Genomic DNA, 68,907 nt, shown 5'->3' with positions numbered 1-68,907 from the left:
CATACATACATATATATATATATACACACACACATTTTTGTATTTACTTGTGGATGCACACAGTTGGCTACTGACATTTATCTTATTGAGTTGGAGGAAAAGGGGGACAAAAAGAGGGGGGTGTTAAGAGGATGAGTAGGTTAAGAGAGACAGTCATCAAAAGATGTTGAAATGTGTAGGGCTCTGATCTGTTTTTTTTTAAGGTTCACAAATGCCATAGTCCTGTTAATAGAAAATTTTAATAATTCTGACTCTGTCTGGTTTAATTTCTATTCTATCATGGCTTTTTGACCTAGATCTTCCTTGATTCTTTTTTTTTTATTGTTTTTTGCAAGGCAATGGGGTTAAATGACTTGTCCAAGGTCACACTGTTAGGTAATTATTAAGTATCTGACATCAGATTAGAATTCAGGTCCTCTCGACTTCAGGCCTGTGCTCTCTAGACTCATTGCCTAGTTGCCTTCTTTTTCATATTCTCAAGGTCCCTCAGTGTACTAACTTAAGGTAATTTTGTATCTTCCCAAATAGTTTTATTTTTTCCTAGTAAATTTTTTTTAATATATGTTTTGGTCAAGGGGAAAAAGTCTATTATATTTCCCCTGATCTCATTAGGCATTATTAGCTGAAAAAAAATTCTATTATCATATTTGAATCTTCTGTCTCCTCTGTGAGTAATGTTGAAATTTCCCAAATTGAAGGATGGCAACAGTTATTTCCAGTGGCTATCAAATCAGACACAGGTATAAAGTTTTCTCCAAAAGAGTTACTTATTTCACTTTAACATTCCAAAATGGTTTATTCTGTGCTTTATAAGACTATTAATTACACAATAGTGAAATACACAATAGCTTGGATTTTCTCTTTCTTTCACAAGGTGCCCCATATTTGTAATAAAACCTTTCACTCTTCCCTATCTGACACCCCTTAGTTACTAAGTTCTGGAGATTTCACTTCCACATTCTCCTCCAATCCTCCCCTGCTTCTCCATCCATACTACCATCTCCCAACATGGAGTTTCATTACCATCTATCTGGACTATCACAATATCTACCTAACAATTATTCATATCTCCTTTCTCTTTCCTTTTGTATTCATAAGATATGATCATATTTCTCTTGTGATCAAAAATCTTAGTCAGTTCTTTGCTATTTCTTTCCAAGTAAAATTCAAACTCCTTTTAGGGCTACTTCAAGCCCTAACATCACTGTACCTTTCCAGTCTTATTTCATATTATTCTCCTCCATGTGCTCTATAATCTAGTCAAACTTGATGACTCTTTGTGTATGTTGTCTTTGTGTCTTTGCTTATAGCTACCTTCATGATGGAGAACTGGTCAATGAGAGTCTAGTCCTTAGGGGCATGTACATTATGCCCCCCTACATGGAGTTTAGGTAATACTGTTTATGGAAATTCATGATGACATAGGGACCTGGTATTTTACTGCAAGGCATGTTCAGGTATTCAATGAAGATTTCCTGTCCACTTATTGTGTAGTGATGAAAGAATTGGAAAAGACTCCAAAAAAGAAATTCACTCTCTTTCTTTCCTGTTGGACATGAGTTTTAAAGAAAATTCTTTAAGTTCCAGTGGAAGGTTGTAAAACAAGAAAACACAGGTGCTCCTTCAGTCAGCACCACACCATCCATATGTGGAACCAGAGGTTACAACAAATGAGAAGTTTTGAATACTGTAGATAAGTTCTCTTACCTTGGCAATATTCTCTCTAGGGAGATATACATTGATAATGAGGTTGACACACACACACATTGCCAGAGCTGGGTCAGTATTTGGGAGGCTCAGAAAGAAAGCTTGTCTTCTACAAGGTCCCTCTATTAACACTCTGTAAATAGAAAGGACATAGTGCTTTGAGTGGAGAACAGGCTCTCCATTCTAGATTATGAACTTTTAGTTGCAGATTCTTCCAGACTACATAGCATGTTGCATCAGGCAGAGTATACTACACATGCTCCAAAGGACTTTTATAAATTCCTTTGCCATTCAGTTGTTTCAGTCATGTCTGACTCTTCATGATCCCATTTGCAGTTTTCTTGGCAAAAATACTGGAAGAGTTTGCTATTTCCTTCTCCAGTAAATTTTACTAATGAGGAAACTGAGGTATACAGAATCGAGTGATCCTGCTCAGGGTCACACAGCTAGTAGCTGAGACTAGGTCCCCCTGACTCCAGACCTGACATAATTCTATCCATTGTATCACCTACTTGCTAAATTCCTAACAGGTCTTTGAAGGTCAGAGCCTATCCTTTCCTATCTACTCTAGCATACTTTCCCTAAATCATCCCTTTCTCTTTCTAATCTTCAGTTTCTCCTTATTTACTTGCTCTTTCATTGATGCTTACAGATAAATCCAGATCTTTCTCATCCTTATCTAGCTTTAGGGAACCATGGCTGAGTCACCACAGGACTGGGAGTACACTTGTTTTCACTCCCTATTGTGTACATTTGTACCCAGGCATACAGTTTAGACTGGGTTCGGGGCTAGGGAACTTGGATTCTAATGACATGGAGTATCCTTTCCCCATACTCTTTGGATAGTTAAGTATCCTACCCTGATGCCCCCAGGGAAATATTTATGACTCATGTCTAATGCCTTCCAAAAAGAAGAGAGTTTAAAGATTTTTCAATGTACAACATGAATCAAGTGTGGGGCAAAAATTTATTCCAAAACAGAAAAGATATACATTAACAAACAATTAAAACAAGATCAGTAATTTAAAATACAACTATTGTTAAAAAATATCTTCTGAGAGGTTGAAATGAAAATCCATTATAGCAGTGTGTAGGATTTGGGTTAGATGTTTTAAATTTTACCTTAGCATCACCTTCCTAATATCATGGTCCTCTTTAAGAATGAAGGACAAACAACAATAAAACTTTGTCTTTCCACTATCACCCTACTTCAAACCCACACTTCCTTTTGCTTAGTCATTTCTGCAGTCAACTACTCTGGCAAGTACCAAAATTAGTCAGTTCAGCTGGTTACCTCCACACTCCTTGAATTCAAATGGCATTCTCCAAGTCTGGATAGATCCACCTTAAAGTTGATGCTTATCACCTACCCAAGAAAGAGGGTATAAATCAGAAGAGGTAACTAAAGGTCCAGACATAAATTCATCTAGTTGAGTCCACTTTGCATATGGGAGTGGTATCAGTGTGTGGCCAAAAGAGCATTACACATTCCTCCCTCCTCCTCCTCTATAGGAATCAAGGCTATTACAATACAGGAGAGTTGTAACTAAGAGGGTTAACTATTTAAAAAAACTATCCACCCTTTTAACTGAAATAACCTCTGGCATTCTACATTGTTAGTTGTATTGTGGGGACCACTAAAGATTTACTGAATCAGACTAAAACACAAAGTCTTTTAAGCAGTAGGCTACTGCATAGTTGGAAATAAGTCTCAAAGCATCTATGTCATCACCAGACCTAAAAATGGCAACTCTGAGTATGCTCCATAGGGTGAGGGTGGAGGAGAATTTGTTCCACCACCCTTATAAAACTCTTGTTTTTTCTCCCTTCACAGCCAAATACTTAAAAAAAATCAATTTCATTTCCTCCACTTCCTCTTTTCTCATCCCCTTGCAATATGACTTCTGACATAATTACTCAAACAAAATTCCCCTCTTAAGTTACCAATGATTTCTCAATTGCCAAATCCAGTTTTTTCTCAGTTTTTATGCTTTTTGATAGTGTTTGACACTGTTTCCTCTTAGATTTTTTCTCTCTCTAGCGTTTTACTGATCCATCCTGATTCTCCTCTTATCTGTTCAATCACTCCTCAAACTTCTTTGCTGGATTCTCATCTATATCCTATGTCCTAATTTTGGATACCTCAAGGCAATTTCCTGGGCCCTCTACTCCTCTCTCATTATCCAATCTCTAGGGATCTCATTAACTCTCCTGCATTCAATTATCATCTCTATTCAGATGAATCCCAAATCTACATATCTAGTCTCCATATTTCTTTTGGGTTCCTCTTCCACATCACTAACTAACCTATTAAACATATCTATCTGGATGTTTTATAGTTATCTCAAGCCAGCATATTCAAAACAAAACTCATCAGCTTTTGCCCTAATTAGACCCACCTGTTCCACTTAATTTTCTTATTTCTGATAAGGACATCTTCATCTTTGTAGTCAGTGAGGTTCTCCCCTTTTTATTTTCCCTCATTCCCTATATCTCATCAGTTGCCAAGTTTGTTCATCCTATGTCCAAAGTATTATGACATGGACTTGACTCAGATTACATCTCATTAATCCAAGTACAATTCTCATTGCCTGTTGCCTAAACTCCTGCAATCCTAACTGGTCCCCTGTATCTAGTGTCTCTCCTCCCCAATCAATGCTCCATAGAGATGACAAAGTAATATTTTAAACAGATCTGACCAGGTCATTCCACTCCTCAAAAAGTTCCAGTGGCTTACATTTTTCTTCAGACAAACTAAAAATGTTCCTTCTCTGACATTTAAAGCACCTCTGCCACTTGCGCTAATTTTGACTTGACAATCAACACTAAGAAAACACAGATGCTCCATCAGTCAGCACCACACCATGAGAAGTTTTGAATACTGTAGATAAGTTCTCTTACCTTGGCAGTATTCTCTCTAGGGAGATACACATTGATAATGAGGTTGACACACACATTGCCAGAGCTAGCTCAGTATTTGGGAGACTCTGAAAGAAAGCATGGGAAAGAAGAGGTATTAGACTGACTACTAAACAGAGCCTTTGTGCTGACCTCATTGTTATATGTCTTTGAAACATGGACAGTCTAACAGCATCGTGCCAGGAAATGGAATCACTTCCATTTAAATTGTCTTAGAAAGATTCTGAAGACCTGATAAGATAAAATACAACACTGAGGTCCTTTCTTGAGTTTAACTGTCAAGCATTTGGGTGCAGCTAGGTGACACAGTTTATAGAGTACTATCCCTCGAGTCAGGAGGACATGAGTTCAAATCAGACATCAGATACTTAATAATTGCCTAGCTTTGTGACCTTGGGCAAGTCACTTAACCCGGTTGCCTTAAATAAATAAATAAATAAAATTTAAATTGTCAAGCATTCAAATGTTATTAAAAGAGAGAACAACTATAATAGGCTGGCCTTGTTTTTCAAATGCCAAGCATATGCTTGCCAAAATTCTATTTTATAGAGAAAAGGGCAAGCACTCATAGGGAGCTTAATTACACAGGGGTCACAAGGATACTCTCAAGGTCTCTTTTAAGAACTTTGGAATTGATTGTGCAGCATGAGAGAAACTGGCACAGGACTGTCAAGCATGGCATGCCTTTATTACAAGCATGTTGCAACTCAAAGGAAACATGAGATACACAAATTTTGAGTATCCATCCCAGTTATTAATATGGACTTTTTTGCCAACATATGCTTGGGCATTCTGAATTCATATTGGTTGATCAGCCATAGTCATACAAACTGTAACTTGTCTCTAACAGAATGATGTCTTTTTGCTCCTCTTTGATAACAAAGGACAAAAACCAACCAATCAATCATCATTTGTGCTCCAGTTTAACCCTTCATGCACTCTAATTCCAGCAAAATGGGCCTACTTATATTCTATAGAGGAAATTCTATTTCCTATCTTGGTATCATTGAACAGGTTATCCCCTCTTTCTGGAATATAATATTCAGGAATCAGAAAGATCTGAGTTCAAATCTAACCTCAGACACTTACGAGTTTGTCACCCTGGGCAATTCATATAAACCTATTTGCCTCAGCTTACTCATCTGTAAAAGGAACTGGAGAAGGAAATGGCAAATCTCTCCCATGTTTTTACCAAGAAAACTCCAATGGGCTCATGAAGACATGAATGAGTGAAAAACAATATCAGCTCTGACTCTTAAAATTCCTGAATTCAAACTTCAACTCAAGCCTTCTCCTAAGACCCTTCCTGATCCTCCACAACTGTTAGTATTTCTTCCCCTTTACCACCAAATTACCTTGAATTCACTTTCTATATATTTAGTTTTTTCATATATATCTATCTATATCTATCTATCTATCTATCTATCTATCTATCTATCTATCTATCTATCTATCTATCTATCTATAAATCTATCTATCTATGTGCATTACTTCCCCAACCAAATATAAAAGTTCCCTGAGTGCAAAGATGGTTTTGTTTGAGTTGTTATCATAGTTCCTTCTTTTTGTTTGTCCTTCATTCTCAAAGAGGACCAAGATAACAGGAAGATGAGGCCATCACTTAAAAATGAAATGGACTCAAGCGAGGGAGGATTGTACCAAGTCACCAGTCTCACTTTCTCCTCCAGATCCATTTAAGTCCAATGGCAAGTTATAGACCAGAATGACTGGAGATTACCCCCCTCCCCCAAGTTCTTAAGATTAGGGCTGAACACATAGTTAGGTACTCAATAAATGTTTGTTTTTTGAAATTGAAATGCCAGCTTCTCCTGAGCACTCTTTTGCAACTTTATGATGCACTCATCATGTTTTAATTTCTTAATTAACAGTAAGTTCCTTGAAATTAGGACTTTCTGGTATCTAGAATGATGCTCTCAAATTGAAGATGATTAAGAAATGCATTTCAAATGAGTGACTAAAGATGTTCTGAACTGAAGACCCAGAAATAGACATATTTTTTGGACATGGCCAATAAGGGAATTTTTTTCATTTGACTATTCATAATTATTATAGGAATTTTAACTCCCCCACAATGGTGGAGAAGTAAAAGGGTAGGGACATAATGCAAAAAAGAAAAAGAAAGAAAGAGGGTGAGAGCAAAGAAAGAAAGGGTCATTGAAACATTTTTTCTAAAAGTGCACAAGAGAATAAAAAGGCCAAAAAATCACAGATAAGCAAGAGAGCTTTGAAAGTTACAGAATGAATTTATTATATACATAAAAAGAAAGTTGCACACAATAATTTTAGTTTCACATAAAGAAAATATGTAGTAGGATCAACTGTAAATAAATTAGCTCTTCTCAGCAATACACTGACCCAAGGCAATTACAAAAGACTCATGATAGAAAATGCTATCCATATCTAGAGAAAGAACTGATGAACTCTAAAGATTGTGGCATACAATTTTCACATTCTTTAGTTTTTCATGGATTTTCTCCTTTTGATCTGTTTTCTTCTTTTACAACATGACTAATATGGAAATATGTTTTACATGATAGCACATGTATAACCTATATGAATTTGCTTACTGTTTTAGGAAGAGGGGAGAGGAAAGAGGGTGGAAGAAAATCTGAAACTCAAAATTTTGTAAAAATGAGCATTCAAAATTGCCCTTACATATAATTGAAAAAAATACACAAATACACAAAAAGAAAGAAAATAAATAACAACAAAAACACCAGGAAAAAAAAATCACATCTCTTTCCCAAGAAAGGCAGGGAATTACTAGGTCATTACTAGATATGGTTACTGTGTCTGATATTTTTGTTTAACTATTTTTCTATGCGATAAAGGAAAGTTTGATTATAAAGTGAGCAAAAGAGACATGGTGGTGTTGGAATGGGAGGCAGCTTTAAGAGAGAGAGAAGGATATATCCAGAAAAAGACTACAATATGAAAACAAAACCATCAATAACACAACTTTTAAATTTATTTTGTTTTTAATTTATGGAATAAAACAAGTATTTTCATAATATGGTATAATAAAAAAGATGATTGAACATGACACCACAAATCTATACCACTTCTTATTTTTCTTAAATATATAAAAAAGCTATCATTTAATTTTTGTTTTTCCCCTTTTTTCTTTCCCTACCCCTGCCTCATCTAATGGTTACCATTAGATGTAATATACACATATACAAATATAAAAGTATTATACAGACTTCTATGTATGTATAATACATACATATTCTCTCTTTCTTTTTTTTTTTAGATTTCTATTATTTAATAGAATTTGTGACACAGTTAAACTTTCTCTTGTCCAGAGCTGGGCCCCTCACTCCTAAGCGGAGTTTCTTTTTATGTACAAACATACATACATACATTCTCTCTAACATAAAAAACCAAACATTGATTGATTCTAGGTGAGGCTGGAAAGCAAGTCCTAGAGCAAGGGTCAGAGGTCAGGGTCCACAGCTAGAGTAAGACCCAGAGGGAGCAGATCCTATTGGGTGGATGTAGTGGGGGGCAAATCAGGTCTGGGATGGGGAGTGCTAGCCCTCCCTCCCACCTTCTGCCAGGCAGCCACAAGGCTGGGACGGGAGGAAGGAGGCAATAAAGTTGCCCACTGTCTCTCAGCTCTGTAATTAACTGAGACTGGTAGTTGAATGGCATGCCAGGGGACAGATGCTGGCTCTGGGAGAGGGGAAGGTGACCAGGGAATCAGATCCCTCTCTTTCTAGAAGTGGGATTTAAATTCTTAAACATGCAAAGAGGAGGTTAGCACCCACTTTCAGGGGAACCCCCCCAGGGTGCAGTTGGGAAGTTTTATCTTGCTCCAATTCGAGGTGGAGGAGGGAGATAGGGAGGTCCTGGCCCAGAACCAACACTTAAAAATACTTACTGATGAACATCCCCCCACTCCACCCCTCACCAGCCTGCTCTCCAGGCTCCAACAGAAGCCAGAGAGAGGAAGGAGAGAGGAAAGAAAGGGAGACAAACCATCCCTTTGTGGAAGCCTGTTGTCCCACCCAGTCTGGTGACTTTGTGACCACCCAGGAGTAGTGCATGGAGATTATAGATACCCTGAGGGATGACTTGGGCCACCAGGCACATTTTCTGTCTGTCCATCCACTCATTCATTCATTCATCTGTCCCTATCACTGTTGCCATGACCTTCCAAACCAAGACCCTTGCACAGAGGCCTTCCCAGCAGGCAGACAGGGGATGTTCTTCCTCTGGGGGAAGGGGGAAAGACAAGGAGCAGGGGAAGGGGAAGGGTCAAAGCTCACCCTCCCTCCCAAAGGACTGCAACCGGTTGTCCTGGAGATATTTCGACCAATCCCCAGGTGAAGACATCTTGGTCCCTGAGCCTTCAGGGGACACCAGCCTCATGCTTCATGTGCCCGCTCTGGGAAGAAGAGCTCTCGGCACCTTTGCACTGTATCCTGGGGGGAGACCACGCTGTGCCCCACCGTGCGGGGGTCATCATAAATCTCATAGTCATTTCCCCCGGGGCTGGTCTCATTCCCAAAGAAGTGAATGGTGTCAAAGCTCTCCTGGTCCAGGCGATCCAGGCAGTAGTGCTTGTCCCAGCCCTCTGGGAAGACATCGAAGCTGATCATGCCCCCTCTGGAGAACCTCAGCCCTTTGCCTGCAAACTCTGCCTTCAAGGCCTCCACACATTTCTCCCGGATCTTTTCTTTCTTGTCCAGCTCTGAGAATTCAATCCTCTCCTCCAAGGTACAGCTCCGGCCAATGGGGGACACGTTCAGCATCCCATTTCGGAATTCAATGAAGGTCACGAGCTTCTTGGGCAGCTTCAGCAAGGCCATGTAGTTGAGGCAGAAGTTGATGAGGTCCTGCCGAAGCTCCTCTCCGAGATGGTTCTGGATGGTCTACTTGGAGAACAGCTGGCCATTTTTGTATTGCACCGTGCCATTCTCTGCAAAGACGTAGTCAAACTTTTCTATGACTTCGTCCCCTTCGCCCAGCTGTTCCGCGATCTTGGAGTAGTCTGACCCCCACCCCCCCACCCCAATCTTCACTCGCCCCCGAAGTTCCTGGAGAAAGGCGGCCACTTCAGGGTCGATTTTCTGGCGCGCGGGGGTCAGCGTCCCGTCCACGTCGAAGAGGCACTGCACCCGCTCCCTCCGGCGGGCCGCCTCCCCGCTGGCCATGGCCCTGCCTGCTGCTCAGGCCTGCGAGCAGGCCCCGTCGCTGCCCGCCCAGGCTGGCGCCCCTCTTTCTTTTTCTAGATGTAGATTGAATCTTCCTTCATATATCCTTTTGGTTAATTTAGGTATTCTAACACTTTTTTTTTAAAGAATATGATCCAAAAATCAATAAATGAATCTTTTATAAATGTCAAAATGTCTTATTTTCTCTGCAGTTTCAAAGGAACTACCCTTTGCTTAGAAAATGTCTGATTTGATAGCTCCTTCATATAGTTTCTGTTGCTTGACTAAAATTGGGAGGATCAATCAATCAATCAATGAGCATAAATAAGTGGTAACAACTATGTCCTAAACACTCAGAATGAGTCTACAACTGTTACACTAACAGGACTGTTTTCATTAAATCAAAGTTTTGTTACACTAAAAGAGATTGAAAGTACAAGGTTTACTACTTGGGAGCTTTCTCTGTCAGTTCTAAGTTCCTCTTACTGGGGCCAGAAGTGCTTGCTACATTCCTCAGGAATACCTGTATCCCAGGCTTTGTTTTTTGTTTTTGCAAGGCCATGGGGTTAAGTGACTTGCCCAAGGTCACACAGCTAGGTAATTATTGTTTGAGATCACATTTGAACTCAGGTCCTCCTGACTCTAGGGCTGGCGCTCTATCCACCATGCCACCTAGTTGCCCTATCCTAGGCTTTGTTAGAAAAATTGTGAACAGTCTCTTGTGTCTATTCAAATTGCTATATTTTGATCTCCTATCAAAGAAACTCACAAAGTACTTGTAATTTAATCTTATGGCATCTGCAAAATTTGGAGGATGGGTGATTGTTAGGGTTATCTCACTCTCGATATACATAGTTCTTTGCTTTTACTATGTTACTACTTACCAACCAAAGATGAAAGTTTTTTTTCCTCTTCTCATGGCAGATACTTCAACTTCTATGGAGTCATGAACTGATGTAGGTACTTTTTCCAAAAGTACACCTCACAGCTAGGTCTTCTCAAATCTGTTTCATTATATCTGGTGACATCTTAAAACTTGGAAGGAATCATTTACTCTGAACTATTCATTTTAGAAATGAGAAATTTAAAGTCCTGAGAAATCCAGTTATTTATTGAAGGTCACAGAATAACTACCAGAGCTGGAACTTAAACTATATATATATATATATATATATATATATATATATATATATATATATATATATATGTATATGTATATATGTTTACTTATTTACTACAAAGCCAGCAATTTGGGGGTGGGAGGGAGTAAAGAGGATATAGTATTAGTTCATGTCTCCTTGGGGAACTTCTCTAGGACCTTTACATGACTGGCAGGGCAACATAGAAGTAACCTTTTGCTATTACTCACTCTTGATGACTGACCTACATCCTCTTATAATCATCTTTTATACTAATTATCATTTATGTTCACTATAAATTTCTTCATTGCTTTGAGGTGACATGTAATTTTGAAATCTTGGACATTATGGTATTTCATGATTTGCAATTCTATAATATCTCAAGAACAGTATTGGAAAGCTTGTTGGGGGTGGGGGGAATCAAGGAAAAGTTTTAAAAAGCACAGGATTAAAAATAAACCAAGAGAAGTCATCTCTCTGACTTTGGCTTTTGTTTTTTAACAGACATATGAGAAAATTATTAAGCTCCCTTTTCCACCAAATGTCCATAACAGCAATTGAGTAAACTGATTGGGTTTAGCATTTTGAGTCACCCTGCATTTTAATGGTGGTTAAGTTCTTTGAGCTGTTCTCTAAGAGAGAAGTTCTCTAGAAACATCAATTTTTGTGGATAACTAGAAAAAAAAATATATATATATATAAGCACCCTAGATAAGTTTTCTCCAGACTCTTATTCCTCCTTCTTCCCTTTTTATTTGTGTCTATCCATTCCCTTCTGTATGTCACTAAATGAAAATCAAATATGAAGGAATTTTTATTTTATGTAGAAAAGGCATTGCCTATATGAGGCACATGCAAATTATACCCCATGTTTGTGCAAATTACCTACATAAATAACTATGGACCAAATATTATCTAGTGTCAAAATGTAGTCCTGGGAAAAATCAAAGTGAGGACCCCTGCTTTTGTGTTTCATTGTTGCCACTAGTACATATTAAATAGTACAGCACAACAAAATGGAAAGGACAGGAGAGTAGGATATTCACTCTATCCTAACATAAGAGGTATTACTCTGAAATATACTAGTTTTAAGTGGAATATGAATACTTTTTTTTAAAAAAAGTGTCTAATTCTGTGATGTGAATTACTCCAGAATAACAAAAATCATTGTTTCCCTATTTTTATATATGGTAAGATGATAGAGTCCAACTGGTGTATATTATATGCTTAATTATATTGAATGCTTTATCCCATATATTTCCACTTTTCATGTTGCCAACAGCAATGAAAATTTCACCAGCATGGACTACAATCACTGATAATGCATCTTTTTCTCTTCTATTTTCTTTATTCCAAGGCAGACAAAATAGAACCATTTGATCACTATTACTTTCCTTCTGCTCATTTTCATTTTGAGATAATCCCTTTATCTTTTATTTTTGCCTTATGGAACAATGAATTCTTTCATTTCAACCAATATTTCCTTGTTAAGCATCGACTATTTGCTTAGCCCAGTCTCCAAAGAGCATCCCTGTTATTTGGTTAGTCCTCTGAGACTTCCCTGGGGGTCTAGAATGTCTATAAACTCATTATAAATCATTAAAGCAGGACTTGTACCAGGCAATAGTTTCTAGTTTATTGAGAATGATTACATTAGGTGTTCTTTAAAAGTATGCAAAATTGCATCTCTTTAAACAAATTCTAAAGTTCAGGTTAACTTTCTTCTTCATTAATTGGAATTAATTGGGTTTTACAGTGGGACAATCCTCTGGTTTAAATTGGACCTCCTTCTTCCCTTGTCTTGCCACAAAAGCTGTCATTATCCCCTGACCTTTGAGTCAATATTGGCTCATTGCCTAGAACACTCACATGAAGCTCCAGTGACTGTGGGTGCCTCTAAAGGACAGGGTAATGAATTTTAAGTCAATTGTTGAAACAAATTGCCAAATGATTATGTATAAATGCAATATTCTCTTACTAGTCTTCTGCAGAGTGATTCAAACAACTCATCCTAAGCAAAATTGTGAAGTATGTGAAGTGCATTTCTACCTCTTTCTTCCACACTCTTTTTTTTCCATCCCATTTTCTTATCTGAACTCTAAACAACTGCCAAAATAAAGGCAAGTGAGGAAGAGAAAAGGCTCTCTGCAAAGCATAGTTTACATATTTTTTATTAGATATTTAGAAAAACCTGGAAGGTAGGTTCTATTATCTCTATTTTATAGTTGAGGAAACTCAGGGAATCAGAAGTTAGGTGATTGAATCAGGCTCACACAGCTAGCAAGAATCTGAGCCCATCTTCCTGATTCCAAGTTCAGAATTCTAATTACTATGCCAACTAGTCACCAATCCAATTCAAAGCACATATAATGCTCCCTCTCAGTGGGTGTTTCCTTTAGAATGAGATACAAACTAATAAACTTGACATTACATAATAGCTAACATTTATATACAACTTGATATTATATTTTCATTTTACACACCAAAAAACTGAACCTGAATGAGACTTAACCAGGCTCAAGTATCTGAGGTAAGAAATGAAATCAGGACTTTTTATTTCAATTTTTTATTTCACCATATAGTGGCTTGGCCCTAACCTCCCTTTCCAGACTTTTTTACAATTACTTCTCTAAATACTCTATGTTTCAATCAAAATTGCCTACCTAAACGTACCTAGAGTCAGTAATGTAATTTCCTGTTTCTCTGACTTTTCACAGACTAGCCTTCAGGTTTACCTCTTTTCCTTGTAATTCTTTTTTTGTTAAATTTAGTTCAGATGCTAACTTCTATGGAAAGCTTTTCCAGATATACCTAATTGATGAATACTCAACAATTTCCCACTTTCTTCAGCCCCCTCTCCCCTCTGACTGGAGGTTTCCTTCCAAAGGAAGGAACCTGGACTCTTCAGTTGCTCTGCTTTGTTTGGACTCCAAGGAATATGATGCCTCTCTAAGGATAAGTTGATCATCTGGTGAATTAGAAGGCTGTCTACATCAAGCATGTAAAGACTTCTTCATGTGGAACAGGAGGATGAGAAGAACTTTGTGAAGTGTTTAGAGCTTGGTCAGACATCTAAGATGCCAAGGTCATTCGCTGCATCATGGGCCATCACAGTCATCTTGATTTTTGTCTTGCCTCTGGACTTGGATGACTCTAGAAGAGAGTAAGGAAGACAACTTTGTGCAACTCTGCCTCATTTAAATCCAATTCACCCATAAGTCAAGATACTACCCCAAATGTCATTGGTGTTTTTAAAAAAGAACAAAAGTGTCAACAGTTTCCCTACTCCTTTAGCTTCCTCTCTCTTCTGATTGGAGGGTTGGAGGGTGGCATACTAAAGGGCAGATCTGTGATTCTACTTTTCTCTACTTCTCAATCAATTAAATCATATTAAAAATAAAAATAAAGTGGTAGAAGAATAAAAGTAGTGATAAATTATATATGTGCTAAGGAGTCATTAGATGAAAATGAATAAAATATTATCTTTCCTAGGGCACCATTTGCAACGTAGGATTTACCTAGAGTTGTTATTCATCTTGTTCTTAAAAGTAAAAATAAATGAGTACCCCAAATTAGAGGGTTTTCAAATAACTTTTACTGTTTTAGCAGGTTAAAACTGAGTTTAGCCTATTTAGCAAACACAGCAAGTTAAAATAGGAAGCTACTATCTTCCCTATCCTGCTTTTTTGAGGGTCAATAGTAGGGGTGGGGGAGGGATATCTCTAAAATAGACCTTATCTTGCCATGTTTCTGGATCACTGAGAGTCTTTGCCTATGAGGTAGGATATGAAAACTGATACCCTGCTCTTTCTGCTTTTCTCTGTCCCCCCCCTCCCAATTTTCAATGGGTTTGCCCCAAGCTTAAGAATTACGAGTTATGGGCTCTGGGTATCTTACTTTTAATAGGATTTTTTGGAGACACAATATGAAGAAATTAATTTCTAACAGTACTATTTTAGATCATCTGAAGTCCAGTAGGGGAGATACTTTAGGGCAGTAGGACCATTTCAGTGTTGTTTATTCTTTTGTATATTAATTCAACAAGAGTTTACTAAAAGCCTACTTATGTACCAAACATTTTGATAGGTACTGTGATACAAAGGACAAAAATCAAAGCAATCTCTGCCCTTGAGAAGCTTATATTCTATTGCATTTGAACTGGCCATCAAAGCATTTTATGAAGGTAAATCACCTAAATCCACCTATATTAAAGACTAACCTAAAATTCAGATGAAGTATAAACAGAAAATATGATTTGAGTGATATTAATGTGAGCATAGATTTAGATGTAGATGCATAATGAATTTTTTAAAAGTATTTATTTGAGGAAGTATTTATTTTTACTTTTGTGGAACAAGAGGATTAAGTAACTTGCCTAAGGTCACATAGTTACTAAGTATCAAGTGTTTGAGGATGGATTTGAATTCAGGTCCTCCTGACTCCAAGGCTGGTACTCTAGCCTCTGTACTATTTAGCTGCCCCAATTAAATATTTCTTATGTGCCAAGAGCCATTATGCTTTGCATATACAAATCCAAAAGTGCCTGTCCTCAAGGAGTTTACATTCTCCTTAACAGGTTGTCTCCTTGAAGGAAACAATAAATAAGGGAATATTGACCAAAGAAGGATACTTTTGATTTGAGAAGTCAGAGGAACAGCGGGTAGAACCATAGGGCAAACAATTTACATGGTATGTGTTACACAATATAGATTTAATTGTTCAATATAGAGATTACACAGTACAGATTACTTGGTATGGATTACACAGTATTGATTTAATTGTTTTTCCATTGGGAATTGAGAACAAAGGCCTGAAATAATTTGAGGTAGCAAGGTTGAAAACCCAGAGATGGTTAAGGTGCACTGTCAACTGGGAAATAAAGAATGGTTTAGAGTAGATATAATCAGCTATATGCCTTCTCACTGGCTGAATTTCCAATCAAGATTCCTTCAAGGCAATTGATTCCAGAGTCAATTGGATTAAGTCACACAAGGAATGGTTTTTCCTAGTTAGGAGAGAGTATCTGGAGGGTAGTTGCAAAGACTTGACTGGAATGGGAAAGTCAGATGAGAGAGAGAGAGAGAGAGAGAGAGAGAGAGAGAGAGAGAGAGAGAGAGAGAGAGAGAGAGAAGTAAATTGCTTTAAATTATACAGGTGGTAAATAGGTGAGATATAAATAAATAAAACTTGTTTCTTCTGACTCCACAGCCAGCCAGTGTTCTCTCCACTATACCATGGTTTGCCAGCAATAGTAGCATAGGTGATATGGTTACTGTAGTAAAAATGAAATAGGGTCCCTATTTGGTTTTTTTTTTGGGGGGGTATGTTTTGTTTGTTTGTTTTTTACTGAACTAAAGTCATTACTAGGGTTTTGCCTTCAAAAGATTGAGTCTTGTACACAGGGGTCATGTGGTCTATATCTTCACTCCTTTGAATTGTCTTTCAATCTCTGCTCTGCATCTGATTCACAAATTACTTAACCTTTGTCCTTATGTTTTGTTATTTTAAATTTTTACTCAGAAATATTTACTCTCTATTTGTAAAATAGAGCTGTGTATAATTCCTACAACCACTTTTAAAAAAGATGTTTTATAGGAATAAAATCATGTATATATATATTTTTTTTTTCTGGCTTTTCTGATATCTTATTTATACCTAAGGTGTGTTTCTCAGAATGCCCATTGCAAAACATGTCACTATGCTGTGCATTTAATTATCCTGTGTCTCTTGTGTAATCTTTGTTGTTTTTTTTAATGTTTTTGCAAGGCAAATGGGGTTAAATGGCTTGCCCAAGGCCACACAGCTAGGTAATTATTAAGTGTCTGAGACTGGATTTGAACCCAGTTACTCCTGACTCCAGGCCGGTGCTTTATCCACTACGCCACCTAGCTGCCCGTCTCTTGTGTAATCTTGATGTTTTAAACATTTCTCACCAAAACACAGAAAACCTGTAATTCAGGTATGATAACAGGCTCTTATTGTTTCCTTGTTAGATTTGTTATTTTGTGGGAGGGAGCTAAGTCTTAAAATATTATCCCTTTTCCCCTGTCTGAATTTCCCAATGGGCTAAGTGGAAAGGTGTAACACAAAGTTCTCTTACTAGGAAAATGCAAAATAAGTAATCTCTTTAAATGAGTAATACTTACAAATATTCATATGAGAGGGCAATAAATTTTTCCATTTGGAGGAAGAAAGACTCAGAGGCAGTCAGACAGCAGAGAGAGAAAGAGACAGACAGAGAGAAAAAGAGACAGTGAGATATAAAGAGAAACAAAAATAGAGATAGAGAGACAGAGTGACAGAGACAAAGAGCTACTAAGAGGAGCTGGGTGAGTCATTCTTGTGAGCATACTGTTACACCAGATTCCAGTAGCATGATTGGGGACGGGCAAGGATCACAGCTATTTTGAATCAGCAGAACATTCCCATGTAGTTTTATAGTTCATTTCAGAAGAGAGTGGAAACACTTCCAACATCTCTGTGTAACAAACAAAAAACAAAAAACAGTTTAGCAACCACAAGATCCCATCTTCCAGACTCCACCTACTCACTGACCAAGATGAGGATTATGTTTCCCTGGCTACAGTCAAGCCCACGGAACAAATGTCAAGGTCGATTCCCAGCTTCTGAAGCACGAGGATGTTTGCAGGCTTCTGTGGCTATCTTGCTAAATGGAAATGCTCGACCTTAAATATGTGCAGCTTTAATGACTTTCACATACATGTATGCACACACATATGCAGATGTAAATGCATATCTTTTTAATACAGCATTGGCAAGTTCTGTGTTATAAATATAATCCAGGTTAGAACCTGCAGAAAATCTTTTGTCATTTATCAATGGTTTTTCCTCTGCTTCTGCAGATCCATTTACTAAAATCCAGCAGGGAGGGGGAACTGTCTGCCATATCTGCTGAGATTAATGTGCTCTTGAAAAGTTGCTTAGAAGGCAAATATATCAGGTCAACACGTGATATCTCTACCCTACACCTCCTCCTTTTAAAAAATGGACATCTGGATATTCAGAAAATGAACTGATGGTAATGATGCGTGTGTCTAACAGTGGCAGATGTATCATATTTCTGTCCCATGGATCTGAGCAGGATCTGAAGCTACTCTGAAAACCCAACAGTAAATTCAAAAGCTTAAGATCCCCAGATTGTACTGTGTTGAGCCACTGTTGAATATATTTCTGCATGCAAGGCAGTGTTATATGAAAATAAATTGTCTGTTCTTCTTATGCCATTTCAAATCTCCCCCAGAGAATAAATACCAGCTGTGATTTGTATCTCTTTCTGTCACTGATTTGTTTCCAACTTGAGTAGCCTTTTCTTGACTCTCATTTCAGTAGAACTGGTTATCAAACATTTTGCTGAAGCCCTCCACTCAGAAGATCTAATTGCAAGCAGAGGGAAACCATGAAGAGAATGTTGATTTCTCAGGCTGAGTAAGAAAGTTTTTGTTAGTTATCAAGATTTTCCAAGTGTTGGGATTCTGCAGTTGCAGGTTCTCAGGAGTTATGACTGATAATGCAAGCTACTCTACTAAGAGTTATCATGGATATGACTGAGCCAGGTGGAGGAATATCAGCACTTTATTACAATAGTGGGGTGAAGAACACAAAAAGTCACTATATTCCCTATTACAAAGTAGGATGCCAGCTAGGTGGTAGAATGGATCTAGTAGTCCTAGTCTGAAGTTAGGAAGAGCTGTTTGAATCCTGCCTCAGACACAATTAGTTTTGAGACCTTGAAAAAGTCATTTAGCCTCAGTTTCCTCATCTGTAAAATGGGAATGATAATAATAGTAGTACTTCTATATAGGGTTGTTGTGAGACTCCAATAAGATAATTTATGTTAAGCCTTGCAAATTTTTTTTTTTTAGGTTTTTGCTAGGCAAGGGGTTAAGTGGCTTGCCCAAGGCCACACAGATATGTAATTATTAAGTGTCTGAGGCCGGATTTGAGCTCAGGTACTCCTGACTCAAGGGCGCCACCTAGCCACCCCTAAGCCTTGCAAATGTTAAAGCTATTTAGCTATTATTATTATTATTATTATTATTATTATATTATTATTATTATTAAAATTGGAAATTTGGGGAAATAATGAGGATCCAGTCACTTCTTCCAGTATTTCCCATATTGTATCTTTTGATCCAATAATAACCTTTCATCCTGGATCTGCATGCCTGCAACTAATTATTTCTCCCAATCCCTTGGGCTTTAAAATTTTTTTCTTTATGACAGTAATTTCCCCTCAGTTTCCTCCACCTCCACTGAATACTTCCTTGTATGAGGGAAGGAAACTAGGTAGCTCAATGGATAGAATGCTGGGTCTGAAGTCATGAAGACCTAGGTTCAAATCTGATTTCAGATACTTATTGTGTGATCCTAGGCAAGTTTCAGTTTCCTCATCTTGAAGGCAGATAGAATGCCAGTTAAGCTATTTATCATCCCAAAAGATGATGCTGTTAAAAGTACTGAATTCAATATATCAGAAAATATGGAAAACACAACAGTGGCCACTGCACTGGAAGAGATTGGTTTATGTCCCAAACCTAAAGAAGAACAATTCCAAGGAATGGTCAAATTACCAAACAATTGCACTCATTTCACATATCAGCAAGGTTATGCATAAGATTCTATAAACTAGGTTTCAGTGATTTTTGTGAACTGCAAAATATCAGAAGAGCAGGCTGGTTTTGAAGAGACAGAGAAATGAGAGACCAAATTGCTAACATTCACTGTATTAATGAGAAAGCAAGGGAGTTCCATAAAAGATATTTAAGGCCACATTTACTACACTAAAGCTTTTAACTGTATGGATCACAACAAAAATGTGGTAAGTCCTCAAAGAGATAGGAGTAACAGATCAGTTTGTCTTTTGAGGAACCTGCATGCAGACCAAGAAGAAATAGAACTGAACATGAAACAACTGAATGGTTTAATATTGGATAAGAAGTATGACAAGGCTATATATTGTCAACCTATTTAACTTATATGCAGGGTATATCATGAAATATGCCAGGTTGGAAGAATCAAAATCTGAATTTAAGGATACCAACAGAAATATCAACAATCTTAGATATACAGATGATACCACTTTGATGGCAAAAGGCAAGGAAGGGTTTAAGAATCCTCTTGATTAGGGTAAAAGGGAAGAGAGTAAAGTCTGACTTGAAGTTTAACATTAGAAAGAAGCTAAGATTTGTTAACTGATCCTATCACTTTCTGGCAAACTGAAGAAGAAGAAATGGAAGCAATGTCAAATTTTGTATTCTTGGACTCAAAAAATCCCTGCAGAGGGGCAGCTAGGTGGCGCAGTGGATAGAGCACTGGCCCTGAAGTCAGGGGTACCTGAGTTCAAATCCAGCCTCTGACACTTAATAATTACCTAGCTGTGTGACCTTGGCCAAGCCACTTAACCCCATTTGCCTTGCAAACAAAAATCAAAAAATAAAAACCTGAAAAAAAAATCCCTGCAGAGAGTGACTACAGCCAGGAAATTAAAAGATGTTTGCTCCTTAGAAGGAAAAGTATGGCAAATCTGGACAACATACTAAAAAGCCGAGACATAACCTTGCTGACAAAAGTCTACATACTCAAAGTTATGACTTTTTCCAGTAGTATGTATGACTATGAAAGTTGGATTATAAGAAAAGCTGAGTGCTTGCATTCAATAATTTGTTGCCTTTCAATTGTGATGCTGGAGAAGATTTTGGAGAGTTCTTGGACAGCAAGGAGGTCAATCAGTCAATACTTAAATTAATTCACTGGAATGTCAAATATTGGAAGTTGAAATTTAAATGCTTTGGTCACATAAGATGAGGGAACTCTGGGAAAGACTCTAATATTGGGAAAGACTGAAGTCAAAAGGAAAAGGGTATGGCAGAGGATGAGATGGAGAGATAGTATTATGGAAACAATAAATATAAAGTTAAAAAAACCTCAAGTAATAGTGAAGGATAAAAGGACCTGTTGTCCATGCAATCATGAAGAGTCAGAAAATAGCTGGGAAAAAATGGAAGTTTGTCAGAAACCAGGCATAGTCCAGCATTCACACCATATACCAAAATAAGGTTAAAATAGGTACATGGTTTAGATATAATGGATGCTATCATAAGCAAATTAGGGGAGCATAGAATATCTTAGTTGTCAGATGTATGGATAAGAGAAAACTATATGATAAAACAAGAGATAGAGAGCATTACAGAAAATAAAATGGATCATTTTTATTACATTATAAAGTATTTTCACAAACAAATCTAGAAAGAAATCTAGAAGAAAAGCAGAAAACTGGATGCAGGTGGGGGAGACAGGAGGGAGAATGCTACATCAAGTTTCTCTGATAAAGGACTCAAATATGTAGAGAACTGAATCAAATTTATAAGAATACAAGTCATTCTACAATTGATAAATGGTCAAAGGATATGAGCAGGCAGTTTTCTGAAGATATGGAAAAATGCTCTACATCACACTACTAGTTAGAGAAATACAAATTAAAACACTTACCTATCAGATTGGTTTATATGACAGAAAAGGAAAATGACAAATGTTGTGGAAAAATTGAGACACTGATGCACCCAACCATTCTGCAGAACAACTTGTAATTATAAAATGGTGTGTACACCTTTTGCTCAAGCAACATTACTAGTAGTTCTATATTCCAAAGAGATTTTCTTAACAAGGAAAAGAACTTATATGTATAAAAATATTTATAGTGGTTCTTTTTTGTAGTGACAGAGTTTAAAATCAAGGGAATGACCATCAATTGCAGAATGGCTAAACAAGTTGTGTATATGATTATGAAGGACTGCTGTTGTGCTAGAAGAAATTACAAGCAGTATGGTTTCAGAAAAGCCTAGAAAAATTAATATGAACTACTGCAAGGTGAAGTAGGCAGAAGCAGGAGAACATTGCACATAGTAATAACAATATTGTACTGTGAGCAATTTAGCAATTCTCAGCAAAATGATGATCCAAGATGTTTCTGAAGGACTTATGATGAAAAATGCTATCTACCTCTAGAGAACTGGTAGAGACTGAATGCAGATCAAAAATTTTTAGGATTTTGCAAGGCAAATGGGTTTAAGTAGCTTGCCCAAGGCCACACAGCATCTGAGGCCAGATTTGAACTCAGGTACTCCTGACTCCAGGGCCAGTGCTCTATCCACTGTGCCACCTAGCCACCTCCCCCCATCCTTTTTTTTTTCTTTTTTTTTTCTTTTTTTTACAATATGGCTAATATAAAAGTAAGCTTTGTATTACTTCAGATATGTATTTGTGTATATATATATATATATATGTATATATATATACATATATATATATATATATACACATATATGCCTTTTCAAGGAGGTGGAGGGTACAAGGAAGGAAAAGCATTTGTAAATCAAATTTTTTTATTGAAATTTTCTTCTATTTTTTCCAATTACATGCATAAGTAGTTTTCAATATTAATCTATTTGCAAATTTATGACTTCCACATTTTTCTACAACCCTTCCTTTCCTTCACCTTCCCCATGGCAGTGAACAATCTGGTAAAAGTTGTACATATACAATTGCATTTAACATATTTTCTGAAAGAGGAATTAGAATTAAGGGGAAATAAAAAAACTATGAGAAAGGAAAAACACAAAAGTTTTAAAAAAGTGAACATAGTATGCTTTGTTCTGCATTCAGACTCCATAGTTTTATCTTTGCATGTGGGATGGCATTGTCCTTAATAGATGTCTCAGGATTGTCCTAGCCCTCTGAATTGCTGAGAGGAGCCGTATCCATTATAGTTGATCTTCTCACAATGTTGCTGCTAATGTGTACAATGTTCTCTTGCTTCTACTCACTTCACTCAGTATCAGTTCATGCAAGTTTTTCCATACTTCTATTAATTTCAACTGTTTATGATTTCTTACAGAACCATAGTATTCCTTAACAGTCATAAACCTTTATTTGTTTGTCATTCCCCAAATGGTGAGCGTTCCCTCAATTTCCAAATCTTTGTCACTACAAAAAATTATAAATATTTTTGAACATATGAAAGTTTTCCCCTTTCTAATGATTTCTTTGGGATATAGACCCAGTGTTGGTATTGTTAGATCAAAGGTTGCCCTTTGGGCATAGGAAATCAAAAATTTAAAAAACAAGTATTAAAAATTGTTTTACAAGTAATTAAAAATTCTTTATTTTAAATGTGGAGACTCAGATTGTGTCTCAATGTGTTAAAAAGTTTCTTAACAATTAGGATAATTCTAAACTGAAATAGGTTACCTTGGGAGGCAAGGGTTCCTTTTCCTTTGAGGTCTTTCAGTGAAAGTTGGATGACTACTCGGTGGACATATCACTGGGGAGACTCCTTATTTAGGAATGAGTTGGATGAGAGGAGCTGTGAAGTTTCTTCCAGTACTGTGATTTCTATTATTCTGATTCTGAAAAATGTGACTATGTGACAATTTGCCCCATCCTAGCTGAAGAATGATAAAAAAAATTGAAAAGTTAATTTATCCCATAATTCTTCACTAAAAATGTAGACTCCAATTGGAAGAATAATTATATATGCCTTTTGTGTGTTAATTCTGGAATGTTGGCATTTCTGTTTTCTTGGATACATTTTCCTCCAAGAATCCTGTTCTTCCATGAAACGTTTTTTTAAAAAATGGATGCTTTTTGATGCCTTTTTTTTTTAAAAATAGCAGTCATTTGAGAAATATTTGTGTGGGTATAGCGGATATTCCAAAAAGGTCAAAGAGAGTGAAAGGAGCTAGACTTATAAAAATCTATATAGTACTACTTTTTGTTATAGCAAAAACTGTAAAAACAATGTGTGCTCATCAATTAGAGAATGATTAGACCAATTATAGTGAATGCATATAATGGAACATTATTACAATATAAGAAATGATGGATATAACAAATTCAAAGAAACCAGTAAATGGACATAGAGTATATTAGCAACACTGAGAAAACAATTTCCATTACGATTACAACAGGATTGCAAGTCTTAAGAAATTCAACCTACACAATGACCAAATATGAATTCCAAAGACTGATGAAGAATCATGTCCTCCATCTTGTGGCTGAGAAGTGATTGACTAGAAGTGAAGAATGGATCTTACATTTTTAGACAAGTCTAATATGTGCATTTGTTTCCTAGATTATGCTTGCAATATAAAATGGAACACTTATATTTAAAGGGGGAGCAGAATGTAAAAGAAGAAGGTGGCTGGTGTTATGCTGCAAAAAATGAAGAAAGGAAAAGAACAGTAATGAAACTAATTTTAAAACTCAGAAGAGAGTCAAAGGAGTATTAGGAGACATACATAGGACATTTTTGCTACTATCATTTTAAATTTAATTTTAAAAGTAAAGTGTATATAAGAAAAACTCACTTTCATATGCAATTCTCTTTTCTATTCTTTTTGCTAATTAAAATGCTAATGTTTGAGTTCATAATAAAAAAATTGAAAAATTGAAAAATTTTCCCTCTCCCCCTCTCCTATACCCTTCTCTTATTTCTATCTTCAATTCAACTTTCCTTTTCTAACAAAGAAAAATCCCCAAAGAAACAATTGCTATAATATCTATGTCTGACTGCATTAATAGAGTGCTTCAAAGTTAGGAAAATGTTTTCATATAATATCATGAGACAAATAGTACATGCACTATTATCTCCATTTTTATAGAGGAGAAAACTGACACTCAGAGAGGTTGTCACTGACTAAGTATTGTTCTCTATCCATTAGGCACATTACCTTCTACCAGGATGCTGTCTTAGGTATGAGAAAAACCTTTACCTAGCCCATCCTGTCTTCACAGTGAGAGATAGTATGGTATAATGGAAGAACTGGATTGGAATCCAGAGAGCTACTTCTGAGACTTAGTGGTTGTGTAGATATCATGGACTATATGAGAATTAATGGGTTAAAATGAAGAGAAATTATATCATATCCTTTCAGCTTTTAAAAAATATGAAGATGCTTCTCATTATAATTGGAAGACAGTTTGCTATTGCCTAAGTCCCTGTTAGTCTTTGAGCATCTGTGATTTCATTGATGTGAATTTTTTTATTATCAGTTTATTACCAATACAGATCTCAACTCTTATAGTCTCAAAAAGTTGTTGTGATTGAAAAAATTTTCCTTTTATGTCTGCCCTGAAAATGAGCTTATCTGACTTAGTCAAAATGGTACTCCACAGAATGGTTCTCTATCACCAGGCCTATGGTAGAAACCTTTCCACTTGATAGGAGCTGCCAGAGCATAAACTATATTGACTCAACATACCTAAAACATATCTTTCCTCATGAATCCATATCTCTTTCAAACATTCCCAGTTTTCCTAGTTCTTAACTCTGGTGTTATCTTTGACTTCTCTCTCTCTCTCTCTCTCTCTCTCTCTCTCTCTCTCTCTCTCTCTCTTTCTTTCTCTCTCTCTCTCTCCCTTTCACATATCCAGTTAATTGTTGAAGCTCACTCTTTCTGCCTTTATTAACATCTATCACATTTGCCACTTTCTCTTGAATAACACAACCACCATCTTAACTCAGGCCTTCTTCACATTTTGCCTGGACTATTATAATGACTTCCAAACTGATCTGCCTTCCACACTCCTCTCCCTCCGCTCTCCCCCACCCCCAAGTCCATTTTCTACTCAGCTGTCAATATGATTTCTGTAGATCTGTTTATGATAATCCCCTACACAAAGAACTCGATTGACATCTCACTGATGCTGATAAAATACAAATTCCTCTTGTTTGATTTTTAAAAAATTTCCATAGTCATATGCGAAATTGCTTTAAATCACTAATTATTAGAGAAATGCAAATTAAAACATCTCTGAGTTACCACCTCACACTTCTCAGACTGGCCAATATGACTAGAAAGGACAATGATCAATGTTGGAAGGGATGTAGGACATCTAGGACACTAATACATTGTTGGTGGGGCTGTAAACTCATCCAACCTTTCTGGGGAGTAATTTGCCTAAAAGACAACAAAAATGTGCATATCCTTTGATCCAGCCATACCACTATTGGGTCTGTACCTTGAAGAGATTATGAAAAAGGGTAAAAAAAAATCACCTGTACATGTTCATAGCAGCTCTGTTTGTGGTGGCAAGGAAATGGAAACTGAGGGAATGTTCATCAATTGGGAATGGCTTAACAAACTGGTATATGTATGTCATGGAACACTATTGTTCTGTTAGAAACCAGGAGGGATGGGAATTCAGGAAAGCCTGGAAGGCTTTGCATGAACTGATGCTGAGTGAGATGAGCAGAACTAGAAGAACACTGTACACCCTAACAGCAACATGGGGGTGATGATCAACCTTAATGGAATTGCTCATAGAAACAGGGCAACAATCAGGCACAATTTTGGGATATCTGCAATGGAGAATGCTATTTGTATCCCGAGAGAGAATTATGGAGGGGCAGCTAGGTGGCGCAGTGGATAGAGCCCTGGCCCTGGAGTCAGGAGTACCTGAGTTCAACTCAGGCCTCAGACACTTAATAATTACCTGGCTATGTGGCCTTGGGCAAGCCACTTAACCCCATTTGCCTTGCAAAAAATTGTGGAGTTTGAACAAAGACCAAAGACTGTCTATGTACCTTTAATTTAATTTTTTAGAAATTGTCTTATTATAAATTGGAAGTTAGTATGGAAGAAACTTAGATTAGACCAACACCTAACACCCTTTACCAAGATAAGATCCAAATGGTTGCAGTATTTACACTTTTTTTTTTTTTAGTTTTTGCAAGGCAAATAGGGTTAAGTGGCTTGCCCAAGGCCACACAACTAGGTAATTATTATTACGTGTCTGAGGGCTGGTGCTCTATCCACTGCGCCACCTAGCTGCCCCATGGTTGCAGGATTTAGACATAAAAAACAATACTATGAACAAAATAGAAGATCAAGGACTAGTCCACCTGTCAGATCTATGGAAAGGGGGGCAGTTTATGGGTAAGGAAGAGATGGAGAACATCACCAAAAATAAACTAGATGATTTTGATTACATTAAATTAAAAAGCTTTTGTACAGATAAAACCACTGTAATCAAGATCAAAAGAAATGTAGTAAACTGGGAAACAATCTTTACAACTAATGATTCTGACAAAGGACTCATTTCTAAAATATACAGAGAACTGAGTCATATTTTTTTTAAAAAAAAAAAGCTCATTCCCCAATTGACAAATGGTCAAAGGATATGCAAAGGCAATTTACACATGAGGAGATCAAAGCAATCCATAGCCATATGAAAAATTGCTCTAAATCATTAATTATTAGAAAAATGCAAATCAAAGCTTCTCTGATGTACCACCTCACACCTATCAGACTGGCCAATATGACTAAAAAGGATAATGATCATTGTTGGAAGGGTTGTGGGAAATCTGGGACACTATTACACTGTTGGTGGAGCTGTGAGCTCACCCAACCTTTCTGGAGAGAAATTTGGGACTATGCCCAAAGGGCAACAAAAATAAGCATACTCTTTGACCCGGCAATACCACTCCTGGGTCTATACCCTGAAGAGATGATGAAAAAGGGTAAAAACATCACTTTTACAAAAATATTCATGGCAGCCCTGTTTGTGGTGGCAAAGAATTGGAAATCAAGTAAATGCCCTTCACTTGGGGAATGGCTTAGCAAACTGTGGTATATGTATGTCATGGAACACTATTGTTCTATTAGAAACCAGGAGGGATGGGATTTCAGGGAAGCCTGGAAGGATTTGTATGAACTGATGCTGAGTGAGATGAGCAGAACCAGAAAAACACTGTACACCCTAACAGCAACATGGGAGTGATGTTCAACCTTGAAGGACTTGCTCATTCTGTCAGTGCAACAATCGGGAACAATTTTGGGCTGTCTGCAAAGGAGAGTGCCATCTGTATCCAGATAAAGAGCTGTGGAGTGTGAACAAAGTTCAAGGACTATTCCCCCTTAATTTAGGGGGGAAAAACCAGATATCTTATGGTCTGATCTTGTTATCTCTTAGACTTTTTGTCTCTTCTTTAAGGCTATGATTTCTTTCTTGTCACACAATTTGGATCAATGTACAACATGGAAACAAAGTAAAGACTGACATTGCTTTCTGTGGGGGGGTGGGGGGAGCGAAGTAAGATGGGGGGAAATTGTAAAACTCAAATAATATCTTTAATAAAAAAAGAAAAAGAGAAAACTAAAAAAATTGTCTTATTATGTAATTCTGCTATATTTTATTTTATATGTTTCTTCCTCAAGGATATGATTTCTCTCTCATCTCATTCAGCTTAGATCAATGCATACTATGGGAATGATGTAAAGACTAACAAACTGCCTTCTGTGGGGGGTAGGGAAGCAAGATTGGGGAAAAACTGTAAAACTCAAAATAAATAAAAACCTTTCTGAAATTAAAAAATTTTTATTTATTTTTATCCATATGTATATGCATATTTCCAATTTACAAAATTTCCCTCGATTGTCCCTTTACCCCGCCCCCCAGCAGGGAACAGTCAGGTTGGCATTTTACATACATATTTTGTTGAACATGTATACAAATTAGTAATTTTTGGCAAGAGGAATTAGGATTAAGGGAAAGAGATACATAAGAGATGATTTTTATAAAGTGTTCATCAGATTCAGAAGGACTGTTTTTTTTCTGTGTGCTTTGTTTTTCTTCCTCTGGTTGGGGATAATATAGTCCATAACCAGTCAAATACAGTCATTCTAGCTCTCTGGACTGCTGAGAGGAGCTGCTTCCATCTAGGTTGCTCATCTCATAATGTTGATGTGTATATTGTATTCTTGGTTCTACTTCCTATGCTCAGCATCAGATCCCATAAGTCATTCCATGTTTCTCTAGAGTCTGATGCTTTATGGTTTCTTATGGAATGATAGTATTCCATAGCATTCATGTACCATAACTTGCTTAGCCATTCCCCAATTGATGGGCATCCCCTCAATTTCCAATTCTTTGCCACTACAAAAAGAACTGCTTTGAATATTTTGGAACAAATGGACTTTTCCAATTTTTTTATGATTTCTTCTGGTTAAAGACCTAGAGTTGGAATTCCTGGGTCAAAGGGTATGAACAGTTTTATTGCTCTTTGGGCATAGTTCCATATTGCTTTCCAGAATTGTTGGATCCATTCACAACTCCACCAATAATGGATCAATGTCCCAATCCTCCCACAACCTCTCTAATATCGATCATCTTCCCTTTTTCTCATCTTGGCTAATCTAATGGGTATGAGATGATAACTCATTGTTGTTTTCATTTACATTTCTCTAATAAATAGTGATTTAGAGCATTTTTTTTCCAAGATTATATGTAGCTTTAATTTCTTCATTTGAAAACTGTTAGTTCATATCCTTGGACCATTTATCATCTGGGGAATGACTTGTGATGTTATACATTTGATGCAATTCTCTATATATTTTGGAAATGAGATCTTTATCAGAACTCCTGGTTGTGAAGATTGTTTCCCAGATCTTTGCTTTCCTTTTAATTGTGGCAGCATTGATTTTATTAGTGCAAAACCTTTTTGATTTAATATCATTCATTTTGCAGTTTATAATCTGGTCTGATTCTCGTTTGGTCATAAATGTATCCCTTTTCCATAGATCAGATAGAGTATTTTTTGGTCTATTAATTTATCTATGGTATCAGTCTTTATGTCTAAATCCTGTACCCATTTTGATTTTTTTTTTGATAAGGGTGTGAGATGTGGATCTATCTCTAGTTTTTGCCGTGCATTTTCCAGTTTTCCCAACCATTTTTGTCAAATAGCAAGTTCTTATCACAGAGGCTGTTGTCTTTGGGTTTGTCAAATAATTGATTGCTATAGTAATTTACTGCAATTTCTTTTGAATCTATCCTAATCCAATGATCCATTATTCTATTTCTTAACCAGTACCAGTTAGTTGTGATGACTGCTGCTTTATAGTATAGTTTTAGATCTGATGGAGCTAGGTCACCTTCCTTTACATTTTTTTTTCATCAGTTCCCTTCCTATACTTGCCCTTTTGTTGCTCCAGATGAATTTTGTTACTATTTTTTTCTAGCTTGGATTGATAGCTTGATTGGCATGGCACTGAAAAAGTAATTTAATTTGGGTAGAATTGTCATTTTTATTATATTAGCTTGACCTAACAATGAGCATTTGACATTTTTCCAATTATTTAAATCTGACTCTATTTGGGTGACAAATGTTTTATAATTGTGTTCATATAGTTTCTGGGTTTGTCTTGGAAGGCAGATTCCCAAGTATTTAATGTTGTCTACAGTTATTTTAAATGGAATTTCTCTTTCTATCTCTTGCTCTTGGCTTTGTTGTTCATATATAGAAATGCTGATGATTTGTGTGGGTTTATTTTATATCCTGCTACTTTGCTTAATTTGTTAATTGTTTCAAGATATACCATCATATCATATGCAAAGAGTGAAAGTTTTGCTTCCTTATTTCCAATTCTGATTCCTTCAATTTCTTTTTCTTCTCTTACTGCTATTGCTAGCAATTCCAGTACTATATTGAATAGTAATGGTGATAATGGACATCTTTGTTTCACCCCTGATTTTTTTTTGAAATGCTCTGAGTTTATTTCCATTAAATATATTTGTTATGTTTTAGATAGACACTATCATTTTAAGGAAAACTCCATTTATTCCTAAACTTTCTAGTGTTTTTAAAAGGAATGAATGTTGTATTTTATCAGAGGCTTTTTCAGCATCTATTGATATAATTATGATTTGTTAGTTTTGTATTGATATGTTTAATTATGTTGAGTGTTTTCCTAATGTTGCACTATCCCTGCCTGCCTGGTATAAATCCCACCTGATCATGGTGTGTTATACTGGTAACAACTTGCTGTAATCTCATTGCTAAAATTTTATTTAAGATTTTTGTATCCATATTCATTAGGGAGATTGGTCTATAATTTTTCTTTGCCTGTTTTGGTTCATGTAGAATAGGAATTAATTGTTCCTTAAATGTTTGGTAGAATTCACTTATAAATTCATCTGAACTTGGAGACTTTTTTTTAGGTTTTTGCAAGGCAAATGGGGTTAAGTGGCTTGCCCAAGGCCACACAGCTAGGTAATTATTAGGTGTCTGAGACCGGGTTTGAACCCAGGTACTCTTGACTCCAGGGCCAGTGCTTTATCCACTGTGCCACCTAGCAGCCCCTGGAGATTTCTTCTTAAGGAGTTTATAGATGGTTTCTTCAATTTCTTTTTCTGAAATAGAGTTAAGTAATTTATTTCCTCTTCTGTTAATCTGGGCAGTTTATATTTTTTGTAAATATACATTCATTTCACTGAAGTTATCCAATTTATTGGCATACTGTTGGGCAAAATAGCTCTGAATTATCCTTTTAATTTCCTCTTCATTGATGGTTATTTTGATACTGGTAAATTGTTTGTCTATTTTATTGACTTTTTCATAAAACCAACTCTTAGTTTTATTTATGAGATCAATGATTTTCTTGATTAATCCCTCCCTTGATTTTTAGAATTTCTAATTTGGCATTTAATTGGGGAGGTTTAAGTTGTTCTTTTTCTAGCTTTTTAAGTTGTATCCCAATTCATTGATCTCCTCTTTCTCTATTTCATTCATATAAGTTTCCCCTCAAAACTGCATTGGTTGCATCCCATAAATTTTGGTATGATGTCTCATTATCATCATTTTCTTGGATATAATTATTAGTTCTACTATTTGTTGTTTGAACTACCTATTTTTAAGATAAAGTTATTTAATTCAATTAGTTCTTGGTTTATCATTTTCTGACCCTTTATTACATGCAATTTTTATTGCATCATGGTCTGAGAAATGTATATTTATTATTTCTGCCTTTCTGCATTTGATTATAAGGTTTTTGTGCCCTAGTACACAGTCAGTTTTGGTGAAGGTGCCATGTACTGCTGAGCAAAAGGTATATACTTTTCTATCCTGATTAAGTTTTCTCCAGAGATCTATCATATCTAAGATTTCTAAGATTTCTTTCACCTTAACTTCCTTCTTGTTTGTTTTGTTGTAAGAGTTATCTAGTTCTGAGGGGGTAGATTGAGGTCTCCATTATTAAAGTTTGCTGTCTAGGTCTCCTTGTAATTCACTCAGCTTTTCCTCTAGGAATCTGGATGCTATATCACTAGGTATAACATGTTTATACATCTTTAGCAATGGTATAGCTTCATTACTAATGGTGCCTTTTAAGAAGATGTAATTTCCTTCCTTATCCTTTTTAATGAGATTGATTTTTGCTTTTACTTTGGCTGGGATTAGGATCACTACCCCAGTTTTTTAATTTCAGCTGAGGCTCCAACCTTTTACCTCTACCCTGTATGAATCCCTTCTAATGTTGAATGTCTTTCTTGTAAATAACATATTGTAGGATTCTGGTTTTTTAATCCATTCTGCTATCCACTTTCATTTTATGGGACAGTTCATCCATTCACATTTATAGTTAAGATTACTAATTCTCTATTTCCCTCCATGCTATCTTTCTCTATTATTTTCCTTTTCTCTTATTTCTCCTCACCAAAATTTTACTACCTTTTTCCTTTGACTTTTCTTTTAAAAATTTAACACTCTATTTTTACTTATCCTTTTCCTTTCCTTTTATCAGTCCCTTCTTCCCTTATGTTTCCCTTTCCCAGTCCCCACCCCCCTTCCCTGTAGATTAAGTTAGATTTTTAAACCCAAGTGGGAATGTAGCTTATTCCCTCACTGGCCTAAATCTATTAAATAGAATTTACTCAGCATTCACATTCTCTCTTCTTTCCCTCTAAAATTATAAATCTTTGTGCCTCTTCCCTTGGTGTTATTTTTCACTCTAATATTATTAATCAGGCATCTCAATCACAGTTTGATTATTTGACTGCTTGATAAGCTTCTATTGTTATCAAGATATCACAGATTATTTACTTGATTGCTTGATAAGCAGCACTGACTCAAATTTCATCAAATTTTAATTATAATAATTTTTAACTTGCCCCTTCAAGTATTTTTCAAGTACACAAAATCCTCCTCATGAGCCAAAGCATCATCCAAAGTCATATCATTTCTTGAACTATTTCTGCCCCTCCCCCAGGCCAATTTCTTTCACACTTTACCTTCTCCCCTTCCCCACACAGGGTACTTAATACCTTGTTAAGTGAAGAAAGGCCTATTGTCTCTCCCATTTTGTTTCCCCTCCCCCATTTAACACTTTGCTAAGTGAGGTACCCATTAAGTCAAACCATGATCTAATTAACTGTAAGAATCTTAAATTTTCAAAAACTTTTTAAAAATTTAAATTTTTTCTATTTGAATCAATAGGGTTAAGTGGCTTGCCCAAGGTCATGCAGCTAGTCAATTCTTAAGTGTCTGAGGCTGGATTTGAACTCAGGTCCTCCTGACTCCAGGACAGGTTCTCTATCCATTGTGCTACCTAGCTGCCTCACTGTGCCACCTAGCTGCCCCAATTGTAAGAATCTTAAAGATCTCTAAGTACTTGGAGGCTCTGGAAGTCTCACTTGGAACTTTACACTGACTCAGGTCCTGTAGTTTATGATGTAGTTTAGACAAGGTGCTAAGCACCATGTGATTAAAGTGAGTCAAAGTATAATGAGATTCTAAGTTTAAAGTTAACATCCCTGCTTTTCTTCAGGGCTTTTTGTCTCAAACATATAGTGATGTCATCATAGACCTCGTCAATTGAGAGACAAGATCCAATTATACCATATAATTTTTTTTAGGTTTTTTTTTTGCAAGGCAAACAGGTTAAGTGGCTTGCCCAAGGCCGCACAGCTAGGTAGTTATTAAGTGTCTGAGGCCAGATTTGAACTCAGGTACTCCTGACTCCAGGGCCAGTGCTCTATCCACTGCACCACCTAGCTGCCCCTTATACCATATATTTTAGGTTCATTCTCTTCAATTATATTCTACCCTCTAATTATTCTTAGAAAAGTAAAGTTCTAAAGAATTAGATAATCTTAAGATGTGTCTTAAAGAAACAGAGGGTTTCTATGAGACTGTGATAAGGAGGAAGTACATTCCTCATATGGAAGATAATCAGTGCTAAATATCAAGACAGGAGGTGGAGTGTTATATGTGGGAACCCCTTTTAGGGTTGTATACAATTTGATAGTCCTGACCAACATTTGTTTTGTTTTATTTTTCCTTCCCTTTTTCATTTACCTTTTTTTTTAAATGGAAACTTGCTTTGTGTATTTGGCGATTGAATTCTCTGTTCATTTCTGGTCTTTGTGTCAGGAAATTCTGGAAGTCCTCTATTTCATTGAACATCTATCCTTTTCCCCTAACAGAATATACTGAATTTTGCAGGGGAGTAAATTCTGGGTTGTAATCCCAGTCCTTTACTTTCCCAAAATATATTATTCCAGTTCTTCCAATCCTTCAGTGTTGAGGCTAATAGGTCCTGTGTGAGTCTGTGTTTCCCTTATATTTGATTTTCTTTTTGCTTGCAATAATCTCTTTTGAGGGTTCTGGACTTTGTCTATTACAACCCTTGGAGTTTTTATCCTGGGGTTTCTTTCTGGATGGATTCTATGAATTCTTTCAATGGTTATATTGTTATCTTGTTCTAGTAGATTTCCCTTATAATTTCCTGCATGATGTTTTCAAGGTTCTTTTGTTGGTCCAGGCTTTCTAGTAGTCCAATGATTCATAGATTGTTTCTTCTGGATCTATTTTCCAGGTCATCCATTTTCCCAAAGGCTGTTTTTTCAGCCTTTTTGTTTGATGGAATCTTGTAGCCTTGTAGATTCATTGGTTTCTATTTGTTCAATTCTAATTTCTAGGGTTTTATTTTCTTCAATTAGCTTCTGTTTCCTTTTCCAGTTGATTATTTTTACTTTTTTTTAGTTTTTTTTTTAAGGCAATAGGGATAAGTGGCTTGCCCAAGGCCACATAGCTAGGTAATTATTAAATGTCTGAGGTGGGATTTGAACTCAGGTACTCCTGACTCCAGGGCCAGTGCTCTATCCACTGCACCACCTAGCCGCCTAGTTATTTTTAATTTTAGCAGAATCGATTTCTTTGCTCAACTTTTCATAATTTTCCTGCATGACTTTCATTCCCGTTTTCCATTTTTATTGTTTTCTTCTTTGTTTTTAAATTCATTTTTAAGCTCTTCTATGATCTTTTGTCCAGTTTATTGACTGTTTTGATCCATACCCATACCCATACCCCATGAGTGATTTTTCACTGATTGCTTCTTCAGACATGGCATTGCTGTCATCTTTGTCTGTAAAGTAGTTTTCTATAATGAACACTCTTTTAGCTTTTTTGTTCATCTTTGTTGTTTTACTTCTGCTCATAGGGTTTAGAGACTATAGATCCAAGTTCTTATTTTGCTGGGGCTGGGGGTCTGATCCTTTGCTTGTTGTTGGCCAAAATGTTGCCTATATGCAGTCCAGGCCTTTCCTTTGTAGAGGTTTTTACCTCCTTTATGTCTGACTTAATAGTGGTTTGTTCCTGACCTAGTTCTGTCTTTTACCCTGGTGTTTTCAGGGTTCAGACTTTGTTTAGGGTTGGGATCCTCCCTGCTGGCTTGTTATCTAGCTGCCAGGACATCAGCTAGTGTTAAACTGTTGGGATCTGGATCGTACTATGGCTAAAAGCCTCATACTGGCTTTTCCCACTCTCCTGCTTCCTGGAATTTACTTTCTCTTTCCCCCCAAAAGGCAGACCTTCACTGAAGATCCTCCATGATGTCTACAGTTGAAAACCTCTCTGAATCTTCTCTTTTTCTTGGTGGGATCTGTAGTGTGAGTCAGAGTAGAGGCTTCATTTATCTTTGGTAGGGGAAAGCTCCAGGAGTATGTTAGCTTCACTTTGCCATCTTTGCTCTGCCCTGGAAGTCTCCCTCTTGTTTGGTTTTAAAAGTCCTTCATCTATCTTTTTTTTTTTTGCAAGGCAAATGGGGTTAAGTGGCTTGCCCAAGGCCACACAGCTAGGTAATTATAAAGTGTCTGAGACCGGATTTGAACCCAGGTACTCCTGACTCCAGGGCCAGTGCTTTATCCACTGCCCCACCTAGCCACCCCTCCTTCATCTATCTTTCTAGCCTCATTAGCTATTATTCTCTTTCTCACATTCTACATTCTAATCAAATTGACTTTCTCTCTGTTTCACACATACACCACTCCATCTCCTGTCTCACTACTTAGCACTGACTATCCTCCATACCTGGAATATACTTCCTTCTTATCTCAGTCTCATATAGACCCTTTGTTTCTTTAAGACATAGCTTAAGATTAGCTTCTATATGTAACTTTTCCCGATAACTTAACTTTTCATGCTCTCCTTTCTTTTTTTCCTAGCTATCTTGTGTTCATTTTGGATTTATTCATTTTATATTTATTCTATAAAAAATTATATATTTGCCAACTAACTCCCCTGATGGAAAACTAATTTCCTTAAAAAGAAGTATTGTAAGTTCTTATTATCTTTCTTCCCATGTATTCCACTATCACCTATTAGTATATATTCTTTTATTAAAGTGATGATATTTCCTTCAAGGACTCAGAATGACAACCCCACAAAGACTCAGGGTAATCTCAGTTCCAAGAGACAACATCAGAGTAGGACTTTAAAAGAAACTAGAAGGGAGCAGCTTGGTGGTACAGCATAAAAAGCACTGGCCCTGCAGTCAGCAGGCCCTGAATTCAAATTTGGCCTCAGACACTTAATAATTGCCTAAGCTGTGTGACCTTGGGCAGGTCACCTAACCCCATTGCCTTGTAAAAACAAAATACAAAACAAAAAACAAAAGGATAAGTTGTAGCAGAACAATGTCAACAGAAAGTATGATTACTAGAGCACTAGAAGCCAGCATTGCTAGGGAAACCAGTTGCATTACCTAATTGTTGGGTTTATTTTCCATCAGTAACCACAGAGTTTACATGACTCACAGTACCAGTGAAGATTAGGTCTCCAATTCTTTTCCACTTAGTGACTTCCTGTGATGCTGATCCTTCTCCTTTATGTCTCCAAGAATTTACAGCCTTTTCTCTACTTTTATATATCTTTCTGTGTATGTGTCTTTTACCCCTTACCCATCTCTCAGGAGGAACTCTTTGTAACTTCTATTTTCTCCTAAAACTGCATCAGAGCTTCTAATGTCATTTCTATCTTTTCTTTGTTCCTTCTATATTTCTGACGTTGATTCCTTAATGTACATTGTTCCCTGGAAAAGCCAAAGGTGTATGCTTTCATCTCTCAAAAAAATCAAATCCAAATCTGTGGATATACCTTCTTTCTCTAGAAACTCAAACAAGAACCCAAAAATTTCATTTTTGGGGCAAGAGGAATTCACAATTTGTCAAGAAGGCATTAAAGGGAGGAGGAACTTAACAGTGTCTTCCTAGAGCATGCCTGGATACCTTGCATATCTGATGAGAAAACTGGATTTGACGACAGAGAATCTGAGTTCCAATTCCAGCATTTCTGCTTAAGGCCGTCTGGATCCCAGTGCCGTGAGTGTCCCTCTCTTTTTAATATTAGGAGAACCTGTTTTCCAGAGCTAAGAACCAGGAGGTCATCTGTGCCCTGAGTTTGATATAACATCAATCCTTTGTGCTCACCCCCTGGATAAACTCAGCCACAGCAAAATTCCAGAATTGTTTCACATCAGCCTAAGCTTGAATAAGTACTTACAGGTTCTGGTCACGAAGCCCTGCTTTGAATCAAACTTGCCTCATTGTTGCCTCCTCATTGTTGCCTTCATGCTGCCATGACTACAGCTAACTGCATGTTTCTTTGTCTAACCACTGCTATATGTATCAAGGTTTACTTAGCCTTGCTTTCTTTGGGTCTCTTCAGACCCTTGATGTACATATCTATTTTCTCTTCCAAGCAAACCAAGAAGGGTTTTTGTCTATAATCTCTGTGAGTTCTTTGGTTTTGTTTTATTTTATTTCATCTTATTTTTCAGAGTCAAGAGTGGTGTATATACTCTATGAATTATTTGGTATTTTCAGAGTTAGTAAACCATTTTATTTTTTATGGGTCATAATTTATCTCTCTATATAAGAAAATTGAATTACAGCAAGTCATTTAAAGAAAATAGTCTAAATCTTCCAGTCCCAAATCTATTATCTTAAGTCTCCAAGAAGTCTCCAAGATCTGTTGACTGACTTCTGTTGATTGTCTGGGAAGACCTAAAGAAGCAGAGTTATTAAGATTAGTTTTTAACAGAGGTTATTATTTTTATTTCCTTTTTTAAAAAGAAAAAGGAAAAAAATGTCAGTATTCAACTTTTCATCAGAGTGCTATTCAGACTGAACATAGCTCTATATTATAATGAATTCCAAAGGAGTCAACACAGGTGTGTGCTCATAGAGACTCTAAAGTCTGAACTGAAAAGAGTGATCTGTAAAATACATTTACAAAATGAGTTAGAGTTATTTTTAGAGCATGGGGAGCTGTTTAGACATACAAGACTGCTTGCTTTTGTTATCATTACTTTTTCTTCTGAAATAAATTCCAAAATCAGGCAGATTCTTGAATAGCTTCTTTCATATGTAGTGATAATGCAAAACTGCAATAACTTAAAACACTTCAATACAGATGTAGCACTCCTATGCATATCTTATGCAGTGAGTGTCATCTGTCCAGTCTGATATAAACTTAATCAAGAAATCAGTTTTTAATAAGCGCTTTTTTGTTGCACATTTAAATTCTTTTTCGGTACATTTTTCCAGTATGTGAATGTTCTAGTGAATAAATTGGTTATACTTGATTATAAATAGCAGCTTTTCTCTCCCAGCACTCTTGTGCTTGTCAATTTAATCAGGAAAAAAACAGATAAATTCACTGAAATTTTCTCAACTGAGGATTTTTAGCTGTGAGAGAGACATAGAAAAAAAATGTTTCCTTAGCCTGGAGATTTAATAGTTCAATTTCCTTTTCTTTTTGTTTCTCTGTGCCAGAGATCGCCATCATCCACAAAAGTATTCTTCTAAAGTCTCATGATAACATTTAGAAGACTTTGTGTCCATCAACATTATAGTAAAGGAACATAAGTAACTATAACAAAGTCTTTGAATAAAGACTCGGCAGCGAATTTTGTCTGTTGTCTGAAACTAACCTAAGTACAAAGAATCTTATTAACAGTGTAACAATTGCCCTCTAGACTTTTTTTTTATTTTCTGGCAATTGCGATCCAAGAAATGGGCAAAAATATAAAATGGTGCATAGACAAAATTAACCTAGAATAAGAAGAGAAGTAGTCAAATAAGGAAAACTATATGAAATTTCTCTGATAAAAGTTTGTTATCCAAGACATAGAAAAAATTAATGTATGTATTCATATATATATATACATATATATATATATATATACATATATATGACTAATAGCCGTAACCTAATAAATAAGTAGTCAAAGGATATGAACAATAGTTTTCACAGTATTCATAACCACATAAACCCTCAAAAATCAACTGTACTTGAATGCACTTTGAATGCCCTAAATCACTCATAATAAATATGATACAAATTCAAACAATCCTGATGTTTCACCTCACACTTTGCATGTTGGCAAATTTAGTAGTCAATATTGAAGGGGTTGTGAAATGGTAGGAATATTAATACTGTGAAGTGGTACAAATATTTTGGAAAACAATTTGGAATTAATAAAATAAAGTGACTAAAATGTTTGTACTCAATTTTTTAAACCAGAGACTCCATTACTGCACATATATCCCAAGGAGGATATCAACAAGAATTTCCCAAATCCACACAAAATAATTACAACAGCACTTTTTGTGATAGTAAAAAAAAAGAAACAGATGACCAGTGATTGGGAAATAGCTAAAGAAATTATAGCACAATAATGGAATGTAATATTGCTGAGCTATAAAGATGATGTTTGTGATGAAATCAGAGAAGCATAGATATATCAACTTGAACAACAGTGTTACAGAATGAAGTAAGCTGAGCTAAGGAAACAATGTAAACAAGAATGTAAATTGAAAGAACAATCATATACGAAGAGCTCAAAAATGAATAAAAAAATTATAAAGATCATTAATGACTTAAAAGAATATTTTAATTTGAGAGAATACTCCCAAATACTCCTTTGTGAAGGTAGTATGTTCACAGGGGAGTTACATTGAATAAATTTTGGAACTTTTTCAATATATCAATCAGTTGTGCTGATTTTTTTCCCTTTTAAAAATACTATTTAAAAAAAAAAATATATATATATATAATGATTCTCTGGGAGGAGCAGGGAGATTGGGAATAGCTATGATGATGTTAAAAAAAGACCAACAAAATTTTTTTAGTTTTTTTTGTAAGGCAGTGGGGTTAAGTGACTTGCTCAAGGCCACACAGCTAGGTAATCCTTATGTGTCTGAGATCATATTTGAACTCAGGTCCTCCTGACTCCAGGGCTAGTGCTCTATCAACTGTGCCTCCTAGCTGCCCAAAAATCTTTTAAATATATCTAATGCAATATATGTAATATATAGATTTATATGTACATACATATATATATATATGTACAGGGATATAAGTATTTTATATCTGTATATATACATACACACACATACATGTGTGTGTATGTGTGTGTGTGTGTATACTGTATAGTCTGTAGAACCATTTCTGTAACACTATCAGTAATAATGGCAGAGAGATAAATAGTGTATAAAAAGGACTAAGAATCCCATAAAAATTTCATTCAGTTCTTAATATGTGCTCTCTGTTCAACAATATATTGCATTATGAATACACATTTTTAGCCTATATCAAATTGCTTGCTTTTTCAATTGGGGATGGAGCGGGGAAAAAAGGAAAAAAATTGGAGCTCAAAGTTTTAAAAATGAATGTTAAAACATGATTTTTACATGAATCCAGGGGGAAAATAAAATATTAAATACATTTTTAAGAAGACAATGTTTTGCATAAAAAGAGGTTTGTAACTGAAAACCAGAACAGGTTTGAAATCCCAACTGTTGCACTTTACTGCCTCATATCTTAGTAATGGGGTAACTAGGTGGTATAATGGATAGAGCTCTAGACCTAGAAGTCAAGAAGACTTCCTGAGTTCAAATCTGGCCTCAGACATTTACTATGTGTGTGAACCTAGGCAAATTACTTAACCTGTTTGTTTCAGTTCCCTCTTTTGTAAAATGAGCTAGAGAAGGAAATGGCAAACCATTCCAGTATCTTTGTCAAGAAAAATTCTAATTGGGGTCATGAAGAATCAAAAATAACTGAAAAATGACTGAACAACAAAATTACAAGTTATGATAGGATGGTGTTGCACTATTTGGTGAGCAAGTCATTTCCTTCTACTCACCCTATCTTTTTTGAGGTCTGGGCTACTTTTTCCCTTAAGTAAAACTATTTTCTCTAGATCTTCTCTCTCTCTCTCTCTCTCTCTCTCTCTCTCTCTCTCTCTCTCTCTCTCTCTCTCTTAAGGTTTTTGCTAAGCAATGGGGATAAGTGGCTTGCCCAAGGCCACTCAGCTAGGTAATTATTAAGTGTCTGAGGTCATATTTGAACTCAGGTACTCCTGACTCCAGGGCCGGTGCTCTATCCACTGCGCCACCTAGCTGCCCCTCTAGATTTTCTCTTGTCTCATTCCTTCCACAAAGAATTTTTCCTTTTAGTCTAAGCAATGAGTCTTGAGAAATGAAGTTCTCATTCCTACTTCCAAATCAAAGAGTCATAATATCCTGAAGTCAGACTGCTGACCTCAACAGTTTAGATGACTGCAAGAAAAATTTCTCCGCTCTGGAGACTCATTAAAAAAAGAATAATTCTCTTTTGTGAATTCTGAATCCCAGGCAAAGAATAGTACTTTGGCAAAAGACTATAGTTTTGGGGCGGCTAGGTGGCTCAGTGTTTAAAGTACTGGCCCTGGAGTCAGGAGTACCTGGGTTCAAATCCGGGCTCAGACACTTAATAATTACCTAGCTGTGTGGCCTTTGGGCAAGCCACTTAACCCCATTTGCCTTGCAAAAACCTAAAAAAAAACATTAAGTGAACAGAAGGATAATAGACTTTTAAGAATAGACATTGGTCTCCACTCAATCCCTGAGAAAAATATTAGTTTACTGCCCTTTCCAAAGAAAAAGAGTGAAAAAGAAGATAAAGAAAGGGAAAGATCTTGTCTTAGGAGTACTGACCATTTACCTTAATGTAAAACTTGTCCTGTCTCTTATGTATCACTTACTATCACATACTATCCTGTTCCAGAAATCCAGGTGATCATTCCTCATGGTAGCATACTATGCTCACAATTCAACTTATACTATCCCATCTGTGGCTACTTCCAAGTCTACTTCTAGGGACTTGTTTCTAGGACTGCCCATTCTTCTTTTACATGACAGTTGCTTTCTGCAATTCCTTAGAATGGGAAGGGTTGCATTGCCAGGCAACATCTACTCCATCAGTCACAAGATCAGTTCATTTCCCTTAGAGATAATAATAATATTATTAGTTAGTGCTTATATAGCACTGTAACATTTTGCAAAGCACTTTACAGATTTTTCATTTTACACTGAGAACTCTGGAATGAAGGATGCTTTTAGTGTCTCCATTTTACAGATGGGGAAACTAAGCCTGAGGAAAGTTAGATAACTTTTACATAGTTATTAAATATCTGAGATAGTATTTAAAGTCATGTCTTCATGACTTCATGACTATGCATTGTACTATCTAGTTGTCTTAATTATTTGTACTCTCATAATGGGATGATTTCTTCCTGAATTGCAGAGAATCACTTTGTGACTTTGGACAATCCACTTAACCTCTCTAGTCCTGAGTTATTTCACGAGACTGTAGAACAGGATTCTTTATAAAGTCTCTTCAACCTCTAAATCAATGTTTATTTTTTTAGGGTTTTTTCCCAAGGCAAATGGGGTTAAGTGGCTTGCCCAAGGCCACACAGCTAGGTAATTATTAAGTGTCTGAGACTGGATTTGAACCCAGGTACTCCTGACTCCAGGGTCAGTACAGGCGGCCACCTAGCCGCCCAATGTTTATTTTAATAAATGGAATGACACATTACTGGAAATAATAAATACATTGTTATTGACATTATTACCTGAAATGAACCTAGAAAATATAAAGAGGAGAGGTAAAAGACCTGAAAAAAAGAGAGAGGATAGTGGGGAGCAATAGCTATGCCGTTGGTGTGAATTAGGAAATTGAGCTTACTCCTTGAAGTTGGGATGGATAGTCCTCCTCAGGGAGGATTATCTACAAAATCTGCAATCTACAAAACAATAAAGCTTGTATAGTTATTTGACATTCCTAAGTTATCTGGAGAAAAGTTACAGCAGGGGAAGAATTGGGCACAGGACTGCAGCCAACAAAGAACAAATCATCTAGAGTGCCCAGATCTCCTTATTGCTATTTAACCTCCCTCAGGAAGAGAAGAAATAGCATGCCATTGAACAAATAAGTCTCCTGAATTTATGAAGAAGAAATAAACTCCATTTTATCATACCAGATCTCCTGCCTGGTCTCCAGAAGCATATCTAACAAAGAGGAGAAACAACTTTCCTTCAATTCTAAGAACTTGCCACCTAAACTTCTTGAGACCAAGAGAGGACTCCATCCTGAGGGCAAACTCTACATGGACAATGAAAATCAACCTAAATTTATTCTTAAATGATTAACAACTCTTCCCTGGTCATAAGCTCCCTATCCCAAAGATTCTGAAGACACAGCAGTCATTATTCAAATCTGTTTCCTACTCTCCACAGTCTGATCCCTTATTCCCATTCTTCTCAATCCACTTGACCTCCAATGTCCCACTCAAAATTCCTCCTTCCACTGTGCTTTCTGAAGTTTATACTTCCTATGCAACATCTTTCCTTTCATTTAAATCTCTTCTCTTCCTATGCTTATCATGTTCCTGCTCTCCCTGAGACTTGTTCCTCTCCTTATGACAGCCTCCCGAGCTTCTCTTTCTAGTCCTCACTACATTTTCAATTATTCTCCCATTCACAGGTCAAGTTGGGGTAGATTCCTTACTTACCTTTGCTCCTTCTAGATTCTTCTTAGTTCTTAGCCTTTTCTTCTTTTTGTTTTACTCAATCTATATCTGCCACCCAATCAAATTCCTAATTGTTCATCAATCTCCAGGACACTCCCTTTCTTTCCTCAATGAGTTCAATATTTGACTAACAGTCTTTCCTCAACTCCTACCCTCAATCTATTTTATATTATATATTGATGATTCCTCAAAAACCCTAGTTTCCCAGTTTCTTAATTTATTCATTTCACATGGTTTACTTTTCTTTCCCACCATAGTCTCACACACAAAAATCATCATACCTAGGGTCATGTCATCACCTAGAAATGTACCACTTTGATTTTCATGTGTTCTGAAATTCCCTTATCTGATCACAATCTATTATCATTTCATTTCTTTTCTGCAGACAACTTTAAATCTCATTCTTGATTCACATCAGAACCTTCAATCCCCTTACTTCTCTGTTTTTCTCAAGATATCATCCTTGCACTCTCCTCCCCTTTACATCTTGAACCCTTGCTGAACTAGTTTAACCCTATACTATTCTCTTCCCTTGAGTCAATATTCCCCCCTATCATATCTTCAACTGTACTTTGTCAAGCTTTAGATAATGTCTACTGTCTGTAATTTCCCTCTTATCCACATGCTACTGAATGAAGGTGGAGAAAATAATGAAATTATTCTTAGTTCCACTACAGTTTTATACTATATAACTTTAGCTGGGCCTCCACTGCTGTTAGGCAATCCTTTCACACCTCTCTAATTAACTTACTGTCTCTTTCACTACAGCAACTTTTGCATATCTTTTCATTCTACCTCAAACCAATAGTTCCCTTTCTCCATAGTCTCTCATTTGAGAACATGTATCATATTTTATTGAAAAAAGTGAGAACATTTATCATTTCCTTCTTTCCTCTTTTTCTCATCTCATACTACCAAATGTTTTCTGCTACTATATCTTCTTTAACCACTGTCTCACACGAGGAAGTGACTCTTCTTGCTAGGAAGAAAATACTCTCCATGAAAAAGCAATCCTATTCCACTCTATTTTCCTCTAATGGATTGTCTCCCTCTATCATCCCCACTCTTTTTGTTAATCTTCATTCTCTCCCTGTTTTCTGACTTTTATCCTACTGCCTAAAAACTTATCTTTTTCTCCCCAATCCTCAAAAAAGAATCACTTGATTTATACATACATACATACATACTATCATACCAACTCTTTCTTACCCTTTGTGACTAAACTCCTTGTGAAGGTCATCTACAGTAATCTTTATTTCTCACCCCCCCTAATACAATAATTCTACTTTCTTTCTTCTCTCTTTTTTATTATTTCCTATAATCTGACTTTCAACTTCATCTTTCCATCAAAACTGCTCTCTCCAAAGTAATCAATGATCGCTTCATTACAAAAACTAATTGCCGGAGCAGCTAGGTGGTACAGTGGATAGAGCACTGGCCCTGGAGTCAGGAGTACCTGAGTTCAAATCCAGCCTCAAACAATTGTCTAGCTGTGTGACCTTGGGCAAGTCACTTAACCCCATTGCCATAAATAAATAAAAAATTAAAAAAAGAAAAAGAAAAAAAGACTTAAAAAAAACTAATTGCCTTATCTTTGCTCAATCCTCATCCTTCTTGACCTTTGTGTGGTTTTTAGCATGATTGAGCATCTTCTTCTAGTTACTCTTTTCTTTCTAATTTTTTGGGAAATTATTCCCTCATAGTTCTCTTCTTACCTACCTGGTCAAACCTTTTTAGTCTTCTTTGTTGGATATTCATCTAGAGCATGTCCACTAATTGTGGATATCTCACACAGAGTTCACAATCTTCTTGAGTCTATTTGACAATTTTTTAGGACATGACTTGAGTCATGAGTGTTGAACTGAGTCACAGACTTTCATAAAGGTCAAATATATGTTATAGCACTTTAGGACAATTTGTTCAATAATCACTGAATTTCGTAATTAATTTAATGCTTGAAGGTTTTTTAGACATGTTTTAGTTAGACAATTTATTTTAACTTTGGAGTTTTCCTAGTACCAGTTGGAGTAGTAATTTCATTGTCTCTGATTTACTGCATCCCTGTGATTTTACAGGAACAAGAATATGGATTTTAGGACATGTTACATGTTCAGATCGATTCATCACTTTATTCACTACTAGCTGATTTGGTATCCTTGATTTGCTTCAATGCTACATCGAAGGGAAAAGGTCACAACTATATGTCTATCCTCCTTATATATTATTTCACTAGGTAATTTTTAGCATCTCCCAGTTAAATGATCAATTCCCTGCTGGTGATTCTCAAAACTATGTATCTAGCCCTAACCTCTCTGCTCATCTATAAACTCACACAGCCAACATCCTATAGAATATTTGGAACTAGATGCCCTATATGCATCTTGAACTCAACATGTTCAAAATTGAATTCATTATCTTTCCCTTCTAAATCTACACACACACACACACACACACACACACACACACACACACACACACACACACATCCAATCTGTTACCAAGTCTTAACCTTTTATGTTTATTATATCTCTTTTATGTGCCCTCTTCTTTCCTTGGGCACTTCCACCATCTTGGTGCATGCCATTTCTGTTCAGTTTAACATTGATTCTTAGTAAATAGCACATCTCTTCCCTACTCTATAGAATTTTGGTGACATACTTTGTCACATAATTTAATTATTGTTAATTATATAAATTAATATCAAAATTATATCATTAGTTATATAAAATAACAGCAATAATTAATAATAAAGTGAATGTAATTCATGCAAGAAAAGAGTTGAAACAACATATTGCTGTGGAGTAAGCTACTAAGAAACTACTTTACAAATTTTCTTTCAGATGAAAGCCTGATTCTACATCTCTTAATGAAAGCTTAAAATAACTATTAGAAAAAGATGAGAACACTAACCCCAATACTCTAATTGTAGAAAAATTAAAGGTTTATCAATTTTAAATATAGCACACATAGCTAAAACAACTTCAAGCATTAAATTAATTTTAAATTCAGTTATTGTTGAACAAATCACCCCAAAGTGCTATAACACATATTTGATCTTTATTGATCCTATGAAAGTCTGTGACTCAGTTCTGCACTCATGACTGTAGTCATGCCCTAAAAATTTGTCAAATAGAGTCAAGAAGAGTGAGAATGGTGTAGTAATTACTGTCTTATGAAAAATTATTTTCTGGTTAAAACATGTCACCCATACAATATTGTCTGAAATCAAAGAGTGTGACTCCACTAAAAACATATTAAACAGCTTATTAATTTCATGAAAACTTTCTCCAATGATATTAAAATGTTATTTGGATTCAATAAGTTTAACTATTTTAAGATTTGCTTTAAAAAAATAAAAAGTTTTGAGCCCGAATCTGTAGATCAGATTGAATCAATGGAACTTAACCATGCAAAGCATATTAAGCATAAAGGTTATAACTAGATGCCAAGATACTGGTACCCTGAATTCTGTGTGTGGATAGAAACAGAATTTTAAACCAGAAGAAAAACTGAGAGCCAGGGGCCCAAGATCACATAGTCAATAAATGCTAGAGTCATAACTTGATATTTCAAGTATCTCCTAATTGGTCTCCCAGCCTCACATCTCTCACCTGCTATATATCCTTCACTTTGCAGCCAAAGTAACTTTTCTTCAGTGTAGATTGTGACTCCCTTAATTAGTCAATTCCAATGACCTTCTATTGATTCTTGGACACATTATATACTTGACTTTCTAGTTTTAAAGCACTACACAAATAATACTGCCAAATTCATTTGATAGTATTCCCCCTTTGCCATATGAGATCTATGCAACTGGCTTCTTTCTGTTCATCATACACAGTGCTTTATTATCCACCTCTGAATCTTTCTTTTTTCCCTTTGTACTGGTCCTTCCTCATACTTGGAATATTCTCCCTTCTCATTTCCACCTCACAGAGTCCCCCTCTTCCTGTAAGATGCAGCTCAGACACTAGTCTCTGTGTGAGACCTTTCCTGGTCTTCCCAACTACTAATGATCTCCTCTCAGATAATCTTGTATTTATCACCTTTGTATATATTTGCATTTATTTATTGTATATTTCTTCTGAGTATATTTTTTACATATAATTGTTGTCTTCCTCCATTAGCATGGATGCTCATTAACAAAAGGGATTGCTTTATTCCTTAAACTTGTATACCTATGACAATGCAAGTAAGTGTTTGATCAATATGTGTTGATTGATTAATTGAGCCTGTGCTCTGAGAACATCTATCATCCTTCTTCCTTTTTGACAAGGAAGTATTTATCTCTTTATAACTGCCTCAGGGTGATGACCATTGTGTTTTGTTAATATTTAATTGTATGATTAATATTGTATAAATATAGATTGGTTTGTATATTTTCTTAAATTATTATTATGCTCTTTAGGATAGGGATAATGAATAAGATGGGAATTTTATTTCATTTATTTTTTTTTAAGTTTTTGCAAGGCAAATGGAGTTAAGTGGCTTGCCCAAGGTCACACAGCTAGGTAATTATTAAGTGTCTGAGGTCAGATTTGAACTCAGGTCCTCCTGACTCCAGGGCTGGTGCTCTATCCACTGCACCACCTAGCCACCCCAGGGAATTTTATTGATATGGGGAAGTTTCATTCAGATGAAGAAGCTCTCTATCAATGCTAAAGAGCTTAGAGTTCTCTAGGCTCCAGACTTCAGAGAACTGAGAACTTAAGTGATTTGCCTAGGGTCACATGCCCAGTTCATTTCAGAGACAGGAACCAAATTCAGAGACTTGAAGCCAAGTCTTCCTGGTTTTAAAGAAAGTTTTTCATCTAAGATGCCACATTACTGCTCCTCATTTGTCATCACAAAAATGTATACAAAGACTGGAAAAGTACTCATTGCTCTAAGCATATTCCACAACTCTCTTCAAACTCAAAATTCTATGTTTCTACCTACACACTGAAATCTTTCAGGCATAACACAATGCTACATTGAAGGGAAAAGGTCACAACTGTACAACTTCTATACAGCTTGATCAGTGTTTGTGTTGGGGATGGGGGGCGTGTTTTGGGTGTGTGCTACAGATAGCAATCCCATTCATGGACTAAATTTATTTTAGTTCTGGAGTTTTTCTAGTACCAGCTAGAGAGTAATTTCATCATCTCTGATTTATTGCATCCCTATGGCTTCCATAACAGGGATAAGACTATGGAATTTAGGACAGATAGATTCATTATTTTATTCACCTATGAGTTGATTTGGTATCCTATAATTTGCTGCATCTTTCCCCATATCAGGGGAGGTTCTCTTTCCTGCAGATGTAACTGAAACTTTCAATACTGTAATCATAAAATAAACAAGTCAACATTTTCAACTGATCAAATATGTATTTTTCCAATGATCTTTTCTCCTGTGGAGTGGTTTACACCAGTTTGAAAATAACCTGACTGAATGTTTATTAAGTAGCTTTTTAAATATGTCTTGCTATAATATTTTAGAATCTAGTTTCTAATTCTGTAGATGTCAATCAGGTAAAGACTGGAGGTACATGGGAGAAAAATGTGAGATGAAGGTCTCCACCAAGGACACCATAATTATGGAAGTTCTTTTCCCTGCAGTTCTATTTGTTTCCTATGCTGTTAGTGACTCTTGCGAATGTCTACTCTGTTAAGAAGAAATACAGACTAAAGAGCAATGCCAATACAAAATATAACTTTAGAACATGTAAGTATATCATAATGTTGTAGAACAAAAATGCTCAAAGAAAACCATACTGAGTTATAATAACAAATCTTGATCCCAGAGAATAAATAATGAAATATGCTACCTTTTTTCTTGGCAGAGAAGTCTGGGACCACAGGAGCAGAAGGTTGTATATGGTCACAATAGTATCTATTTTGATTTTCTTTATTACAAGAGAGTTCAGGGGAACATATATATATATATATATATATATATATATATATATATACATATGTATATATATATATATATATACACACACAAAATTATATAAAAATAAAAGTCATCAATGGAATTTATTTTTGCAAAGAAAGTCAAGTTATAAGTACTATGAACAGGCAAGTGGCAGAAGTCTCAGCTTTCTAAGTTCAAATTTGACTTTGGACCTTTATTTACTAGATGTATGACCCTGGGCAAGCTACTTAATCCTATTTACCTCAGTTTCCTCATCTGTAAAATGATCTGGAGAAGGAAATGGCAAACTGCTCCAGTATTTTTGCCAAGAAAACCCCAAATGACATAATGAAGAGTCAAGCATGACTGAAGTTATTGACCAACAAAAACATAAGCATTACACAATGTAGATAAGCACAGGGCTCCAAGCATTTCCTTCTAGCCTCTCAGACTTATTTTTTTTCCATATGTAAGTAGTCATGACAAGTGTAATTATTTTGTCATTTTACAAAAGAAGGTTACAGAAGCAGACAGAGGTTAAGTGACTAATCCAGAACCAGAAGACTAAAAAGTATTTGAAAAAGTATTGACTCCAGACTCAGTACTCTACCTTCTATACCTGTCTGTTAAGGCAATAAGAGCTATTCATGTTATATAACTAGTGTTATATAGTAGGGTAGGATATGATTCTAAGTCTCCTTGACTCAATGCCTAGAATTCTTTTTGGGTTTTTTTTCTGTTTGTATATTTTTGGTTTGTTGTTTTTTCTTACAAGACAATGGGGTTAAGTGACTTACCCAAGGCCACACAGCTAATTAAGCTTCTGAGGCAGGATTTGAACTCAGATCTTCCAGACTTCAGGGCCAGTGCTCTCTCCACTGTGCCAACTAGCTACCCCTAAATATTTTGATTTTTGAATACTTTTTGTTTCAAATTTGTTTTAAAATATCTAAGGTCCAAGAAGTTTAGACCTAGTAATGAAGTTATAGTAGGGAAAGAATGGTAACTTCATCATCTTGCTTTTCTGCTATGGAATTTTCTGTTCTCCATTCAGAGAGAACAAAATCCCAGCCTTGATCTTCATGGGATGCCTACACTGTGGATAGAAGGAACATGAGTTATATTTATTCATCAGACTCTATTTTATAGTTAACTAAGCAAAAGTTAGGGCAAACAATATTTTCTAAGCTCATCATAATTTTAGGAATAGGAAAACAACCAATTTAATCAATAGGCTTATCATTTTAGAGATAAAATAAACATGAAAATTTGATAGAGTTTACAAATTGTTTTATGGATGTTAACTCTAAGGCTGAAAGATTTCACAGAGACTGATGGTAGATACAATGAGTAAATATCTTGAACTTTCTTTCTTCAGCTAAGGTTGCCAAATTAGAATGAATGGAGTCAAGAACAAGGTTGAGAAATAGAACTAAGGAAAAGAATGATGTGAATAGTGAGGAGGAACAAAAAAGTTATGCACATGGGACAAACCAAGACATTTCCCAGTAAAAGTGCAAATATTATCTGATATGGAAAATCTACAATCTATGCAATAAAAACAAGTCTCCACCATCATCATCACAACTATAAGTGAATGTGTTATCTTTCCCCCAAAATCTTCTGTTTTCTAAACTTACATTTCTGTTGATGAAACTACCATACTCCATTTCATCCAGGACCACAACCTTGGGACCATCCTCAACTTCTCATTCTTTTTCTTTCCACATGCATTCTGTTTCTAAGTCCTGTTATAATTTTCCCTTTGTAATGTCTTTCTTAAATGCCTCTTACTCTCCTCTAATACTGTCACCACTTTGGAGCAGGATCTTCTCACTTCACACTTGGACTCTTGTCATAACCTTTTTTTTAGATTTTCAAGGCAATGGGGGTTAAGTGGCTTGCCCAAGGCCACATGGCTAGGTAATTATTAAGTGTCTGAGGTCGGATTTGAACCCAGGGACTCCTGACTCCAAGCGGGTGCTCTATCCACTGCGCCACCTAGCAGCCCCCATAACCTTTTGATTAGTCTACTCTCTCCCTCTTCAACTAGCTGTCATCTTGATCTCTGTAAAACAGAGATTTGACCATATTATCCTATTTTCCATTCCATAAATTCCAGAGCCTCTCTATTGCCTACAGTATCAAATATAAAATCCTTTGGCTTTAAAAATTCTTTTAAAAGATCTTTTAAAAAAATATTTCCCAGCACCTTACTCCCCTCCCTGTACTCATGAATCAATGACTGGCCTCCTCATTGTTTCTCATACAAGATACTAATTCTCTCTCTCAACTCAGTGCATTTTTACTGACTGATCCTTATTCCTGGATCTGTCCTGCCTCTTCTCAGCTTCCAAGACTTCCTTTAAATGTTAGCTTAAATCTTTCATTCAACATGGAGTCTTTCCCAATTCTCTTTAATGCTAGGGCCTTTCCTCAGAGACCATCTTCAATTTATCTTGCATTTATCTTGTTGATTCATAATGATATATAATCTCCCCCACTTGGTCTGAGAGATCTTTGAGAATGTGTCTATATTTTGGTCTTTCTTTGTATGTTTATCAATCAGTACAACTTCAAGCATGTAGTAAAGTATATAATAGATGTTTGTTGACTTGATATAGTTCTTTAAGGTAGTTTAATTATTTTAATGTGGTATCTCATTTTGATCTTCACAATAATCTTTTCTGGAAGATGAAGTTATTATTCCTTGTAGATGAGGTAAAGAAAAGGGAAAGAAAAATGATTTTTTAAAAAGAGGAAAGAGAATAACAAGTCACAGTTATGCAGTGTTTTCATATTTTAAAAGATCTTCTCATAATAACCTTGAAAGGAAGGTAATGCAAATATTTATATCCCAATTTTGAAGGGGAAATGGGACATGGAATGAATGAAATGCATTAATGAAATGAGGAAGGATGTTTCATGGGAGATGGTAAACCAAGATCCAGGACCCTTTTGCTGAATGCTGGATATCTATTCTCATCTTCATTAAATACTTCCCTATAGGGAGGAACTCTTTTAAATCTTACCCAATGCAAATATTTTCATAGCTATTTAACTGATAACAGGGGGCAGTATGGGGGCAGACATATTAGATCAGACAGTAAAGAGACCCTCCCTAAAGGTCTGAACAATCATTTAAGCAGTTTCTCCTGCTTCTAAACTTTCCCAAAATCTCTTTATATTTGCCTCTTCTTTGACCCATCCACATTATGGTTGTTTCTTACATATTTTATTAGACTGTAAATTCCTTGAGATTAGTAACAGGGTGATTTTTTTCACCTTTTTATTCTCAGTGACTAGCATATTACCTCACTCATAAGATTTGAGAAATATTCCTTAAACCCAATCAATTAAATTTGGTGCATCTCTGAGGCAGTGGGTAAGACTGGATGCTATCATGAAATTATTCCAGAAAGCCAGAGATTGGAGCTTCATTTAGAAATTAGATCATTTCATTAAGATTCATTCAAATAATAGATTTCACATTTCTGAATTATGACATAAATTGTTCTCTTTCCTGAAACCAATTCTCAAGATGTTAAACAGCAACAACAACACTGAGAATAGAATAAAAATTGGAAAATATATTGCTTCTTCATCATGGATTCACCCAGAAACAAATTTCAGCTGTGATAAATGACAGTTTTTTTGTAACCTCTAATTACTTTGCTCTGTTGAAAACATGTTCCTTGGAAATAATTGAAAATACTGTCAAAGGATTTTTTTGGTAAAACATTATTCAATTATGTGTAATTTTGATGTTTGGAAGAAATTGCTCAGACTGTACATGAGGAATTCCCTGCCCATCAGAGGGTTCTGCAATCCATCAAAAGTGGAATATCAAATTCTCAACCCTTGTGGGGTAGGAAATTGCACCTCCCCACAACTCCAGTCAACATATCATTTGGAGATATGTCCTATTCCTCCTTTGGCTAGAGGTGGTCTATTTCTTTGACTGAGGATGTAAGAGTGAGAAGAACAATGGGTTCAAAGAGCTGAATTTGATGTCAGAGGACCTTGCTATGTCTCTGTTCCTTTACCTATCTGTATCTTTTAGGGCAGCTAAGTGGTGCAATGGATAGAGCACTGGCCCTGAAGCCAGAAGGACCTGAGTTCAAATCCAACATCAGACTCTTACCACTTACTAGCTGTGTGACCATGAGCAAATCACTTATCCCTGATTGCCATGAATCCAGGGTCTTCTCCAGTCATCCTGATTCATATTTGACCACTGGATCAGATGGTTCTAGAGGAGAAAGTAAAGCTGGTGACTTAACACAACACCACCTCACCCAAATCTAATTCATGTGCTTATCATGGCATCACCTCCCTTATGTTATGGTCTTCTTCAAAAATGAAGCACAAACATCATCACTCTGTATCTTTACTTAGGTAAGTGCTCTGGGAGAACCTCAGTTCCTTTACCTACAGACTAAGAATATTGTTTTTTCCCCAATATCATACTGAAATAACTAATACATCTAGCTGAATCCACCTCTCAAAATTTCTTGTTCATCTCTTCATTCCCGTTCTCCTTCATGAGCAAATACCTTCAGAATCACATCATTGGACTACTGTCATAACATTTTTCCAGGTTCCCCTTCTTCCAATTCATTCTTCACAACTACTTCCAGTAGAATTTTTCTTATATATCAATATAGTTACACCATTTCTCTTCTCAAAAATCTTTCTTGAATCTTGAACACAGTTTACACTCCTTTGCTTGGCATTAATGCCTTCATCCTCAATCTAGCACCAATTTACAAACCTTATCTAATTTAACTGGGTGTCTTTGCCTTCTCTATCTTGTACTCTACTCTCATGCCTCCAAAACTTTGCTCAAGCTCCTCCTAAGCCTATTACTTCTAAATTTCACCTATTGAAATTCTACCATCCATTAGAGCATTATTGTCAAACTTGAAAAATGAGGGTCACTAAAACTATACATAAGAATCCTGTGGGCCACATGTTGACTTAGAAAACCACATAAATTATTATTTTTATTGTGTTTTTATTTTATTAAATATTCCTCATTTCAGTTTTTATCTGGCTTAGGCTGCACTTGGGGGTTTTGGGGATTGGATATTCCAGAAGGAAAAATATATTGTTTATAACCAAGAATAACTTATCCAGAAAAACTGAGAATAATGCTACAAAGGAAAATTTTTAATGAAATAGAGGACTTTTGAGCATTCCTGATGAAAATATCAGTGCAATTGGTATTTTTTCCACAGTTTTGGTGGAGGAATTAAGTATAAGAAACTACTCTATCAGCACTTCTGTTATATTTTTTAATGCCTTTGTCTTAATTGTTATCTAGGTATTACCTATTATTATGTCTTGGTTATTTGTAGGGCAAGAAGTTTGTTTACAAAAAGAAGCATCCATCAGGATCTTTAGTCTCTCAAATTATGTATATTACCAATTAAGGAATGGAATAATGCCAGATACTTGGGTTTGTCTTTTGGGCAAACTTCATGTTGAGAAGTAGGGATTCATTGACACCAAAGGTCCAGGTTAGCAACATTAATTCATTCATATATGTGAAGGACTGAGTAGTTAGTGTGGTCCCAGTCACAAAATGATGCTTACTCTGAGGGTAATGGGCTACTTACATCTGTTGGAAGTGTGTAGCAAAGATAATCAATTCTTGGCTGGTTGTGTGCCTCAGTGGGTCTCAGGATTAGGACAAAGTCTAGGATCCAGAATTGGCTATCCTAACAATTATCCTAAGAAGCAGTACATGATGATCCTCAGGTGTAGCCAGGGGTAAGTAATCAAAGGATAAGAAAACCTTGATTAAGTGCCTACTATGTGCCAGATACTGTCCTAGTGATTGATGAGACAAAGACAAAAATAAACAGCCTCTAATCTTAAGGTGCTTACATTCTTTTAAATATTACAAGGACCAGCCTCATCAAATGACACAATAATATGCTTTCTCTTTTTAAATATTTTTAAATTCCAGTCTTTATTTCATTTTAATGAGGCTTTGTTCCAGGTACCAAAAATCCAGTGAGAGGTGATATGATACTTTTTCCTATTTCTAAAGTCCAGAGCCTACTATCCCCATGCTTAGCACCTGAAAGCTCCCTATCAATCCATGCACCTTGAAAGTAAGTGTCAGGAAGAACATTAAAAAATTCCTGTTGTCAGAAGCTAGACAAAGGGGAGGAGAAAGGGACAGGTCAGCTCTCTTCCCTCACAAATGTACCTGAGGTCAGAATATCTCTCCTAAGACCACTTGCTCTAACTGGCATTCCCTTCTTCTCCCCATCTCCAACCCTCACTTTCTCCATACTTTCAATTCTAATTGAGTCTTACCAGTGATTTGGAGAGAGATTTCCTTATCTGCTTAGGCAGAGCTCAGTTTTGCCCTTTTAGGCCAGAATATAGACTTCATGTCTTTGAGTGTGACTTTTGATAAATGATAGTAATGTAAATACAAACAAAAATAAAAATGAAAATGACATTTACAAAGAAATTTTAATGATGTAAGTAAGTTGCTCATCATTTCTTTTTGTTTGTTTGTTTCTGCAAGTCAATGGGGTGAAGTGGCTTGCCCAAGGCCACACAGCTAGGTAATTATTAAGTGTCTGAGGCCGGATTTGAACCCAGGGACTCCTGACTCCAGGGTTGGTGCTCTATCTACTGCACCACCTAGCTGCCCTCATGATTTCTCAAAGAACAAAAGCACTCCATAGCATTTATATACTATAGCTTGTTCAGCCATTCCTCAATTGTTTGGTTTTATAAGGAATATTTCACAAAACTTCACAAATACATCTGTTAGTTAGCCTTAGTCTTACAATGTCTTTCTCCTTTCTTATACCCTTTGATTAGATCTATTTTAGCTTTTGCTTTGTCTAAAATCAGAATTGCTACCCCTGCTTTTTTTTCATTTCAGCTGAAGTGCAATTTATTCTGCTCCAACCTTTTACTTTTATCCTGTATGTATCTCTCTGCTTCAATTTGTTTCTTGTAAACAACATCTTGTAGAATTCTTATTTTGAACCCACTCTGCTATTCACTTTCATTTTCTGGGAGAGTTTAACCCATTTACATTCACAGTTAAGATTAAAAATTCTATATTTTTACTCTATCCTATCTTCCCCCTCTCTGTACTTTTCTCCCTCCTTTCCCCTTCTCCCTCCTCACCGATGTTTAGTTTGTAACTGTTGCCTCTCTTATCAACCCCCTTCCTTTTCTTTTCCCTTACCTCCTTTACTTTAATTTTTTAACTTCTACTTTTAATCTTACATTAACTTTTATTTCCCACTTTCCTTTCATCATTGTCATCTTCCCCTTTCTTTTCCCTTACCTCTGATTTCCCTAAAGAGTAGGATAAATTTCTAAACCCAATTGAGAATGTATGTATACCCTCTTTGAGCCAAGTTTATCCAGAAAAAGATTTACTCAGTGCTCATACTTCATTTCTTTCCTCTTATTATAATGTATAATCCTCTTTTTCATGTCCTAATTGTTTTATACCTGTCTTGTACTCTCATCTCTGCAAAGTAAGCTCCTTTAATCTGTCCTGATAGAAGTATTCTCTTAACATTTTATTTGTTTTCCAATTATATTCAATAGTAATATGTACCTATAATTTTTTGTAAGGTTTTGAATTTTAAAATTTCTCCCTCCCTTCCCCCCCCACAGAAGGCTGATTGGTTGATTGATTTATAAACTTTATCATATCATATCATATCACATCACATCATATCATAATATCATACCAATATTCTCCCTTCAACTGTCCCATTAGAAATAGAATTCTCAAGACCCATAAGCATCATCACATTAAAAACAATTTCTACCCTGTAAGAGGTTAATAGACAGAGTACGTGGCCATGAGGAGTTCATCCTGAGAGTCATTGAGACCAGAGATAACAGGAATGTCCATACCAGAGTGCTCTGAACTCAGGAAGGAGCTCTGGCCCTTCTCTCTGTTTGTTCTCTGCCTTTCATCCTTATCTTGTTGAACATTCTCAGGAAGGAGCTTTGGCCCTTATCTCTCTGCTTTTCATCCTCATCCTGTTTAAGCCAGGATACACACCTTTTGTGGCATGCCCATTACTCTTTCACAGTGCCTGCAGATGAGGAATGCTGATAATAGGGGGAATAGGCTTATATGTACCCTTACTCAACTATGTGAGTTAAAGATGCAGAGATGTAGTGTCCTGTTAATAAAACCTGGTACGCATTTCTCCTGGTTGAACTCTCATTATTGAACACGTGGGTCGTGTCTGGTGCCACAAAGACCTTGGAACAAAGGTATGACCCAGCTGCCCAAAAGGAAAAGTCAAAGGACTTTTCACTCCCCATACCCTCTTTCCAAATACCTTCCCTTTAAACCATCCCAATAGAAAGACAACCCTCAAGAGTTAGAAGTTTGATCACATCATGGTCAGTTTCTACCCATATCCTGGTCTAAGTATGCTTCTTTCAAATGTCCAAAGAGAAAAACAATTCTCAAGAATTGCAAGTTTTGTTTTCCCATGTAGAGATATAGAGAGTTTAGTTTTATTAACATTTTTCCCCCTTTCTGTTTACCTTTTTATTTATCTCTTGAGTCTTATATTTGAATATCAAATTTTCTGAACTTTTTATCAGGCAAGTCTTTTATTTCATTGAAAATCCATCTTTTGGGGAGGCTAGGTGGTACAGTGGATAAAACACCAGCCTTGGAGTCAGGAGTACCTGGGTTCAAATCCAGTCTCAGACACTTAATAATTACCTAGCTGTGTGGCCTTGGGCAAGCCACTTAACCCCATTTGCCTTGCAAAAGCCTAAAAAATATCCATCTTTTACCCTGAAAGAATATGCTGAATTTTTCAGAGAAGTAGATTTTTAGTTGTAATTCAAACTCCTTTGTCTTTCAGAATATCAGATTCTAGGCCCTTCAAACCTTTAATGATGGAGTTGATAAATCCTGTATAGTTGTGACTCTGGCTCCCTGGTTATTTAAGTTGATTCTTTTTGGCTACTTGTGGTATTCTCTCCTTTAGCTGAGAATTCTGAAATTTGGCTATGATATTCCTTAGAGTTTTTAGTTTGAGATCTCTTTCTGGAGGTGACCAATGGATTTTTTTAAAGGTCTATTTTAGGGGCAGCTAGGTGGCACAGTGGATAGAGCACTAGCCCTGGAGTCAGGAGTACCTGAGTCCAAATATGGCTTCAGACACTCAATAATTACCTAGCTGTATAGCCTTGGGCAAGCCACTTAAACCCATTTGCCTTGCAAAAAAAAGGCCTATTTTATCTTCTTGTTCTAGGATATTAGGGCAGTTTTTTCCATGAGTTTCCTTCAGTATGTTGCCCAGACTCAATGATTGTGGTTTTCAGGTAGAGCAATAATTTTAAAATTATCTCTCTTGTATATATTTTCCAGGTCAGTCATTTTCTCAAAAAGGTACTTTATATTTTCATCTTTTTTTCATCCTTTTGGCTTTAATTTGATTATTAGTGTCTCATAGAGTTATGAGTTTCCAACTGCCCAAATCTAATTTTTTTTTAGGTTTTTTTGCAAGGAAAATGGGGTTAAGTGGCTTGCCCAAGGCCACACAGCTAGGTAAATTATTAAGTGTCTGAGACCGGATTTGAACCCAGGTACTCCTGACTCCAAGGCTGGTGCTTTATCCACTATGCCACCTAGCTGCCCCCAAATCTAATTTTTAGAATTTTATTTTCTTCAGTTTCCTTTTCCATTTGTCTAATTTTTTTAGGGTTTTTTTCCAAGGCAAATGGAGTTAAGTGACTTGCCCAAGGCCACACAGCTAGGTAATTATTAAGTGTCTGGATAGATTTGAACTCAGGTACTCCTGACTCCAGGGCCAGTGCTCTATCCACTGTGCCACCTAGCTGCCCCTCCATTTGGCTAATTTTACTTTTAGATAAGTTTTCCTTTTCCTGTTGGTTAATTTTACTTTTTGATGAGTTAGAATACTTTTCTACTTGGTCAGTTTTACTTTTTGATTAATTACATTATTTTTCCAGTTGATCATTTTTACTTTTAAAGGAATTGATTTCTTTTTCCATGTGGACAATTTTGCTTTTAACAGTATCATTTTCCTAGTTAATTTTGATTACAATGAATTAAAAAGCTTTTGCACAGACAAAACCACTGTAACCAAGATAAAAAAGAAATGTAGTAAATTGGGAAGCAATTTTTATGACTAGCATTTTTGACAAAGGACTCATCTCTAAAATATAAGAGAACTGGGTCAAATTTTTTTTAAAAAGACAAGCAATTCCTCAATTGACAAATAGTCAAAGGATATGAAAAGGCAATTTATAGATGAGGAAATCAAAACAATCCATAGTCATATGAAAAATTGCTCTAAATCACTAATTACCAGAGAAATGAAAATTAAAACATCTCTCAGACTGGCCAATATGACCAGAAAGGACAATGATCAATGTCGGAAGGGTGGGAAGTTTGGGACACTAATACATTGTTGAAGCAACTGTGAACTCATCCAACCTTTCTGGAGAGCAATTTGGAATTATGCCCAAAGGGCAATAAAAATGTGTATACCCTTTGATCTTACAATATCACTACTGGGTCTATACTCTGAAGAGATTATGAAAAAGGCTAAAAACATCACCTGTACAAAAATGTTCATAGCAACTCTGTTTGTGGTGGCAAAGAAATGGAAAACTGAGGGAATGTTCATCATTTGGGGAATGGCTTAACAAACTGTGATATATGTATGTCATGGAACATTATTTTTCTATTAGAAACCAGAAGGGATGGGAATTCAGGGAAGCCTGGAAGGATTTGCATGAACAGATGCTGAAGGAGATAAGCAGAACCACAAGAACATTGTATACCCTAACAGCAACATGGGATTGATGATCAGCCTTAATGGACTTGCTCATACCAACAAGGCAACAATCAGGCACAATTTTGGGATATTTGTCATGGAGAATGCCATCTGTATCCTGAAAAAGAATTGTGGAGTTTGAACAAAGACCAAAGACTATTACCTTTAATTTTTTTTCTTTTTCTTTTTCTTTTTTCTTTTTTGCAAAGAAATGGGGTTAAGTGGCTTGCCCAAGGCCACACAGCTAGGTAATATTAAGTGTCTGAGGTCGGATTTGAACTCAGGTACTCCTGACTCCAGGGCCAGTGCTTTTTCCACTGTGCTATCCAGCCACCCCTATTACCTTTAATTTTTAAAAAATGTTATTATGTGATTCTGCTATATCTCATACTATATGCTCCTTCCTTAAGGATATGATTTCTCTCTCATCACATTCAACTTAGATCAATGCATATTGTGGGAATGATGTAAAGACTGACAGACTAGACTGCCTTCTGTGGGGGGGTGTGAGGGAAGCAAGATTGGGGGAAAATTGTAAGACTCAAAACAAATTAAATCTTTCTAAAATTAAAAAATAAAAATATTGTTTTCTTCAGTCAGTTTTTCATAATCCATTTGCATGACTCATTTCTTTTTACAATTTTTTTCTTTATCTTCTCTTCTTTAGTTTTTTAAAAAATCTTTTTGTGGTTTGGATTTGAGACCAATTTATAAACCCTTTGAGGCTTCATGTGTAGGCATTCTGTCACTACTTTCCTCTTCTGAGATGGCATTTTTATGGTCCCTATCAGAACAACAGTTTTTATGGTTAGTGGGGAGTTTTTTGTTCATTTTGATAGTTGATCTATGCTCTTGGGGCACAGGGATATAGTCTCAAACTTTTTGTGCTGAATATCAGGATCTGGTTCCTGCATTACCATTTCCTTAGGGCATTGCTTATATTTCAGTTGTTAGTGATTTGTTGCCTGCATTAGAGTAACCCAACCTAAGCCTACCTGTTCCACCAGAATTCCCAGGGCTCAAACTTTACTTTCTGAACTGGGGTTGGGACTCTCAGTGCTGACCTGCTGCACCATTTGCTTATTGAGCTTAAACCTGAGCTATGCTGTGGCTAAGAGCTTTTCACTGGCTTTACAACTCTCCAACCTATGCTTAACTATACTTACCTCTTTACCCATGTGAGACAGACCTTTATTCAAGTTCCTCCATGATATCTTGAGTTGAGAACTTGCTTCATTCTTTTTTTTTTATTTGGGAACTGCATAGGGACTTCATTTAAAGTTGGTTAGGGAAAAGCTCAGGGGAGCTTCTTAGCTTCTCTCTCCCATCTTGACTCCGCCCTGGAAGTGGAGGTAGCTAATTTTCATGACTCTTTTTTCTCTTCTGCTGTACTACTTCCTGTTTCCCCTTGGTTTTATGGAAGGAATAGACAGTATCATGTTATCCAACAGACTTCCTCTAAGAAATAACTGAGAGATCATAGTGTCAATTAAGTGTTGGGAAGAAATAAGATTTAAAGACCTGGCTCTATTCAGATATGTGACTTAGGGAAATTTACTTGATTTTTTGACCTTGTTCAACTCTATTTCTGTGAAAAGTGTTTGTAATTGTGTTTATATAGTTCCTGGGTTTGTCTTGACAGTTAGACAACCAAGTATTTTATGTTGTCTCCAATTATTTTAAATGGAATTTCTCTTCTTTTGCTGTTGGGTTTTGCTGGTAACATATAGAAATGGTGATGATTTTTGTGATTTCATTTTATAAACTGTAACTTAGCTAAGTTGTTCTCTATTTCAAATACCTTTTTAGTTGATTCTCTAGGATTATCCAAGTATACAATAAGATTATCTACAAAGAATGATAATTTTGTTTTCTCTTTGTCTATTCTAAGTCCTTCAATTTCTTTTTCTTCTTTAATTGTTATAGCTAACATTTCTAGTAAAATATGAATAATAGTGGTGATGATGGATATCCTTTTTCACTCCTGATCTTTTTGGGAAGGCTTTCAGCTTATCCTCATTATAGATAATGCTTTCTAATGTTGTCATTGCTATTGATATGGTTCATTATGCTTATAATTTTCCTAATACTCAATTAGCCCTGTATTCCTGGTATAAATCCTTTATTGCTATTATTTCCTTGATGGTATTTTGTTTAAGATTTTTATATCAATATTTTTACAGAAATTATTCTGAAGTTTTCTTTCTCTGTTTTAGTTCCTCCTGATTTAGGTATCAGCAAAATATTAGTGTAATAAAAGGAATTTGATAATATTGGAATTACAAATAATATTGGCATTACTTGTTTGATAGAATTCATTTGTGAATCCATCTGACTCTGGGGATTTTTTCTTAGGTAGCTCCTTGATGCTCTATTCAATTTCTTTTCATAAAATGGGGTTAAGTATTCTATTTTCTCTTGTGTTAATCTGGGTGATATATATTTTTACAAACATTATAAATATTTCTCTGTGTTTGTAGATTTATTTGCATAAAATTAGGAGAAATAGCTCCTAAATATTGTTTTAATTTCCTTTGTATTGTGTTGAATTCCTCCTTTTCATTTTGTTACTGGTAATTTGGTTTTCTTCTTTCTTATTTTTGATCAAATTAATTAATGGTGAATCTATTTGACTGGTTTTTTTCATAAAACTCTCTCTTAATTTTATTAGTTTCTCTCTTGATTTTCATAATTTCTAAATTTAGTATTTTAAATTTGTTCCTTTTCTCGTTTATTTTAGTTGTACACCTAATTCATTGATATGTTCTTTCTCTATTTTATTGTTGTAAGCATTTGGAAACAAATTTTCCCCTAAGTCTTGCTTTAGCTACATCCCATAAATTTTATTATGTTATTCCCCTTGTCATTTTCTTTGACGAAATAACTGATGGTTTTTATGATTTGTTATTTGATTCATTTTTTCTTTAGGATTAGATTATTTAGTTTCCAATTAATTTTTAATCTATTTTCCACTGCCCTTTATTGAATGTATTTTTTGCATCATAAACTGAAAAGGATGCATTTGATATTTTTTTTCCTGCCTTTTTGCCTTTGATTGTGAGGTTTGTATGTCTGAAAGCATGATCACCTTTTGTGTAGGTGCCATGTACCATGGAGAAAAAGGCATATTCCTTGCTATCCCATTCAATTTTCTTCAGAGGTTTATCATGCCTATCTTTTCTAGAATTCAATTCACTTTCTTAACTTATTTCTTGTTTATTTTATAGTTAGATTTATTTAACTTTGAAAAGGTAAAGTTGAGGTCTTCCATTAGTATAGTTTTGTTTGTTTTCTCCTGTAATTTATTTAACTTCTTTAGAAATTTGTATGCTATACCATTTGATGCATATATGTTTAGTATTAATATTATATCATTGTCCATAGTACCTTTAACAAAATATTGTCCTTTCTTTGTCTCTTCTAATTAGATCTATTTTTGCTTTTGCTTTGTCTGAGATTTTGATTGCTACCCTTGCTTTTTCTTTCTTCAGGTGAAATAGAATATGTTTTGCTTTATTCTTTTGCCTTTATTCTGCATATGTTTCTTTGCTTCAAATCTGTTTCTTGTAAACAGCATATTTTAGGATTCTCATTTTTAATCCATTCTCCTATCTGCTCCTATTTTATGACAGAATACATTTGAGTCACATTTAAAGTTGTGATTTCCAACCTTGTGCAGTTATCCCTTCTACATCACAGGGGTTAGTGATGTAGCACTGGATCTGGAAATCCATGTATCTAAAAAATTATTGTAAAATTTTTTGGCCCTCTTCATGTCAAAGAAGAGTTTCCCCAAAGAAATTATTATGGTATTAAAAGATAATATATGTTTATGTTACACAGGATTATACATGTATCTTAAGCATTTATGAGTTTTAAAACTTTTTCTGTGTCATCTGCTGGCCTTTGCATATCATCTGCAGCTTTTACAAAACTCTATGAGACCTGTGATGGGAAAAGTTGCAATGTGAAAGGGAGAACTGTATTTCCTCCATCCTTGTTCTTCTCCTATTTATACTTCTTATTCTCTGTCTCTGTCTCTCTCTGTGTATCTCTGTCTCTGTTTCCCTCTCTCTTTTTTTCTATCTTTCTCTGTTTTTCTATTGTCTCTATCTCTATCTCTCTCTCTCCTTCCTTTCACCCTGTCCCTTCTCACCAGTGTTTTGTTTCTGACCATAGCCTCCCTCAATCCCTTTTACTAATTCCTCCCTCCTTTTCTTGGCTCTCTCCTCTTCTACTTCTCTATAGAGTAAGATAAATACTCTACTCAACTAAGTTTATATATTACTACCTCTCTGTATCAAATCCAATGAGTAAGGTTCAAGCAATGCTCTCCTCTTTCCCTTCCTTTTCACCTCTGTAATAGATCTTTCACAACTCTTGATATGATATAACTTATTCCATTCTGCCTCTTCCTTCCTTCTCCCAATGCAATTCTCTTTCTCAGTCATTTTTTTTTTATTATCATTATTTGTTGAGGGCCAATTCCTGGGAGTGATTTACACATATCTTTGGTGACCTTTTCCATTAGAGATATGTATGTATTCTTGCTCATTAAATGGATTTGTTGACTTTCCAGTGAACCCTGACCTGGGACAATCTGTGGTTCCAGAGGTGGTTGTAAAAGACTTCTGATAAAGAAGTATGCAGATTTCTAAGAATAAATATTGTAAATTTACCCAGGAAATTGTGAAACTGGGTCTCTTCTAACTTGTCATTTCTGAGATAAGCTTTTGTTATAAAAAGTCTGAGTTTCCAAAAATAAGCCGGTTTGTATCACAACCTTGTGTGTACATTTCTATTCAACCAGACTCTTGTTCAATGTTTGGATGCACACCAGAGATATCACAGGCAATAATTACTTAAATGGCAATTTGTTACTGCGGCCTTTGTCTATGTATGCTTTTTCTAAGTGCACTGAAAAGGATATAGCTATTAAGAGTTAAAAGCATTATCTTCCTGTGTAGGGATGTAAACATTTGAATCTTATTGAATAAATCATGTTTGTTTCTTTCCTGTTTACCTTTTTATGCTTCTCTTTAGTCTTATATTTGAAAATCAAACTTTCTGTTGAACTCTGACTTTTTTGTATCAGGATTGTCTGAAAGTCTCCTATTCCATTGAATATTCAATTTTTCCCATGATAGATTATGTTCAGTTTTGCTGAGTTGATTTTTTTGTTGTAATCCGAGCTCCTTTGCCTTCCAGACAAATATTTTAAACCTTCCAATCCCTTAATGTAACAGTTGCTAAATCCTATGTTATCCTGACTATGACTCTTCAATATTTGAACTGTTTCTTCCTGGATGATTGCAGTATTTTCTCCTTGACATGAGATTTCTGGTATTAGGTTATTATTGTATTCCTTGGAATTTCATTTGGGGATTTCTTTCAAGGGGATGATTGGTGGATTCTTCAAAATTACTATTTTACCCTGTGGTAAAAAGGTGTCTTGTTGACAGGAAAGAACAGGAGAGGAAAGGTCAGCAGAGGACAGGAAAGGAGCAATGACTGATTGGAGTCATTCAAAATTTTGAAGAGGGAGGAAGTATGACATGGTCAGGTTTAGTGTTAGCAATATTAATTGAAAATTGTGGAGAGAATGGATTGAGAAAAGAAGTAAATGAAGGCAAGAAAATTAATTAGGAGGCCATTGTAAGGGTTCATATGAAAGATATGTAAATGGTAAAGTAGATAAAACTCTAGATCTAGAATGAGAAAGACCTGGATTCAAATGTGACCCTATACATTTACTGCCTTTAAGACCCTAGGCAACTTCTGTTCATCTCAGGAGCCTAGTCTATGGAATCTAAAAATCTCAACTACCTCCCAGAGTTGTGAGAATTGTTGTGAGAATAAAACATATTTGTCAAATCCTTTGCAAATCTTAAAGTTCTTAATAAATGATAGCTATAAGGAGATGAGGGCTTAATTGGGAAGGTGGCCAGGTAAGTGAGTCAACTATTTAAGAGATAGCGCGCGCGCGCGCGTGTGTGTGTGTGTGTGTGTGTGTGTGTGTGTGTGTAAAACAAAGAGTTTAAGAAGGTTTCAATGTTGTACACCACAGTGCCTAAATGGATGATGCCTGGGGAAGTTTGGAACAAGAAAAGTTTATGACTAACAAAATGGGCCCAGTCCATCTTCCTTATAGTTGCCAAAGGAATATTTATTTTTTTAATTAAAAAATTTATTATTATTATTTTGTTAAAAAATTTTTCACATTACTACAATAGTCTTGTTGTAAAAGTAAGCAAACACCCCCCCCCCCAAAGAAAATCTCAAGAAAAATAAAGTGGGAGATAAAAAGTATGCTGCAGTCTAAATTCAGACACCATCAGTTCTGTCTTTGGGATGGCTCACATTCTTTTTCATATGTCCATCCAAGTGATTTCTTCAATATTTTTTCCCCACAACAACTATTATTAGTTGTATTTCCTTCCATCCTATTCCTCTCCACTCCCATTTTTTTCTGTTCTCTCTCTCCTTTTACCCTGTCCCTCCTCAAAAGTGTGCTGTATCTGACTACTCTCACCCAAAATCTTCCCTTTCTTCTATTCCCTACACCCCACTTCCCTTCCCCTGTCCACTTTCTCCCATCTCTTTCCTCTCCCATTTTCCTCTAAGGTAAGATAGATTTCTATATATCCAACTGAGTGTGAATGCTATTTCCTCTCTGATCCACTTCCAATGAGAGTGAAGGATCACTCACTCGCCCTTACCTTTTCCCCTTCCACTCCATTGTAAAAAATTTTTCTTTCCTCTTTTATGTAAAATAACATATTCCACTCTACATCTCCTTTCCCTTTCTCCCAAGACATTCCTTTCTTGCCCATTAACTCCATCTTTATAATAAATTATACCTTCATATTCAGCTCTCTCCTGAGCCTTGTCTACACATGCTCCTTCTAACTACTCTAATAAATGAGAAGGTCCATATGAGTTATCAGAAATAGCAGAAATGCAGAAGTACAAGCAGTTCAACGTCAGTAAATCCCTCATAATTTATTTTTCTTTCCAATCCACCTTCTACATGCTTCTTCTGTGTCCTGTACTTAAGGATCAAACTTTCTGTTCAGCTCTGTTCATTTCAACAGGAAAGTTTGAAAGTCCCCTATTTCACTGAATAACCATCTTTACCTCTGAAAGAGTATTTTTATTTTTGCCAGGTAGTTGATTCTCAATTGTAATCCAACCTCTTTTGCTTTCTGGAATATCATATTCCAAACCCTATGAGCCCTTAATATAGAAGCTGCTAAATCTTGTATTATCCTGGTTGCACCTTCACAATATTTGAGTTGTTTCTTTCTAGTTGCTTTTAATATTTTCTCCTGACTTGCAGTTCTGGAATTTGGTTATAATATTACTGGGTGTTGTTAGTATCTTTTTTCAGGAGGTGATTGGTGAATTCCCTCAATTTCTATTTTACCTTCAGCTTCTAGGATCTCAGGGCATTTTTGTTGGATTTTTTCTTGAAAAATGAAATCTAGGCTCTTTTCCTTTTAACTTTTTTTGTTTTCCAATTATATACAATAGTAATATTTACCTGTCATTTTTGTAAGGTTTTTAATTTTATAGTTTTTTCCCCACCCTACCTTCTCTCCCCCCAAGAATGCTGTCTGATAGTCTCTACATTGTTTCCATGCTGTTATAAAAGTAAACATAAACCCCCTACCCCCCCCCAAGAAGATGAGAAACCTCAACAATAGAGAGAGAGAGAGAGAGAGAGAGAGAAATTGTACTTCAGTCTGTGTTCAGATTTCAATGACTCTGTCTCTGGAGTGAGTTGCTTTCTTTATCATAACTTCACCAGAGAAATTGCTTCAATATTTTTCCCACAGTTGTTATTATTTGCTGTACATCCACTCTATTTCTCCCCACTCTTATTTATTATATTCTCTCTCTCTCCTTTCATCCTGGCCCTTTGTCTACACATGTTGAATCTGAGTACCCTCTCCCTCAATCTTTACTCTCTTCTATCACCTATTCCCCCTTCCCTCCCCCCATTCCCCCTTATTCCATCCCTTTACTCTTATTTTTCTCTAGGGTAAGATAAATTTTCTCACCCTATTAAGTGTGTATGTTGTTTCCTCTCTGAGTTATTTCTGATGAGAATGAAGGCTCAACCATGTCCCCTTGCCTTCCCCCTTTCCATTCCACTGAAAAAGCTTTTTCTTGACTCTTATGTGAAATTTCTTAGCTTCTTCTTTATCTCCTTTTCTTTCCTCCCAGTACTTTACTT

At 35.9% G+C, this 68,907-nt stretch overlaps 1 long non-coding RNA gene and 1 pseudogene across 1 annotated transcript; both read right to left on the bottom strand.

The window, feature by feature from the left end:
* Positions 1-8,592: 8,592 nt before the first annotated feature.
* LOC141498230 (phosphomannomutase 1 pseudogene) lies at positions 8,593-9,806 on the bottom strand (annotated as a pseudogene).
* Positions 9,807-13,531: 3,725 nt separating this feature from the next.
* On the bottom strand, positions 13,532-37,586 carry LOC141502081 (uncharacterized). Its single transcript, XR_012472390.1, has 3 exons — positions 37,307-37,586; positions 23,213-23,409; positions 13,532-14,098 (listed from the first exon to the last, which is right to left on the bottom strand). It is a non-coding gene; the product is annotated as an uncharacterized LOC141502081 (long non-coding RNA).
* Positions 37,587-68,907: the final 31,321 nt, after the last annotated feature.

The sequence above is a fragment of the Macrotis lagotis genome, chromosome X, assembly GCF_037893015.1.
Source record: "Macrotis lagotis isolate mMagLag1 chromosome X, bilby.v1.9.chrom.fasta, whole genome shotgun sequence".
Taxonomy (NCBI): Eukaryota; Metazoa; Chordata; class Mammalia; order Peramelemorphia; family Peramelidae; genus Macrotis; species Macrotis lagotis.
Note: the sequence above shows the minus strand (reverse complement) of the source record. Positions and strands in the feature narration are given on the sequence as shown.